Here is a 72,089-nt window from a genome sequence, read left to right as displayed (position 1 = left end):
ATAGAGGACTCATATAGCAGAGACAGGACTTGTACAGGAGAGAGATGACTAATATAGCAGAAAAAGTACTCATATTGCAGAGATAGTACTCATATGAGTACTAAATGAGTCATCTCTCTGCTGCAGATACTGCTATGAGACTCTCTGAGCAGAGAGAAGACTTGTTCAGCAGAGAGAGGACTCATATAGCAGAGAAAGGACTTGTCCAGCAGAGAGAGGACTCATATAGCAGAGACAGTACTCATAATGTAGAGAGACTACTCATATGAGTACTATACGAGTCATCTCTTTGCTGCAGATACTGCTATGAGACTCTCTGAGCAGAGAGAAGACTTGTTCAGCAGAGAGAGGACTCATATAGCAGACAAAGGACTTGTCCAGCAGAGAGAGGACTCATATAGCAGAAATAGTACTCATATTGCAGAGAGTTCACATATCAGTACTATGAGTCATCTCTCTGCTGTTCAAGTCCACTCTCTGCTGTTCAAGAGAGCAGAGAGACTCTCTGAGCAGAGAGAAGACTTGTTCAGCAGAGAGAGGACTCATATAGCAGAGAAAGGACTTGTCCAGCATAGAGAGGACTAATATAGCATAGAGAGTGCTCATTTTGCAGATACAGTACTCATATGAGTACTATATGAGTCCTCTCTGCTATATGAGTCATCTCTCTGCTGCAGAGACTGCTATGAGACTCTCAGCCAAGAGAAGACTTGTACCTCAGAGAGAAGACTGATATAGCAGAGATAGGACTTGTACAGCAGACAGATGACTAATATCGCAGAGTGAGTACTCACATTGCAGAGAGAGTACTCATATGAGTACTATATGAGTCATCTCTGCTGCAGATACTGCAATGAGACTCTCTGAGCAGAGAGAAGACTTGTTCAGCAGAGAGAGGACTCATATAGCAGAGAAAGGACTTGTCCAGCAGAGAGAGGACTTATATAGCAGAGATAGTACTCAAATTGCAGAGAGTACTCATATGAGTACTATGAGTCATCTCTCTGCTGTACAAGTCATCTCTCTGCTGTACAAGTCCACTCTCTGCTGTTCAAGAGAGCAGAGAGACTCTGAGCAGAGAGAGGACTTTTACAGCAGAGAGATGACTAATATAGCATAGAGAGTACTCATTTTTCAGAGAGAGTACTCATATGAGTACTATATCAGTCCTCTCTGCTATATGAGTCATCTATCTGCTGCAGAGACTGCAATGAGACTCTCTGAGCAGAGAGAAGACTTGTTCAGCAGAGAGAGGACTAATTTAGCAGAGATAGGACTTGTACAGCAGAGAGATGACTAATATAGCAGAGAGAGTACTCATATTGCAGAGAGAGTACTAATATAGGTGCTATATGAGTCATCTCTCTGCTGCATATACTGCTATGAGACTCTCTGAGCAGAAAGAAGACTTGTTCAGCAGAGAGAGGACTCATATAGCAGAGAAAGGACTTGTCCAGCAGATAGAGGACTCATATAGCAGACATAGTACTCATATTGCAGTTAGTACTCATATGAGTACTATGAGTCATCTCTCTGCTGTACAAGTCCTATCTCTGCTGTACAAGTCCACTCTCTGCTGTTCAAGAGAGCAGAGAGACTCTGAGCAGAGAGAGGACTTTTACAGCAGAGAGAGATGACTAATATAGCATATATAGTACTCATTTTGCAGATACAGTACTCATATGAGTACATTATGAGTCCTCTCTGCTATATGAGTCATCTCTCTGCTGCAGAGACTGCAATGAGACTCTCTGAGCAGAGGGAGGACTTGATCAGCAAAGAGAGGACTCATATAGCAGAGATTGGACTTGTCCAGCAGAGAGAGGCCTCATATAGCAGAGATAGTACTCATTTTGCAGAGAGAGTACTCATATTAGTACTATATGAGTCATTTCTCTGCTGCAGATACTGCTTTGAGACTCTCTGAGCAGAGAGAAGACTTGTTCAGCAGAGAGGACTCATATAGCAGAGAAAAGACTTGTCCAGCAGAGAGAGGACTTATATAGCAGAGATAGTACTTAAATTGCAGAGAGTACTCATATGAGTACTATGAGTCATCTCTCTGCTGTACTAGTCCTATGTCTGTTGTACAAGTCCACTCTCTGCTGTTCAAGAGAGCAGAGAGACTCTGAGCAGAGAGAGGACTTTTACAGCAGAGAGATGACTAATATAGCATAGAGAGTACTCATTTTTCAGAGAGAGTACTCATATGAGTACTATATCAGTCCTCTCTGCTATATGAGTCATCTCTCTGCTGCAGAGACTGCAATGAGACTCTCTGAGCAGAGGGAGGACTTGATCAGCAAAGAGAGGACTCATATAGCAGAGATTGGACTTGTCCAGCAGAGAGAGGCCTCATATAGCAGAGATAGTACTCATTTTGCAGAGAGAGTACTCATATTAGTACTATATGAGTCATTTCTCTGCTGCAGATACTGCTTTGAGACTCTCTGAGCAGAGAGAAGACTTGTTCAGCAGAGAGGACTCATATAGCAGAGAAAAGACTTGTCCAGCAGAGAGAGGACTTATATAGCAGAGATAGTACTTAAATTGCAGAGAGTACTCATATGAGTACTATGAGTCATCTCTCTGCTGTACTAGTCCTATGTCTGCTGTACAAGTCCACTCTGCTGTTCAAGAGAGCAGAGAGACTCTGAGCAGAGAGAGGACTTTTACAGCAGAGAGATGACTAATATAGCATAGAGAGTACTCATTTTTCAGAGAGAGTACTCATATGAGTACTATATCAGTCCTCTCTGCTATATGAGTCATCTCTCTGCTGTACAAGTCCTATCTCTGCTGTACAAGTCCTCGCTCTGCTGTTCAAGAGAGCAGAGAGACTCTGAGCAGAGAGAGGACTTGTACAGCAGATAGAGGACTCATATAGCAGAGACAGGACTTGTACAGGAGAGAGATGACTAATATAGCAGAGAAAGTACTCATATTGCAGAGATAGTACTCATATGAGTACTAAATGAGTCATCTCTCTGCTGCATATACTGCTATGAGACTCTCTGAGCAGAGAGAAGACTTGTTCAGCAGAGAGAGGACTCATATAGCAGAGAAAGGACTTGTCCAGCAGAGAGAGGACTCATATAGCAGAGACAGTACTCATAATGTAGAGAGACTACTCATATGAGTACTATACGAGTCATTTCTCTGCTGCAGATACTGCTATGAGACTCTCTGAGCAGAGAGAAGACTTGTTCAGCAGAGAGAGGACTCATATAGCAGAGAAAGGACTTGTCCAGCAGAGAGAGGACTCATATAGCATTGAGAGTGCTCATTTTGCAGATACAGTACTCATATGAGTACTATATGAGTCCTCTCTGCTATATGAGTCATCTCTCTGCTGCAGAGACTGCTATGAGACTCTCTCAGCCAAGAGAAGACTTGTACCTCAGAGAGAAGACTGATATAGCAGAGATAGGACTTGTACAGCACACAGATGACTAATATCGCAGAGTACTCACATTGCAGAGAAAGTACTCATATGAGTACTATATGAGTCATCTCTGCTGCAGATACTGCAATGAGACTCTCTGAGCAGAGAGAAGACTTGTTCAGCAGAGAGAGGACTCATATAGCAGAGAAAGGACTTGTCCAGCAGAGAGAGGACTTATATAGCAGAGATAGTACTCAAATTGCAGAGAGTACTCATATGAGTACTATGAGTCATCTCTCTGCTGTACAAGTCCTATCTCTGCTGTACAAGTCCACTCTCTGCTGTTCAAGAGAGCAGAGAGACTCTGAGCAGAGAGGACTTTTACAGCAGAGAGATGACTAATATAGCATAGAGAGTACTCATTTTTCTGAGAGATTACTCATATGAGTACTATATCAGTCCTCTCTGCTATATGAGTCATCTATCTGCTGCAGAGACTGCAATGAGACTCTCTGAGCAGAGAGAAGACTTGTTCAGCAGAGAGGACTAATTTAGCAGAGATAGGACTTGTACAGCAGAGAGATGACTAATATAGCAGAGAGAGTACTCATATTGCAGAGAGAGTACTAATATAGGTACTATATGAGTCATCTCTCTGCTGCATATACTGCTATGAGACTCTCTGAGCAGAAAGAAGACTTGTTCAGCAGAGAGAGGACTCATATAGCAGAGAAAGGACTTGTCCAGCAGATAGAGGACTCATATAGCAGACATAGTACTCATATTGCAGTTAGTACTCATATGAGTACTATGAGTCATCTCTCTGCTGTACAAGTCCTATCTCTGCTGTACAAGTCCACTCTCTGCTGTTCAAGAGAGCAGAGAGACTCTGAGCAGAGAGAGGACTTTTACAGCAGAGAGATGACTAATATAGCATATATAGTACTCATTTTGCAGATACAGTACTCATATGAGTACATTATGAGTCCTCTCTGCTATATGAGTCATCTCTCTGCTGCAGAGACTGCAATGAGACTCTCTGAGCAGAGGGAGGACTTGATCAGCAAAGAGAGGACTCATATAGCAGAGATTGGACTTGTCCAGCAGAGAGAGGCCTCATATAGCAGAGATAGTACTCATTTTGCAGAGAGAGTACTCATATTAGTACTATATGAGTCATTTCTCTGCTGCAGATACTGCTTTGAGACTCTCTGAGCAGAGAGAAGACTTGTTCAGCAGAGAGGACTCATATAGCAGAGAAAAGACTTGTCCAGCAGAGAGAGGACTTATATAGCAGAGATAGTACTTAAATTGCAGAGAGTACTCATATGAGTACTATGAGTCATCTCTCTGCTGTACTAGTCCTATGTCTGCTGTACAAGTCCACTCTCTGCTGTTCAAGAGAGCAGAGAGACTCTGAGCAGAGAGAGGACTTTTACAGCAGAGAGATGACTAATATAGCATATATAGTACTCATTTTGCAGATACAGTACTCATATGAGTACATTATGAGTCCTCTCTGCTATATGAGTCATCTCTCTGCTGCAGAGACTGCAATGAGACTCTCTGAGCAGAGGGAGGACTTGATCAGCAAAGAGAGGACTCATATAGCAGAGATTGGACTTGTCCAGCAGAGAGAGGCCTCATATAGCAGAGATAGTACTCATTTTGCAGAGAGAGTACTCATATTAGTACTATATGAGTCATTTCTCTGCTGCAGATACTGCTTTGAGACTCTCTGAGCAGAGAGAAGACTTGTTCAGCAGAGAGGACTCATATAGCAGAGAAAAGACTTGTCCAGCAGAGAGAGGACTTATATAGCAGAGATAGTACTTAAATTGCAGAGAGTACTAATATGAGTACTATGAGTCATCTCTCTGCTGTACTAGTCCTATGTCTGCTGTACAAGTCCACTCTCTGCTGTTCAAGAGAGCAGAGAGACTCTGAGCAGAGAGAGGACTTTTACAGCAGAGAGATGACTAATATAGCATAGAGAGTACTCATTTTTCAGAGAGAGTACTCATATGAGTACTATATCAGTCCTCTCTGCTATATGAGTCATCTCTCTGCTGTACAAGTCCTATCTCTGCTGTACAAGTCCTCGCTCTGCTGTTCAAGAGAGCAGAGAGACTCTGAGCAGAGAGAGGACTTGTACAGCAGATAGAGGACTCATATAGCAGAGACAGGACTTGTACAGGAGAGAGATGACTAATATAGCAGAGAAAGTACTCATATTGCAGAGATAGTACTCATATGAGTACTATATCAGTCCTCTCTGCTATATGAGTCATCTCTCTGCTGTACAAGTCCTTTCTCTGCTGTACAAGTCCTCGCTCTGCTGTTCAAGAGAGCAGAGAGACTCTGAGCAGAGAGAGGACTTGTACAGCAGATAGAGGACTCATATAGCAGAGACAGGACTTGTACAGGAGAGAGATGACTAATATAGCAGAGAAAGTACTCATATTGCAGAGATAGTACTCATATGAGTACTAAATGAGTCATCTCTCTGCTGCAGATACTGCTATGAGACTCTCTGAGCAGAGAGAAGACTTGTTCAGCAGAGAGAGGACTCATATAGCAGAGAAAGGACTTGTCCAGCAGAGAGAGGACTCATATAGCAGAGACAGTACTCATAATGTAGAGAGACTACTCATATGAGTACTATATGAGTCATCTCTCTGCTGCAGATACTGCTATGAGACTCTCTGAGCAGAGAGAAGACTTGTTCAGCAGAGAGAGGACTCACATAGCAGACAAAGGACTTGTCCAGCAGAGAGAGGACTCATATAGCAGAAATAGTACTCATATTGCAGAGAGTTCACATATCAGTACTATGAGTCATCTCTCTGCTGTTCAAGTCCACTCTCTGCTGTTCAAGAGAGCAGAGAGACTCTCTGAGCAGAGAGAAGACTTGTTCAGCAGAGAGAGGACTCATATAGCAGAGAAATGACTTGTCCAGCATAGAGAGGACTAATATAGCATAGAGAGTGCTCATTTTGCAGATACAGTACTTATATGAGTACTATATGAGTCCTCTCTGCTATATGAGTCATCTCTCTGCTGCAGAGACTGCTATGAGACTCTCAGCCAAGAGAAGACTTGTACCTCAGAGAGAAGACTGATATAGCAGAGATAGGACTTGTACAGCAGACAGATGACTAATATCGCAGAGTGAGTACTCACATTGCAGAGAGAGTACTCATATGAGTACTATATGAGTCATCTCTGCTGCAGATACTGCAATGAGACTCTCTGAGCAGAGAGAAGACTTGTTCAGCAGAGAGAGGACTCATATAGCAGAGAAAGGACTTGTCCAGCAGAGAGAGGACTTATATAGCAGAGATAGTACTCAAATTGCAGAGAGTACTCATATGAGTACTATGAGTCATCTCTCTGCTGTACAAGTCATCTCTCTGCTGTACAAGTCCACTCTCTGCTGTTCAAGAGAGCAGAGAGACTCTGAGCAGAGAGAGGACTTTTACAGCAGAGAGATGACTAATATAGCATAGAGAGTACTCATTTTTCAGAGAGAGTACTGATATGAGTACTATATTAGTCCTCTCTGCTATATGAGTCATCTATCTGCTGCAGAGACTGCAATGAGACTCTCTGAGCAGAGAGAAGACTTGTTCAGCAGAGAGAGGACTAATTTAGCAGAGATAGGACTTGTACAGCAGAGAGATGACTAATATAGCAGAGAGAGTACTCATATTGCAGAGAGAGTACTAATATAGGTACTATATGAGTCATCTCTCTGCTGCATATACTGCAATGAGAATCTCTGAGCAGAGGGAGGACTTGATCAGCAAAGAGAGGACTCATATAGCAGAGATTGGACTTGTCCAGCAGAGAGAGGCCTCATATAGCAGAGATAGTACTCATTTTGCAGAGAGAGTACTCATATTAGTACTATATGAGTCATTTCTCTGCTGCAGATACTGCTTTGACACTCTCTGAGCAGAGAGAAGACTTGTTCAGCAGAGAGGACTCATATAGCAGAGAAAAGACTTGTCCAGCAGAGAGAGGACTTATATAGCAGAGATAGTACTTAAATTGCAGAGAGTACTCATATGAGTACTATGAGTCATCTCTCTGCTGTACTAGTCCTATGTCTGCTGTACAAGTCCACTCTCTGCTGTTCAAGAGAGCAGAGAGACTCTGAGCAGAGAGAGGACTTTTACAGCAGAGAGATGACTAATATAGCATAGAGAGTACTCATTTTTCAGAGAGAGTACTCATATGAGTACTATATCAGTCCTCTCTGCTATATGAGTCATCTCTCTGCTGCAGAGACTGCAATGAGACTCTCTGAGCAGAGGGAGGACTTGATCAGCAAAGAGAGGACTCATATAGCAGAGATTGGACTTGTCCAGCAGAGAGAGGCCTCATATAGCAGAGATAGTACTCATTTTGCAGAGAGAGTACTCATATTAGTACTATATGAGTCATTTCTCTGCTGCAGATACTGCTTTGAGACTCTCTGAGCAGAGAGAAGACTTGTTCAGCAGAGAGGACTCATATAGCAGAGAAAAGACTTGTCCAGCAGAGAGAGGACTTATATAGCAGAGATAGTACTTAAATTGCAGAGAGTACTCATATGAGTACTATGAGTCATCTCTCTGCTGTACTAGTCCTATGTCTGCTGTACAAGTCCACTCTCTGCTGTTCAAGAGAGCAGAGAGACTCTGAGCAGAGAGAGGACTTTTACAGCAGAGAGATGACTAATATAGCATAGAGAGTACTCATTTTTCAGAGAGAGTACTCATATGAGTACTATATCAGTCCTCTCTGCTATATGAGTCATCTCTCTGCTGTACAAGTCCTATCTCTGCTGTACAAGTCCTCGCTCTGCTGTTCAAGAGAGCAGAGAGACTCTGAGCAGAGAGAGGACTTGTACAGCAGATAGAGGACTCATATAGCAGAGACAGGACTTGTACAGGAGAGAGATGACTAATATAGCAGAGAAAGTACTCATATTGCAGAGATAGTACTCATATGAGTACTAAATGAGTCATCTCTCTGCTGCAGATACTGCTATGAGACTCTCTGAGCAGAGAGAAGACTTGTTCAGCAGAGAGAGGACTCATATAGCAGAGAAAGGACTTGTCCAGCAGAGAGAGGACTCATATAGCAGAGACAGTACTCATAATGTAGAGAGACTACTCATATGAGTACTATACGAGTCATCTCTTTGCTGCAGATACTGCTATGAGACTCTCTGAGCAGAGAGAAGACTTGTTCAGCAGAGAGAGGACTCATATAGCAGACAAAGGACTTGTCCAGCAGAGAGAGGACTCATATAGCAGAAATAGTACTCATATTGCAGAGAGTTCACATATCAGTACTATGAGTCATCTCTCTGCTGTTCAAGTCCACTCTCTGCTGTTCAAGAGAGCAGAGAGACTCTCTGAGCAGAGAGAAGACTTGTTCAGCAGAGAGAGGACTCATATAGCAGACAAAGGACTTGTCCAGCAGAGAGAGGACTAATATAGCATAGAGAGTGCTCATTTTGCAGATACAGTACTCATATGAGTACTATATGAGTCCTCTCTGCTATATGAGTCATCTCTCTGCTGCAGAGACTGCTATGAGACTCTCTCAGCCAAGAGAAGACTTGTACCTCAGAGAGAAGACTGATATAGCAGAGATAGGACTTGTACAGCAGACAGATGACTAATATCGCAGAGTGAGTACTCACATTGCAGAGAGAGTACTCATATGAGTACTATATGTGTCATCTCTGCTGCAGATACTGCAATGAGACTCTCTGAGCATAGAGAAGACTTGTTCAGCAGAGAGAGGACTCATATAGCAGAGAAAGGACTTGTCCAGCAGAGAGAGGACTTATATAGCAGAGATAGTACTCAAATTGCAGAGAGTACTCATATGAGTACTATGAGTCATCTCTCTGCTGTACAAGTCCTATCTCTGCTGTACAAGTCCACTCTCTGCTGTTCAAGAGAGCAGAGAGACTCTGAGCAGAGAGAGGACTTTTACAGCAGAGAGATGACTAATATAGCATAGAGAGTACTCATTTTTCAGAGAGAGTACTCATATAAGTACTATATCAGTCCTCTCTGCTATATGAGTCATCTATCTGCTGCAGAGACTGCAATGAGACTCTCTGAGCAGAGAGAAGACTTGTTCAGCAGAGAGAGGACTAATTTAGCAGAGATAGGACTTGTACAGCAGAGAGATGACTAGTATAGCAGAGAGAACTCATATTGCAGAGAGAGTACTAATATAGGTACTATATGAGTCATCTCTCTGCTGCATATACTGCTATGAGACTCTCTGAGCAGAAAGAAGACTTGTTCAGCAGAGAGAGGACTCATATAGCAGAGAAAGGACTTGTCCAGCAGATAGAGGACTCATATAGCAGACATAGTACTCATATTGCAGTTAGTACTCATATGAGTACTATGAGTCATCTCTCTGCTGTACAAGTCCTATCTCTGCTGTACAAGTCCACTCTCTGCTGTTCAAGAGAGCAGAGAGACTCTGAGCAGAGAGAGGACTTTTACAGCAGAGAGATGACTAATATAGCATATATAGTACTCATTTTGCAGATACAGTACTCATATGAGTACATTATTAGTCCTCTCTGCTATATGAGTCATCTCTCTGCTGCAGAGACTGCAATGAGACTCTCTGAGCAGAGGGAGGACTTGATCAGCAAAGAGAGGACTCATATAGCAGAGATTGGACTTGTCCAGCAGAGAGAGGCCTCATATAGCAGAGATAGTACTCATTTTGCAGAGAGAGTACTCATATTAGTACTATATGAGTCATTTCTCTGCTGCAGATACTGCTTTGAGACTCTCTGAGCAGAGAGAAGACTTGTTCAGCAGAGAGGACTCATATAGCAGAGAAAAGACTTGTCCAGCAGAGAGAGGACTTATATAGCAGAGATAGTACTTAAATTGCAGAGAGTACTCATATGAGTACTATGAGTCATCTCTCTGCTGTACTAGTCCTATGTCTGCTGTACAAGTCCACTCTCTGCTGTTCAAGAGAGCAGAGAGACTCTGAGCAGAGAGAGGACTTTTACAGCAGAGATGACTAATATAGCATAGAGAGTACTCATTTTTCAGAGAGAGTACTCATATGAGTACTATATCAGTCCTCTCTGCTATATGAGTCATCTCTCTGCTGTACAAGTCCTATCTCTGCTGTACAAGTCCTCGCTCTGCTGTTCAAGAGAGCAGAGAGACTCTGAGCAGAGAGAGGACTTGTACAGCAGATAGAGGACTCATATAGCAGAGACAGGACTTGTACAGGAGAGAGATGACTAATATAGCAGAGAAAGTACTCATATTGCAGAGATAGTACTCATATGAGTACTAAATGAGTCATCTCTCTGCTGCAGATACTGCTATGAGACTCTCTGAGCAGAGAGAAGACTTGTTCAGCAGAGAGAGGACTCATATAGCAGAGAAAGGACTTGTCCAGCAGAGAGAGGACTCATATAGCAGAGACAGTACTCATAATGTAGAGAGACTACTCATATGAGTACTATACGAGTCATCTCTCTGCTGCAGATACTGCTATGAGACTCTCTGAGCAGAGAGAAGACTTGTTCAGCAGAGAGAGGACTCATATAGCAGAGAAATGACTTGTCCAGCATAGAGAGGACTAATATAGCATAGAGAGTGCTCATTTTGCAGATACAGTACTCATATGAGTACTATATGAGTCCTCTCTGCTATATGAGTCATCTCTCTGCTGCAGAGACTGCTATGAGACTCTCTCAGCCAAGAGAAGACTTGTACCTCAGAGAGAAGACTGATATAGCAGAGATAGGACTTGTACAGCAGACAGATGACTAATATCGCAGAGTGAGTACTCACATTGCAGAGAGAGTACTCATATGAGTACTATATGAGTCATCTCTGCTGCAGATACTGCAATGAGACTCTCTGAGCAGAGAGAAGACTTGTTCAGCAGAGAGAGGACTCATATAGCAGAGAAAGGACTTGTCCAGCAGAGAGAGGACTTATATAGCAGAGATAGTACTCAAATTGCAGAGAGTACTCATATGAGTACTATGAGTCATCTCTCTGCTGTACAAGTCATCTCTCTGCTGTACAAGTCCACTCGCTGCTGTTCAAGAGAGCAGAGAGACTCTGAGCAGAGAGAGGACTTTTACAGCAGAGAGATGACTAATATAGCATAGAGAGTACTCATTTTTCAGAGAGAGTACTCATATGAGTACTATATCAGTCCTCTCTGCTATATGAGTCATCTATCTGCTGCAGAGACTGCAATGAGACTCTCTGAGCAGAGAGAAGACTTGTTCAGCAGAGAGAGGACTAATTTAGCAGAGATAGGACTTGTACAGCAGAGAGATGACTAATATAGCAGAGAGAGTACTCATATTGCAGAGAGAGTACTAATATAGGTACTATATGAGTCATCTCTCTGCTGCATATACTGCTATGAGACTCTCTGAGCAGAAAGAAGACTTGTTCAGCAGAGAGAGGACTCATATAGCAGAGAAAGGACTTGTCCAGCAGATAGAGGACTCATATAGCAGACATAGTTCTCATATTGCAGTTAGTACTCATATGAGTACTATGAGTCATCTCTCTGCTGTACAAGTCCTATCTCTACTGTACAAGTCCACTCTCTGCTGTTCAAGAGAGCAGAGAGACTCTGAGCAGAGAGAGGACTTTTACAGCAGAGAGATGACTAATATAGCATATATAGTACTCATTTTGCAGATACAGTACTCATATGAGTACATTATGAGTCCTCTCTGCTATATGAGTCATCTCTCTGCTGCAGAGACTGCAATGAGACTCTCTGAGCAGAGGGAGGACTTGATCAGCAAAGAGAGGACTCATATAGCAGAGATTGGACTTGTCCAGCAGAGAGAGGCCTCATATAGCAGAGATAGTACTCATTTTGCAGAGAGAGTACTCATATTAGTACTATATGAGTCATTTCTCTGCTGCAGATACTGCTTTGAGACTCTCTGAGCAGAGAGAAGACTTGTTCAGCAGAGAGGACTCATATAGCAGAGAAAAGACTTGTCCAGCAGAGAGAGGACTTATATAGCAGAGATAGTACTTAAATTGCAGAGAGTACTCATATGAGTACTATGAGTCATCTCTCTGCTGTACTAGTCCTATGTCTGCTGTACAAGTCCACTCTCTGCTGTTCAAGAGAGCAGAGAGACTCTGAGCAGAGAGAGGACTTTTACAGCAGAGATGACTAATATAGCATAGAGAGTACTCATTTTTCAGAGAGAGTACTCATATGAGTACTATATCAGTCCTCTCTGCTATATGAGTCATCTCTCTGCTGTACAAGTCCTATCTCTGCTGTACAAGTCCTCGCTCTGCTGTTCAAGAGAGCAGAGAGACTCTGAGCAGAGAGAGGACTTGTACAGCAGATAGAGGACTCATATAGCAGAGACAGGACTTGTACAGGAGAGAGATGACTAATATAGCAGAGAAAGTACTCATATTGCAGAGATAGTACTCATATGAGTACTAAATGAGTCATCTCTCTGCTGCAGATACTGCTATGAGACTCTCTGAGCAGAGAGAAGACTTGTTCAGCAGAGAGAGGACTCATATAGCAGAGAAAGGACTTGTCCAGCAGAGAGAGGACTCATATAGCAGAGACAGTACTCATAATGTAGAGAGACTACTCATATGAGTACTATACGAGTCATCTCTCTGCTGCAGATACTGCTATGAGACTCTCTGAGCAGAGAGAAGACTTGTTCAGCAGAGAGAGGACTCATATAGCAGAGAAAGGACTTGTCCAGCAGAGAGAGGACTCATATAGCATTGAGAGTGCTCATTTTGCAGATACAGTACTCATATGAGTACTATATGAGTCCTCTCTGCTATATGAGTCATCTCTCTGCTGCAGAGACTGCTATGAGACTCTCTCAGCCAAGAGAAGACTTGTACCTCAGAGAGAAGACTGATATAGCAGAGATAGGACTTGTACAGCAGACAGATGACTAATATCGCAGAGTGAGTACTCACATTGCAGAGAAAGTACTCATATGAGTACTATATGAGTCATCTCTGCTGCAGATACTGCAATGAGACTCTCTGAGCAGAGAGAAGACTTGTTCAGCAGAGAGAGGACTCATATAGCAGAGAAAGGACTTGTCCAGCAGAGAGGACTTATATAGCAGAGATAGTACTCAAATTGCAGAGAGTACTCATATGAGTACTATGAGTCATCTCTCTGCTGTACAAGTCCTATCTCTGCTGTACAAGTCCACTCTCTGCTGTTCAAGAGAGCAGAGAGACTCTGAGCAGAGAGAGGACTTTTACAGCAGAGAGATGACTAATATAGCATAGAGAGTACTCATTTTTCAGAGAGAGTACTCATATGAGTACTATATCAGTCCTCTCTGCTATATGAGTCATCTATCTGCTGCAGAGACTGCAATGAGACTCTCTGAGCAGAGAGAAGACTTGTTCAGCAGAGAGAGGACTAATTTAGCAGAGATAGGACTTGTACAGCAGAGAGATGACTAATATAGCAGAGAGAGTACTCATATTGCAGAGAGAGTACTAATATAGGTACTATATGAGTCATCTCTCTGCTGCATATACTGCTATGAGACTCTCTGAGCAGAAAGACTTGTTCAGCAGAGAGAGGACTCATATAGCAGAGAAAGGACTTGTCCAGCAGATAGAGGACTCATATAGCAGACATAGTACTCATATTGCAGTTAGTACTCATATGAGTACTATGAGTCATCTCTCTGCTGTACAAGTCCTATCTCTGCTGTACAAGTCCACTCTCTGCTGTTCAAGAGAGCAGAGAGACTCTGAGCAGAGAGAGGACTTTTACAGCAGAGAGATGACTAATATAGCATATATAGTACTCATTTTGCAGATACAGTACTCATATGAGTACATTATGAGTCCTCTCTGCTATATGAGTCATCTCTCTGCTGCAGAGACTGCAATGAGACTCTCTGAGCAGAGGGAGGACTTGATCAGCAAAGAGAGGACTCATATAGCAGAGATTGGACTTGTCCAGCAGAGAGAGGCCTCATATAGCAGAGATAGTACTCATTTTGCAGAGAGAGTACTCATATTAGTACTATATGAGTCATTTCTCTGCTGCAGATACTGCTTTGAGACTCTCTGAGCAGAGAGAAGACTTGTTCAGCAGAGAGGACTCATATAGCAGAGAAAAGACTTGTCCAGCAGAGAGAGGACTTATATAGCAGAGATAGTACTTAAATTGCAGAGAGTACTCATATGAGTACTATGAGTCATCTCCATGCTGTACTAGTCCTACGTCTGCTGTACAAGTCCACTCTCTGCTGTTCAAGAGAGCAGAGAGACTCTGAGCAGAGAGAGGACTTTTACAGCAGAGAGATGACTAATATAGCATAGAGAGTACTCATTTTTCAGAGAGAGTACTCATATGAGTACTATATCAGTCCTCTCTGCTATATGAGTCATCTCTCTGCTGTACAAGTCCTCGCTCTGCTGTTCAAGAGAGCAGAGAGACTCTGAGCAGAGAGAGGACTTGTACAGCAGATAGAGGACTCATATAGCAGAGACAGGACTTGTACAGGAGAGAGATGACTAATATAGCAGAGAAAGTACTCATATTGCAGAGATAGTACTCATATGAGTACTAAATGAGTCATCTCTCTGCTGCAGATACTGCTATGAGACTCTCTGAGCAGAGAAGACTTGTTCAGCAGAGAGAGGACTCATATAGCAGAGAAAGGACTTGTCCAGCAGAGAGAGGACTCATATAGCAGAGACAGTACTCATAATGTAGAGAGACTACTCATATGAGTACTATACGAGTCATCTCTCTGCTGCAGACACTCCTATGAGACTCTCTGAGCAGAGAGAAGACTTGTTCAGCAGAGAGAGGACTCATATAGCAGACAAAGGACTTGTCCAGCAGAGAGAGGACTCATATAGCAGAAATAGTACTCATATTGCAGAGAGTTCACATATCAGTACTATGAGTCATCTCTCTGCTGTTCAAGTCCACTCTCTGCTGTTCAAGAGAGCAGAGAGACTCTCTGAGCAGAGAGAAGACTTGTTCAGCAGAGAGAGGACTCATATAGCAGAGAAAGGACTTGTCCAGCATAGAGAGGACTAATATAGCATAGAGAGTGCTCATTTTGCAGATACAGTACTCATATGAGTACTATATGAGTCCTCTCTGCTATATGAGTCATCTCTCTGCTGCAGAGACTGCTATGAGACTCTCAGCCAAGAGAAGACTTGTACCTCAGAGAGAAGACTGATATAGCAGAGATAGGACTTGTACAGCAGACAGGTGACTAATATCGCAGAGTGAGTACTCACATTGCAGAGAGAGTACTCATATGAGTACTATATGAGTCATCTCTGCTGCAGATACTGCAATGAGACTCTCTGAGCAGAGAGAAGACTTGTTCAGCAGAGAGAGGACTCATATAGCAGAGAAAGGACTTGTCCAGCAGAGAGAGGACTCATATAGCAGAGACAGTACTCATAATGTAGAGAGACTACTCATATGAGTACTATACGAGTCATCTCTCTGCTGCAGATACTGCTATGAGACTCTCTGAGCAGAGAGAAGACTTGTTCAGCAGAGAGAGGACTCATATAGCAGACAAAGGACTTGTCCAGCAGAGAGAGGACTCATATAGCAGAGATAATACTCATTTTGCAGAGAGAGTACTCATATGAGTACTATATAAGTCATCTCACTGCTGTACAAGTCCTATCTCTGCTGTACAAGTCCTCTCTCTGCTGTTCAAGAGAGCAGAGAGACTCTGAGCAGAGAGAGGACTCATATAGCAGAGACAGGACTTGTACAGGAGAGAGATGACTAATACAGTATATGCAGTTAATCACCCTAGAGATAATCACTAAGTGATGCTGACTTAAGAAAACAGTTAAAATAGGCAAGATGCATTTCCTCACAAACATTAGTGCTTTAAATACCTGGGGGTCCACATGAAGAGCAGCCTGGACTGGGCAGACACACAGAGAGCAGAGCCTACTGTCTGAGGAAGCTCTGATCTTTCAGTGTGTGCAGTCTAGAGTGGCCAGTGTACTTTTCTACATCTATGTTCTGGGGGATAGGAGCTGACAGGCGTGTGTTTCTCTGTGTAACACAGACCCCCCCAAAGAGGCTGCCTGTGAAAGGACCCCTGTTACTGCCCCCCCCACCTCAGGCTGACTGGGACACCAGGGCCCCGTCCCAAGTCCAGCACTGTCCTCAAGTAGCCTGCCTTCAGTTAGAGAGATATACACTCACCTAAAGGATTATTAAGAACACCTGTTCAATTTCTCATTAATGCAATTATCTAATCAACCAATCACATGGCAGTTGCTTCAATGCATTTAGGGGTGTGGTCCTGGTCAAGACAATCTCCTGAACTCCAAACTGAATGTCAGAATGGGAAATAAAGGTGATTTAAGCAATTTTGAACGTGGCATGGTTGTTGGTGCCAGACGGGCCGGTCTGAGTATTTCACAATCTGCTCAGTTACTGGGATTTTCACGCACAACCATTTCTAGGGTTTACAAAGAATGGTGTGCAAAGGGAAAAACATCCAGTATGCGGCAGTCCTGTGGGCGAAAATGCCTTGTTGATGCTAGAGGTCAGAGGAGAATGGGCCGACTGATTCAAGCTGATAGAAGAGCAACTTTGACTGAAATAACCACTCGTTACAACCGAGGTATGCAGCAAAGCATTTGTGAAGCCACAACACGCACAACCTTGAGGCGGATGGGCTACAACAGCAGAAGACCCCACCGGGTACCACTCATCTCCACTACAAATAGGAAAAAGAGGCTACAATTTGCACGAGCTCACCAAAATTGGACGGTTGAAGACTGGAAAAATGTTGCCTGGTCTGATGAGTCTCGATTTCTGTTGAGACATTCAAATGGTAGAGTCAGAATTTGGTGTAAACAGAATGAGAACATGGATCCATCATGCCTTGTTACCACTGTGCAGGCTGGTGGTGGTGGTGTAATGGTGTGGGGGATGTTTTCTTGGCACACTTTAGGCCCCTTAGTGCCAATTGGGCATCGTTTAAATGCCACGGCCTACCTGAGCATTGTTTCTGACCATTTCCATCCCTTTATGACCACCATGTACCCATCCTCTGATGGCTACTTCCAGCAGGATAATGCACCATGTCACAAAGCTTGAATCATTTCAAATTGGTTTCTTGAACATGACAATGAGTTCACTGTACTAAAATGGCCCCCACAGTCACCAGATCTCAACCCAATAGAACATCTTTGGGATGTGGTGGAACGGGAGCTTCATGCCCTGGATGTGCATCCCACAAATCTCCATCAACTGCAAGATGCTATCCTATCAATATGGGCCAACATTTCTAAAGAATGCTTTCAGCACCTTGTTGAATCAATGCCACGTAGAATTAAGGCAGTTCTGAAGGCGAAAGGGGGTCAAACACCGTATTAGTATGGTGTTCCTAATAATCCTTTAGGTGAGTGTACATTTCTATTTCCCTATTAAACCCCCTCACACCCAAGCCTGTGATCAGTCTCTTATCCTCTCCAATACACACGGGCAGTGCTCAAGATTACTGCATGGTCTGGATTAGGTTGTGTTTCAGACCAGAGTCCCCCAATACAGTCAGTAGACTTCCCTTTATATGAGTAAAATTAGACAGAACAGTTTATAGGTGAGGGGGATGGCATATTTTCAAAAGGGATGTTTTTTGTAATTTTTTTCCACATGGGGGTGGCATCCATGTGTATCCCATGACAACTGGGGCCCTGCCTATGATATTAAAGAACAGAGACGGCAATTTCATCACAGAGCCAGAGAACCATCATTGTTAACATTTTAGTTGAAGGGGCACTAATATAATATTACGCTATTACTTATCTATTAATTAACCACAAATTAAGTCTTACTTACACACTAAACTCATGTTCATTCATCATTAATGAATCATGCCAGATATTTTATCAAGTACCTATTATATTTGTTCATGATCTGTACTTCAGTAGTAAATGAGTTACTACTAAGTATTTGTGCTCCCTCAAGTAAAGCGTTACCCCTTCATTTTGAATGCATTTGTTTTGCTGGTTTGCCTGGTGTGTTTGTATCTATGACTGAATAAATCAATATAAAACATCACTGAACAGTTAAACTCACTGTATAAACATGTCACACTAAAAAGGCATTTAACGACCATCGGAAGATCTGCCTTCTTTGATGCCATCATTTTAAACATCAAAAGATTCATGTTTCCTCTGCAGTTATGATACAGTCAGGGGCGTTGCTAGAGATTTTGGGCCCCATGAAAGCATATCATATTAGGCCCCGAAGTCCAAACCAATCCAGTTATTTTCCTAATTTTTTAGGGCCCCTGTCACTCAGGGGCCCTTGGAATCGTCCTAGCTTTCCTCCCCCTTACGGCGCCCCTGGATACAGTACTGTACAATTATTTTGTATATTATTCAAATACACTATAATACAGTACAGTACTGTACTCCGTTCAATTGTATTTTTTCAGCACACGTTCACAACAACACATTATCTAAAAGCAATTATTGCAGGTTCGCTGCTGCATTACACGCCGCATTAGCCGATCTCTCTCTCTTTGAGGGATTGTGCATGTTGGATTCTTAAAACACCAGCTGAAACAAAAGTTTCATGTTTCCTCTGAGGTTATGATGACATTCAGAAGATACTTTGCATTTTCAGCTCTTGCCTCAGTGCTCTGGGAGGGTTTATATTCCAGGAGGTTTAACACTTCATGACTGACAGCTGCCCTTCATCACAACAGACTCCAAACAAACATGACTTTGATCAGCCTCAGCATCTTGCTCTTCATCCTCACTCATGGTAAAACAGAACAAGCTTGTCTTTTTTGTAACAAACTGCTTCATTAGTTGTGAATTTTGTATGTTCATCCAGTATTAAATATGTTTTATTTATTTTTTCAGAATCCAGAGGACGAGTGACTATGACTCAGACTCCAGAGCTGATATTGATTTCCCCAGGACACACAGTAATTATACACTGTAAAACCAGCAGCCCAGTTTATGTTTATAAAAATAATATCTATGTAGCCTGGCACCAGAAGAAACCTGGAGAAGCTCCTAAACTCTTAATATATTTTGCAAGTACCCGTAATTCTGGGACTCCGTCTCGATTCAGTGGCAGTGGATCTAGTACTGACTTCACTCTGACCATCAGTGGAGTCCAGGATGAAGATGCAGGAGATTATTACTGTCAGACTTACCATAATTATTTGTTTACACAGTGTTACAGAGCCGTACAAAAACCTCCCTCAGTCAGGCTGCACAGTGACTGCACTGCGGCAGCTGGGACTCACTGCAGGTGCTGACGGGCAAGATCATCATTCACCCAGGGATGGGTAAAGATACATCAAAATGTATTTTTAAATAAGATACCAAATAGCCTAATTGTAAGTGTATCAAAATAAAATATGAAATATAGCAGCCACGGCACATATCAAAATAAACTACTCTATTTTTATACCAGAAACTGCTTATAGTGATCCCAGCTATACTGATCAACCTCTTATATGGATCAAAAAGCTTGGGAGAGAATCATTCTCGTACAAATACTGTATAAATACCTCACTTATAGTAATCAAGTAGCCTCCTAACAGTGTTTATTTTTATTATTTATTTTTGCACATGACAATATATGGAAATTATTAAAACTACAGTAATTTTTTTTTTTGCTTGCATACTTTGCCTTGCAGTAGCCCGTCTGCGTCTGACTGGCTACCTGAGGCCAATGATGCCGGCACAGAAAACATGACAGGAACATGAAAGTCATTTTCTCTCAAGGACAAATATAGACTCATTAAAGTTTATGATGAACTGCCCAAAACGAGCCAATGAGAGGTAGCAGCGACACTATAATAAGCTGCACTATATTGTCGAAAGTATTGGGAGACCAGCCTTTACACATGAACTTTAATGGCATCCCATTCTTAATGCATAGGATTTAATATGGAGTTGGCCCACCCTTTGCAGCTATAACAGCTTCAGCTCTTCTGGGAAGGCTGTACACAAGGTTCAGTAGTGTGTTTATGGGAATTTTTGATCATTCTTCCAGAAGAGCCTTTGTGAGGTTATGTACTGATGTTGGATAAGAGTGCCTGCTTGGAGTCTCCACTCTAATTCATACCAAAGGTGATATTTTGGGATTGAGGTCAGTGCTCTGTGCAGGCCAGTTAAGTTTCTCCACACCAGACTCGCTCATCCATGTATTTATGGACTTTGCTTTGTGCACTGGTGCGCAGTCATGTTGGAACAGTAAGGGGCCACCCACAAACTGCTCCCACAAAGTTGTCCAAAATGACTTTGAATGCAGCAGCATTAAGAGTTCATTTCACTGGAACTAAGGGGCAGAACCCAACCCCTGAAAAACAACCCCACACCATAATCCCCCTTCACCAAACGTTACACTTGGCACAATGCAGCCAGGCAAGTACCGCTCTCCTGGCAAACGCCAAACCCAGACTATTCCAACAGATTGCCAGACAGAGAGGCGTGATTCGTCACTTCAGAGTCTCCACTGCTATAGAGTCCAGTGCTTTATGCCACTGCATCCGACACTTTGCATTGCACTTCGTGATGTAAGGCTTGGATGCAGCTGCTTGGCCATTGAAACCCATTCCATTAAGTTCTCCATGCGTTGTTCTTGAGCTAATCTGAAGGCCACAGGAGTCACGTGGGACCTGGGCTACAACTTTATTGAAGTGCACTGGATTCACGAGAAGGAAATAGCAGAGAACCACTCTATTTGAAAGAGATCAATTCACCTGAATTTCCTTTTTTTTCCCTTTTTGCTGTTTCAAAATGGAATATAGCTATTTGTCCCTTTTTGGTGATTGTTTGGAAACATACTATAACAGCCATTCAAACTTGAATTGTTTGTGCTCTTTTTACAGTTGACGGTCTTGGATGTGCCACTGCATTTAGCTATTTCCTAAATCTGAACTGGGAAAATTCACACTTGCATGCGCGGATTTATGTCATTATGAGCGCGTAACCCGGAATACTGCGCAATTACATTGAACACAACCTCCGAGATGGAAAACCTCAAGGCTGCTGGCTGAGCTACTGAAGCATGTGATTCCATTACAACACAATAGCGTTTCTATGCAAATACTCCATCTGGTTACAGTAGGTTCCTGTACATACAGTTTCTTATTATGAAGAGAGTGCTGTGATCTCACTTGACATTAGGGAACCCAGTAATTCTGAAGCTTTGCAGTTTCTATCATCTGGGCAGAAATTTACATACAGTATAATGTCTACATCACACTGGATCCATTTGAAGGACATTATGGAGAAATACGGGAAAATCTGGGACTCCACAAATCAACGGCATTTAACAGAATTTAACAGGGCAGAATTATTTATTTCTGCAAGCCATATTGGTTTCAACAGAGTGTTATAAATTATGGTGATTTCTACATTAGTGGAAAGAGAAACATACCTGCCACATGCATCTTATTAATTGTGGGTGTAAGTAGGGAATTAATCGTCCATAAATGTATTTACTGCAACAGGAAACGCAGCTGTAGCGCTGGGAGGTTTTTGTACGGCGTGTCAATCAGATTCAATCACTGTGGTGGACTTTCGGTGGCGGGACCAGACTGGATGTTGGCAGTAAGTATACAGCTTTTAATCTACAAAATGCAAGTAGAAATATTTAATACACACCGTTGAGTTTTTTATTATATGCTCAGATTTCTGACTTCAATAAGAATATGAATTGAATGATAAATATTCAAGACTATATTTGCTTGGCAATTTCAAACCCATAAACAAATGTTAGGTGTTTTTGAAAGGGTTTGTTAGTTTCCTGTACTGTGATGTTTTCATACACTGATTGACGCTCTGCGAATCTCTAAGGTGATCTTCCGACAGTGACACCGAACTGAATGTTGGAATTAAGTGTAGCTCTGTTATATTGTTGTTTGAATATTAGTATTAATATTAATATTAGGATCAGTCAGAGTTCTACCTTGGCAATAAGTTGACACATATAGTTTTAATGAAATAAGGCGATTATTACTGGTGGATCTTCTTCTGTTTATTGCTCATCGTTCCTTAGACACTACTTTGGGTAACACTTCACCTGAAGGAGCACAAATAGTTAGTTATTATTTACAAGCAAATGATCTGTTATGATTCCTCAATGAATTACATGAACTGTCATGATTGATGAATGATGAACAAACATAGGATCAGCAGTTAATTAATTCATTAAGTAGGAGTATACTACTACATTATTTGTGCCCTCAAGTAAAGTGTTACCCTACTTTGTAGATTAACGTTTGTGGTGCATTTCTCTCATGTTCAGTAAGATACTAGGTAGTATTGCAAAAAGTATCTAGACGAGTCAATTAATGGTCACAACTGTATGGAAGATAAGATGTTAATTAAAATAAATAATATGATTGTTATATATAATGTAGCATCAACATAGCGAGTTGAACATAATAATTGGTGAAAGATGTTAACATCGTTCACTTTTAGGGTTTTATACCTCACATGTCTTTTAAGTGTTCGTCTCAAAAACCCATAAAATAGAAATAAAAGGCAACATTATTTACTTTGGATATTATGAAAACGTCTGTCTTATCACATGCAGGATTTTTAATTTATACATTCAGTCCACTATGTCATACTGCAGTTAGTATATCTTGCTATACAGTACTTAAAGTTTGCCTTGGACTCTGACCTAAAGTCCCTTTGGTGTCCCCTAGGTAACACAGCCCCCACCCTGACGGTCCTGCCCCCCTCCAGTGTGGAGTTGTCCAGCAAGAACACGGCCACCCTGATGTGCCTGGCCAACAAGGGCTTCCCCTCCGACTGGAAGCTGAGCTGGAAGGTGGACGGTAGCAGCAAAGCCGTGGAGACGAGCCGCGGGCTCCTGGAGAAGGATGGCCTGTACAGCTGGAGCAGCAGCCTGAGCCTCACTGCGGACGAGTGGAAGAAGGTGGGTTCAGTGGTCTGTGAGGCCAATCAGGGCTCCCAGGCTGCTGTCACTCAAACGCTGAAGAGGGCCGACTGTTCAGAGTAGATGAGCTCAGCGTCAACTGTGATGAGTGGCTGATTACTGTGTTTTTACTGTGCTGTGCTACACGCTTCTGATTTACTGATTTCATAGAGAAAATAACGTGCTTTGCATGATCCATGAGTGAAAATCTTTACTAATGTTTTACAGGCTTTTGTGTCTCCTTGTATTATCTTGTGTGTTTTATTCCTGAATGCTGCAGATAAATAAATATTTCATTCTGTCTGACAAACTGTCATCAATGTTGGTTATTTTAACAAGCACACAGTAATATAAACATTGTTATGTTTCTTTCTGTCAAAAGTACAAAATCATCCCTTTGAGAGACTTTTAATTTCTTCATTAAACAGATTTGAAAACAATTCTAAACTCATTTCACATACGACAATTATTTAAAATGGAAAGTATACCTTTTCTTAAGAAGTATATTGTCACATTGAATCCAAAATAAAATAAACAATTAATTAAACAGCAAAGACAGTCAGTTATCGTGTGAGACAATCTGCTGCTCTGAGATACGGGCTGAGCCCCCACCTCACTCTAACCCCAGGGGGACTGGGGGACATTTGCCTGCTCTACTCTGGGGGCAGCAGAACCGTCCTGCTCAGTTTATGCAAATATGAATTTCGGTCCAACGGCTGAGAGTTTAGTTTCAGGTCTTAAAACAGGCTGGACTGGGGCAGCTGTGAGGGGGCGGGACTGACGCCATTTCTGATCAGGGGACAGGAAACGGAAATGTCAAGTACTCACTGGGTACATCAGTACCTCTTAAACTATAGTACATGGACAATTATTTGGTTTGTAAGGAAAAATCTGTCATTTTCGTCTGATTTTAGAATAATTTCATAATCACATATATCAACATAGTTTAACTACTAGAGAAACAACATCCCTATTTGTTTGAACAGAGTAAGGTTGGTCCAAGGGCCGCAGGGAGACCAGGATCTCCACCTTGGCTGAGTTTGCAGATTCTCTGCATGACATTTTGGGCTGTTTCCTGCCCCCATTGCCCCAAAACATGAATTGGAGATGCCACATTGTCTGTAGGTGTGAATGGCTTCGTGCCCCGTGGTGGGCTGGCACCCTGTCCTGGGTTATTCCCTGCCTTGTGCTCATTGTTTCAGGGATGAGCTCTGGACCATCATGATGCTGCATAGAACAAGTGGGTTTGGAAAACGAATGATTTGTACAAAATCCAGACGTGATACAAATAGATGGGTATCGCTGCTTGGTAACCCTGGCTAATATACCCTCTCAGCTGTCCACAGCCAATGGCTAATATACCACCCCAGCTGCCATAGCCAAGAGCTCATATACCCTCCCAGCTGCCCAAAGCAGACGGCTAATTTACCTTCCCCACTGCCCACAGCCAAAGGCTAATTTACCTTCTCCGCTGCCCACGGCCGACGGCTAATATACCCTCCCAGCTGCCCACAGCTGATGGCTAATTTACCCTCCCAGCTTCATTTTGTTTAATTTTTTTTTTGATGAAATTTCATAATATACTTATAATTCTAAAATACAAATAACAGTACATAAGAGCATAAATATAAATTGTTAATGCTTTACAGCACAAGTTACATGCATATTCTTAGCTATTTATCTTATTTATTTATTAATTTATTTTAGGATTAATGGCAGTTTTAGTGGGGAGTATCATGTATAGCTTTGATCACTGAAGCGCCTACAGCAGACGGTCTGGACATACACTGATGGTAAAGCTCTGCTATACTGCCCTACAGAGGCAACACACGGTAACTGCAGATTTTAGCTAAATTCAGCTATGACCAAAATCCAGTGTCTTAAGCTCTGTTTTATCTCGTGAGAAAATATCTTACTTCAGCTATGCTCAGTATTTAAGAAAATTGAGTGTGAAAGTTACAGCAAATAAAAAATCCACACTAAAACCAATGCGAAACACCCTTTTCCCTCAGTTTCAGTGTCAGTGTAGTTACTGTGTTTCACCTTTAAGGGGCAGTATAGCTCTTCTGTCTAAACACAGAAATCAGTTGTGCTGGGAAAACAGCTCAATAATTTCACATATAACTGTATCCATCAAGTCCTTTTATCTGGTTTAAACACACAACATGTACAGTTAGTGTCCACTTTATTAGGTACGCCTGCTCATTAACCCAAACACCCAACTCCTTCAAACAGCGAATTATGTAGCTGCAACTCAATATGAGGAGCATGCAAACAGGGTTACGAGGTTTAGTTACTATGCGGTTTCGCATTAGATCAGCTAAGATGTAGTCTGAGTGATTTTTCATTTAAAGCATCAGAATGACTAAGGTGTGGTTTTTAATGTGGTTTGATAGCTGGTACCAGACTTGGTGGTTCCTGCATCACAGAAACAGCCACCTTCCTATGATTCTCACTTACTACAGTGTCCACAGACGATGATGCGATAAACAAAAAGCTGGCAGGCAACAGCAGGTCTGCAGCTGAAAACACCTTGTTAATGAGAGCGGTCAGAGGAGAACGGCCAGATTCCTCAGAGCTAACAGGAGAACCACAGGTGCAAAAATAACAGCTCAGTACAACTGCAGTGTGCAGAAATGCATCTCCAAACATACAAACCCATCAGGTTCTAGAGACATAAGAGGGTCCTACTTGTAGGGGAACATAATAAATTGGCTGCTGATGTGTTAGGAACAGGGGACCCAGATGCAGAGCTAGCAGTGAGCCAGTGCACTAGGGTTACCATACATCTGGGTTTTGCCGAAGACGTCAAATTTCTGGGCCCCTGTCCGGGCGGTTTTTCTAATATCAACAGTTTTTCCGGGTTTAATGCTGTAAGTCGTGTGACCCAGTGTTGTAGGTTACAGCAGAGTACCAAGCGATGGAAAAGGCACCGATTTTCAATATACGGCAGCCACTACGTATTCACTCTGTATTCATGTGAACAGTGAATTGCGTTGTTCACTTGACGTTTAACAAACTTTAGCTTAGTGTTTTGTAACTTTTGTTGAAGAAGACTAGCAAACTCGTATATTGTGTCAGTTGTGTGTAGATTGTAAAGTGAGAGTTAATTGGTTGCCATACTTTTTTATTTTACATGGTGGTTAGGGAAAACTCATTAATATTCATAAGAAAAGCACAACCTGATTGGCCGGTGAACACAAAAACTCATTAATATTCTGATCCCCTGACACATCGTCTTTTTTGTCTCACCAAATATGGTAACCCTACAATACACTAGACAGGAATCTAATTCCATAGCTATTGTTGATGTTGGCAAAATTAGGTTCTTAGTAGAACAAATAATTATATAATCAAATGTGTTTGGTAACTTATCATTACCTCCTCATAAAAAAAGGGTGACAATTTGTTGCTGTATTCTAAGTTTAACTTGAACCTGGAGAAAGCAACATAATCCATGTTCACTGAGTAAATCAGCTCTGTCCTGGTGAGTAACGCACACATGCAGATTCAGTAAGCAAGGCCACTGAATATGAATAATAATATTGTATTTACTTGGGAAGCATTATGCATCCGTTCATGCCCCCCCCCAAACCGGCAATTTGTACGGTATGGAGCACCTACTAGCTGTGTCCCTGAAATTAGTTTGATCTCTCAATAAGAGACAAAGCCACGTTTTACAGCCATAGTGCACATGACCAGGAACAAAAAAACAGAAAAACTATCAATGTTACCAAAACAATTGTGTAAAACTGCAAAAAACACCAAAGTGGGCCAACTGTTATATATAACGATATATAAAATATAATTTCAGATGGTTTGATCACACTGCACTCCAACAGTAGGGATCCTATATTAATAGCGATCAGTAATTTACATTTAGCTCATTACAGCTATTGTTTCAATTGTTTCTAATTAAAAATGGCTGTATTTATCTAAAGGAGTGGCATGATGGTGCAGTGATTAGCACTGTTATCAGCAGTGTTGGGAGTAACGGCGTTTAAGTATAATGGCGTTACTAACGGCGTTATTTTTTCAGTAACGGAGTAATCTAATTAATTATTTTTCCCATACTTGCAACGCCGTTATCGTTACTGAGAATGTTAAGTAGCGCGTTACTAAAATTTGGTTGAATGACGCGTGAGATGTCAAGCTTTGGCTTTATCAGCTGCCTGACGAGAGATAATGATGACGCCATTGCAAATGCGATGATGATTGGCTGGGTGGGCGGATGCCATGCTCATGGTGTCTCACTGCACGCTCACTGACACTCTGACTTCCACTACCTCTGAACACACTGGACAGCGACAATGGCGACGAGCCAGGGAAATTCAAAGGTAGCGTTCCCGAACTGGAAGTACCGGCACTACTTCTCCCTCGTCGAAATTAAAGGCAATAATGTATATGTATCATGCACGCTATGCCCAGGAAAAAATATATTATCCACGTCTACCTCAAGCAACTCTAACCTTATGAAGCACCTTACATCTACACATGCTAACACGAAACTTGTTGCTGCTGCTAACCAGACCCCAAGCCCAAATGCAGCTAGCGTGAGCTCCTGCGAAGGAGACGGAGACACTGCGTTAAAACAAGCATCGCTCGATTTTTCGGGTCTTAAATGCAAAGTGTGTTAACATTATTTATTTTCAATATTTAATTTGGTTACTTTTCGGAATATTTAAGAGTAGGATAGTGTTCCGTTTATTGTGCAGTAGGCCTAATATACAGTTTAGGGGTGGAGCCGAACCCGAATACGGTATTCGGAAAGGCACAAATAATGTGTTTTTTACGAATACTTATTTCGAACAAATACTTTAAAAAATATTTGTATTCGGGAACAAGAAAAACTTTATATCAAAAAGCTGCGTTTCCTCTTGAGACCGCAGTGCATGCCCGGATGAGTGAGTGAGTGAGTGAGTTCAGGAGTCGGGGGGGGAGTAAAAGAGGTGACTGACACAGGCTGCTCCACACAGCAACAGAGAAGGCTCGGCTGAGCGAAAAAAAGACTTAACTGTATCACTATTTTTGTACCTTAACTGGGTTCCGGAGGCAGTTTATAACTTTCGGGAAGCGGAGTTTGATCGGGAGATTATTCCATTACGCTGCATTATTGACGTCTGCAATCAGGTGCTCTCATGTTCGCTCTGTTTACGTAGCTCTGTTAGCTCGGTAATTTAGACAATAGGCTGTTGACAGAGTAACGTTAACGTTTGGTTAAAAAGGTTAAAACAATGCTTGTGTAGTTGTGTCGAATTGTATGCACTTGTAGGAGTTATATGGTACGTTTAAGTTACTCTGTCTACTGCATATCCATAATTGTTATAATAGATATAATTAAAGAATACTTACACTGTAACGTAAATTAGAAGTGCAACGCAAAAAAACAGGATTTTTACGCCTATTTTGAATTTTACTCGAATACAAATACAAATACTTTTCCCGCCTCAACAAATACAAATACAGATACAAATACCGGCTGCTTTGCACACCCCTAATACAGTTACAGAGTAACTGCAGTACTTAAAGGCTAGATTTTCCTTTGTTTCTTTTTACCCAAGTTTACATTTGTGTGTCTTAATTTTGCACTTGAATTTTATTTTCAATTTTTATTTTTTATATGTTTTTTATTTCTAGGCATATCATATGGCAGGCTGCAAGCTAAGTTCAAATAAATACCAAATGTTCTAAAATACTGTTTTTATTCTTCAATCAGTTATTGTAAACATCTTTGACGTTAAAGATGTTATATAACATACTGTATGCCCTGTAGAACATAAAAAATAATGTCAGTTATGTTGCTGAGTAACTAATTACTTTTACAGTGTGGTAACGGAGTTACTAACTCAATTACTTTTTGGCAGAAGTAATTTGTAACTGTAACTAATTACTTTTTTAAAGTAAGATGACAACACTGGTTATCAGTGTCTGAGTCTCTGCCATGGCTACATGTGTTTAGGGTTTGCATGCTCTCCCTGTGTCATTGGAGGGTTTCTCTGGGTAGTCCAGCTTCCCCCTCACAGTCCTCAGGTGAATCGAAGTTACCAAACTGCCTGTGAGTGTGTCCTGTGATGAGTAGGTGTCCCATCCTGGGTTGTTCCCTCCCTTACGCCTGTAGCCTCTGGGAGAACTTCACCACCCTGAACAGGACAAGTGGTTACAGGAAAAAATAGATGGATGGATGTATTTTTGCAAGAAACTGGACAAGAAAAGTGACAGCAAGAATTAAAAATGATTAAATGAAATGAAAGAGTTATTAAAACATTGTTAATAAAAACTGTGACCTCACAGCAAGAATGAGCACCAAGGTTTGCCTTCCCATCACCACAGAAACATGCATCTCATGTATTTGCATGAAAGACACACTTTGCATTGGCAGCACGTCCCTCAGTGACCTGTGGCAGCTTATAAGCCTGTGAGATTAACACTCTGTTATTCACAGCCGTCCTGCAGAGCAACACAGTCCACAGGCACAATGACTTTAATCACCATCTTCATCTGGACGCTCACCCTCTGCATCCAAGGTCAGTCTGAATGCATCATCATCAACAATATCCAAGCTGAAAATCAGGTGCCTTCATATAACCTAGAACTATAGTAATGATACAGTATAATCATATTTGTTTAATATTTCAAATGATGTTATTTCCCTCTTTTAGAATCCAGAGGCCAGATTACTGTGACTCAGACACCTGCAGTAAAAGCTGTTACTGTAGAAGAGACTGTGACCATGAGCTGTAAAAGCAGCAGTCTTACATCAAGCTGTTATAATTGTGTGTCATGGTACCGACAGAAGACTGGAGAGCCTCCTAAACTCCTCATACACAATATAAAACCCAATGCACCTGGAACTCCAGAGCGATTCACTGGCAGTGGATCTAGCTATGGGTCTGACTTCACTCTGACCATAAGTGGATTCCTGGCTGAAGATGCAGGAGATTATTACTGTCTGACTGCTCACTACATCAGTAATAGTTGGATGTTCACACAGTGACACAGAGCTGTACAAAAACCTCCCTCAGTCTCAGACTGTACAGTGACTGCACTGCTGCAGCTGGGTCTCGCTGCAGGTGCTGAGGGGGAAGATAAACTAAAGCTCTATGAGGTTCACTTTCAGTAAGTATAACAGGGTTAATATAAACCCAAAAAACATTATGATTTTCACCACAATTAACTGTCGTTATTTGTATGTACACATTTTGTTTTGTTTACGTACATGTAGCAACATGGATAGATCACTCACTGCAGTTACATAGTTCGCTCTTCTAAGTTCACGCCCCCTCAACTGTCCAGTGGGGATCCCCATTTCCTGCGGTGGGGAAATCAAGCAGTTATTTTTAGAAAAAAAAGAAGCTGAAGATTTTTTTAAATTTAGTTTTTATAATCAAACCCGAATGAGAGGATCAAGACCCAAGCCTGCTCCACCAGTCTGTCCATTTAAGCTTAAATTTTAGAACAAAACACAAAATCTGTTACATAAGCACACATGTTCATGACTGTCAGTGTAGGACCTTATTTTGGTTATTTTTCAAAACTAATGACTAATGATTTCTAAATCAATAATAATTATAACTGCAGGTGGTCACATTTATATGATATTTGCAAGAAAATTGTGTGTCAGTAATATTGTTTTGCATACAAACATTGGATGGAGCGACTTCTCCAAGATGGCGTCATGTCCTAATCCCACTGGCCCATGGCTGTAGAAAGGCCTGTCATGTCTAGTATATAAACGTCATTGAGTGTGTCACTGAGCCGGCGGCCAGCAGCAGTGTGTGGCTGTTTCTGCGCAGCGGCAGCCAGTGACCGGGGCTGATGGGTAATAAACCCCCCCACCGGCGCCCCCCCCTTTCAGAGCCTCAGCCTGAGCTTAAAGGGAGGCCATGAGGAGAGGTGGGGGGAGGAGAGAAGGAAGGGGCTGATAGCCATGTGTCTCTGTGTAACACAGACCCCCCTGAAGAGGCTGCCTGTGAAACGACCCCCATCACTACTGCCCCCCCACCTCAGGCAGACTGGGACACCAGGACCCCGTCCCAAGACCAGCACTGTTCAGTTAGAGCACCACACTCTTCTTTATTGTTAATAAAGCCCATCATTCCCAAGCTTCAATACATGTCACTCTAAAAGAAGCCAATTAAAGATCACAAAAAGATTAGCCTTTCTCTAGTGCATGAAGAAGTTTTTTTTTTTTAAATTATTTTGAACAAGAAAAGTTTCATATTTCCTCTGTGGTCATGATGTCAGTCAGAAGATACTTTGCATTTTCAGCTCATGCCTCAGTGCTCTGGGAGGGTTTATATTCCAGGAGGTTTAACACTTCATGACTGACAGCTGCCCTTCATCACAACAGACTCCAAACAAACATGACTTTGATCAGCCTCAGCATCTTGCTCTTCATCCTCACTCATGGTAAAATAGAACAAGCTTGTCTTTTTTTGTAACAAACTGCTTCATGAGTTGGGAATTTTGCTAAACATTGGAAATTGGAAGTTGTGACTTAATATTGTATGTTCATTCAGTATTAAATATGTTAATATGTTTTTTTTTCTTCAGAATCCAGAGGACAAGTGACAGTGACTCAGTCTCCAGAGCTGATATTGATTGCCTCAGGACAGACAGTCACTATACACTGCAAAACCAGCAATCCAGTTTATGTTTATAAAAAATAATGTTTATGTAGCCTGGCACCAGAAGAAACCTGGAGAAGCCCCTAAACTCTTAATATATTTTGCAAATACCCGTAACTCTGGGACTCCGTCTCGATTCAGTGGCAGTGGATCTAGTACTGACTTCACTCTGACCATCAGTGGAGTCCAGGATGAAGATGCAGGAGATTATTACTGCCAGGGTTACCATGATTATTGCATGATTACACCAAATACCCTAGTTGTAAGTGTATCAAAACAAACCATGAAATATAGCAGCCACGGCACATATCAAAATAAACTACTTGTAGTGGAAACCGCTTATACTGATTACAGTTATAGCGATCTACCGCTTATATGGATCAACAAGCTTGGGAGAGAATTATTCCCATACAAATACTGTATAAATACCTCACTTATAGTAAACAAGTAGCCTCCTAACAGTGTTTATTTTTATTATTTATTTTTGCACATGACAATATATGGAAATTATTAAAACTACAGTAATTTTTTTTTTGCTTGCATACTTTGCCTTGCAGTAACCCGTCTGCGTCTGACTGGCTACCTGAGGCCAATGATGCCGGCACAGAAATCATGACAGGAACAAGAAAGTCATTTTCTCTCAAGGACAAATATAGACTCATCAAAGTTTATGATGAACTGCCCAAAACGAGCCAATGAGAGGTAGCAGCGACACTACAATAAGCTGCACTATATTGTTGAAAGTATTGGGAGACCAGCCTTTACACATGAACTTTAATGGCATCCCATTCTTAATGCATAGGATTTAATATGGAGTTGGCCCACCCTTTGCAGCTATAACAGCTTCAGCTCTTCTGGGAAGGCTGTACACAAGGTTCAGTAGTGTGTTTATGGGAATTTTTGACCATTCTTCCAGAAGAGCCTTTGTGAGGTTATGCACTTGTAGCCCAGGTCCTGAACTACCACCTTTTTTTTATATTATAGTTATCCCTTTTAAGTTAGTAATTTAATTGGAAAAATGTTGCGCGCAGCATTGCATCTTACAAGTGTTGTAAAGGGTTAAATGTCACTTGCTACGTTTTACAGGCTTCCTAACTAGCCAATCGGTGAGCCTTAATTGGTCACGCCCTAACTCTGACTCCCGCTACCTCTCGGCATGACAGTTTCCGTTTTTCCTCCAAAAAGAAGAAAGAAACCCTCGCGCTAACAGCCGATGCACTGGGCTGATAAATGGCTAAGTTGTCATCATTCTTAAGCAAGATTAAAATACCTTTATTGATTATCACCTACCTGTACTCCACTATCACGCTGTGAAGGTGAAAGGGGTTACAGAATTGGTGATAATCAACGTTGACAGTTGGGCCAATGATCAGAAGACACTATGTTTGTTAAGAGCCAGTGCTGTGGATATCAATGATGAAACACACAGACCATTCGAGTTTTGGTTTTTTCTTTATAACTATTATTACAGGTTGATGACATTCAAAACAATAGTTGTCAGGAAACAATTAGGAAAAGGAAACAATAGTTAAATGATAAAGCCGGCAAAATAAAACCTTTCTACTCCCCAAATTAGTCCGCCTCACGTTGGGGCCCTTCCTGACAAATGTCGGTCCTCCTCCTCACTTCACGATCCTTTGGGTTTGGTTCGGCTCGCCACCCAGTTCGCACTGGGAAATCCTGGGTCTTTGGATCTGGGGATCTGAACCTCACACGACCAGCAGGACGATGTATGAGCAGCTGCGCCCCCTTTGGGTTTTTTTAGGTGTCACCAGAACCTGACCGCTAAGTCAATGCACGAACAAGCCCCACAGCAGTTTGCCTCGGCACATCGACGGAAAATATCCAGTCCTCCACACCGCTTCACAAACTCAATGCAACAGTGCAGCGATTAATGGCCGTTGGATTTCACTAAGAATTAATATGCCTTTAGAAGGTATTTTAATCTTGCTTAAGAATGATGACAACTTAGCCATTTATCAGCCCAGTGCATCGGCTGTTAGCGCGAGGGTTTCTTTCTTCTTTTTGGAGGAAAAACGGAAACTGTCATGCCAAGAGGTAGCGGGAGTCAGAGTTAGGGCGTGACCAATTAAGGCTCACCGATTGGCTAGTTAGGAAGCCTGTAAAACGTAGCAAGTGACATTTAACCCTTTACAACACTTGTAAGATGCAATGCTGCGCGCAACATTTTTCCAATTAAATTACTAACTTAAAAGGGATAACTATAATATAAAAAAAGGTGGTAGTTCAGTACCTGGGCTACACACTGATGTTGGATGAGAAGGCCTGCTCGGAGTCTCCACTCTAATTCATACCAAAGGTGCTCTATCGCAGGGTTCTTCAACTCGATTCCAAATCCAGGCCGTGTTTTCAGTTCTCCCAGGTAGTTGTTTAATAATTACTGATTCCGATTGGTCAGAGGCTTCACACCTGACTGACAGGTAAAGGAAGGCTGGAAAACCAGCAGTGCTCGGACCTCGAGTTGAATAACCCTGCTCTATCGGGTTGAGGTCAGGGCTCTGTGCAGGCCAGTTGAGTTCCTCCACACCAGACTCGCTCATCCATGTTCTTATGGACTTTACTTTGTGCACTAGTGCACGGTCATGTTGGAACAGGAAGGGGCCATCCCCAAAATGTTCCCACAAATTTGGGAGCATCAAATTGTCCAAAATGGCTTTGAATGCTGCAGCATTAAGAGTTCATTTCACTGGAATTAAGGGGCCAAACCCAACCCCTGAAAATCAACCCCACACCATAATCCCCCCTCCACCAAACGTTACACTTGGCACAATGCAGTCAGGCAAGTGCCGTTCTCCTGGCAAACACCAAACCCAGACTCTTCCATCAGATTGCCAGACAGAGAAGCCTGATTTGTCACTTCAGAGAACATGTCTCCACTGCTCTAGAGTCCAGTGCCGGCGTGCTTTACACCACTGCATCCGACACTTTGCATTGCACTTGGTGATGTAAGGCTTGGATGCAGCTGCTTGGCCATGGAAACCCATTCCATTAAGTTCTCCATGCACTGTTCTTGAGCTAATCTGAAGGCCACAGGAGTCACTATTTTCATTGAGAATAAGGGGATCCTCAGTTCAAACTCTCTGTGGTACACCTCCTCAGGTGTTGTGAACCCTGATACCATCACCCCTAACTGTCTCCTCATGGGGCGGTGGGTTGTATCCCTACCTCAGATTATTTATGATGGCCCTGAGATTATGGGTCAAACTGACAACTATTGGAACCACATCCTCAAGCAGTACCTTCCAGGACTCCAGACCTGTATAAATGACATACGCAAACAGCGGACCTACAGATGGGGGATGTCATGATTGTTGACAACCAACTGCCTTGTGCTCTCTGGCCAACAGGAAAGGTTACACGAGGGGTTTATTGACTTCAATAAACAGAGACTGGAAATAAACAGGATTGTGAGGGATCAAAATGGGAGAACTGGAACCAGGGAGGGCACAGGCAACAAGAAGGTTAAACATCAATGACCGGACTGGCGATGACGAGACAAACAGGTCCTTAAGCATAAAGACTAACAAGGGGCTAATGAGAGGTAGCTGGCAGTGATTTCTACCTGAGAATTAGGCACAGGAGTCAAGACAGGAGGGATAAAGGAGTAACAGGCATGGTAAAGCTGGATAGGGCAATGACAGGGAGGAGACCCTGGGGAGCTGGGCAATGACCCTGGGACATGGACCTTCCTGGGCTGGTTCACCGGCGAGATGGATCCTGTCCAGACTGCAAGACCTAAGGACCTTCAAGCACCAGCAGGGCCGGAGGGTGCCGGGGGGCCAGCAAGGATTGTAGAGCAGGAGGGCGCCGAGGGAACTTCAGGGCAGGAGCAGGAGAGTGGCATGAGAACTGCAGGGTAGGAGTAAGGGGGCGCCGTGAGAACTGCAGGGTAGGAGTAAGAGGACGCCGTGAGAATTGCAGGGCAGGAGTAAGAGGGCGCCGTGAGAACTGCAGGGCAGGAGTAAGAGGGCACAGTGAGAACTGCAGGGCAGGAGTAACACGGAGCTGTGAGTACTGCAGGGCAGGAGTAAGAGGGCGCCGTGAGAATTGCAGGGTAGGAGTAAGAGGGCGCCGTGAGAACTGCAGGGCAGGAGTAATAGGGCACTGTGAGAACTGCAGGGCAGGAGTAACACAGAGCTGTGAGTACTGCAGGTGTAGTGGAAAATTACCACCAAGCATGATGTCTGATGGTTACTAAGGAAGTTAGGCTGCAAAATAAGGTTGCTATGCTCGAAGAAACAGATGCAAGAGACTGGGGAGGGGTTTTAGACCTTACCCATGTTAAGCTAGACAAGAGATGAATTTTTATTCTATATATGGTAAATATAAAATGCTTGTGCTAGACGAAAAGCTTGTCCTGAGCATAGAATGTGCAAAAGCAGACATGGGTCTTCCGGTTGTGGTTGCAGAGAAAGGTCATTTGTCTGTCAGTATAAAATGAAAGCAACTGCGTTTGCTATTTGGAGAACTTCTCAGAACTGTCTGTGGAGAGTCTCCCCGAGCTCGCATAGAAAGATATCTCAATAAATGAAACCAAGCTAAACCATTGGACTCATCTGTTACTTCCTACCTCCAAATTTCCATAACAGACTTGGGGGCTCGTCCGGGATTCGGTTGCACGGGGACCGCCAGGACCTTCAGAAGGACGCGAGTCCTAGAAGGACGACGAGGTACCCGTCTGGAGTCGAGGACAGAGAATTTTAGCCTGACCCATCGCAGTTCCTGAGGCCTGCGGTCCCCCGTCACTCCGACCGGACTAAAAGGTAGGACAAATTTTGTGGAATAAAAAATTTGTTGCGGTATCTTTCTGAAGGTAAAATATCCAGGTTCGACTGGGAGAGTCGTAAAATAACCAGGTTCGACTGGGAGAGTCGTAAAATAACCAAGTTCGACTGGGAGAGTCGTAAAATATCCAGTTTCGACTGGGAGAGTCGTAAAATAACCAGGTTCGACTGGGAGAGTCGTAAAATAACCAGGTTCGACTGGGAGAGTCGTAAAATATCCAGGTTCGACTGGGAGAGTCGTAAAATATCCAGTTTCGACTGGGAGAGTCGTAAAATATCCAGGTTCGACTGAGAGAGTCGTAAAATATCTGTATCACGTCCAGCGAGATGTGAAATGTGTTTTGTCTGCAGACTAGATAAAATAAGATTGTATGAATGTAACGTGCACGGTATGAATGTGTAAGGTTTGTGGTTTGGATGAGTGTGCCGAGTGTGAAATTAGAAACCTGACAAGTTAAGAATATCAAATAAATGAGCTCATAAGTATTATTAAAAAATAATAATAATAATAATAATAATAAAATAAATGAATAAAAATAAAATTATAATTAAGCAGAAATTAAGGTGTAAAAGGTTCCGCAAACATATAGTTTAACGGAGAGGCTGAGACAAAGACCTCCGTGTACTGTAGATTATCCCCACGACTGCTTTGTCCCTATTATCAGAACTGCACCCCGAATTGAGATTTATGTTACTGGGATGTGCATTTGGCATACATAAATTATACAAATATAACTGTTTTGTGATAAGTCTTTTGTAAAAGTCTGCATTGTTGCAATGAAGAACTTGCTTTGCAAAATAACACAGGCATAGAAGTTTTCTACTGTGTGACGATTTTAATGTATATGTATATATATATATATATATATATATATATATATATATATATATATATGTGTATGTATATATATATATATATATATATATATTCTTTCCCTGCAAAGAAAACAAGTTTACCTTTTCTCTTTTTCTTTATGCAAAGAAGACTGGCTTGTCTAACATATTCTGTGCATGTTTGTTAAGTAACCTATCTTAAAAAAAAAAAAAAAAAAAAAAAAAAAATCAGTACTGAAAGTCTGGTGCGACAAAATGGGAAATAGCAGTAGCAAGTCAAATTGGGCTCCTGATCCGGCTTATGATCCGGAAGGTGAAACAGCATTTGAAAGGGAAATGCGTAAACGTGATAAGGGAAATAAGGGTTTACTACGGGGTAAAACATGTAGGGAAGCAGTAGAGGAAAGAACTGGAAAGGACTTTTCAGAGATGTTTGGAAATGTGGGAAAATGTGGCAAGACAGATCGAAATAGAGGCTGAGAGACGCAAGAATGAGGGAATCATGAAAAAAAATAGGCGAGGAAACAGCAAAGGCAGTCCAAGCACAACAAAGTCTGAATATGTTGTTAAAAGAGAAAGAAGATAGAGGCAAAGGCAGTGCGTCTGTCGTGCGAAAAAATGAAAGCGGAAGACAGCTGCATCTACCCACCCCTCCCTTCAGCGCCGCCAGCTCCCCCTGCTCAGGAAATCCTGCCACCTCCAGCGAGACAGGATCCGCCCCCTGCATACTCGCCAGCGCAAGCCACAAGAGCTGCAGATTCGGCAGAAGATGAAGAAGATACTCCTCCTCGAAGGAGTGAGCGTATTCAACAACGCATGCAACAGCCTCTGACTGAAGAGCAAAGGGCACCTGTTGGAGTGCCAAGACAGTTCCCATTGGATGGAATTTACCAACCCAGTGGAAGGGAATGGGAACAAGTTCTCCGGAGGAAGTTGAAAGGTGACTGGGCCGCAGTGAACGCTGATTTTGGAGGAAATGCCATGAATACTCGGGCTAATCCATTCACTGCAGACATGGCAGCACTGGGAACCAGAATTAAGGAAAAATATAAGAAGACTCCAGACTGGAACAAAATCCAAAAGGAAAAACAAGGATCTGGAGAAACCGTCTCCCAGTGGGAAGCACGTTTGGATGGGCTAATGAAAGACCACTCTGGGATCGACAATGACGAAGCAAGGAGGAACGCCATGAAGACGCTCTTTGTGGCGGGCCTCAGACCCAAGGTCCAGCAGATGGTGAAAACCACATGCCTGGGATGGAGTCAGGCGGAGTGGCAAGAACTAAGACGTCACGCTATACATGCAGAAGAGGTAACCCAGGACCAGAAAGAGAGGCAGGCCTCGACTCTGCAATCGGCCCAGCTCCAGTTAGCCCAAGCCCAGCTCCAATACCACCGGGGTGGACCTAACAACAGAAGGGGCCGAACCCCGAGAGAAAGAGGCGGCTTTAGCAGTCGAGACCGGAGACAGTTCCACCGCACCCAACCCCGGGGTGATGACCAAGAGGGATGTTTCCTCTGTGGAAAACAAGATCATTGGAGAAAGGATTGTCCCCAGAATAATGGTCAACAGTGGCCGCCTCCACAGAGGGGAGGAAGAGGAGGAAGCCGTCAGGGGCCCCCACCCCAGTGGGGTACAGATGGCCCGCAATGAAGAGGCGAGGGGACTGAGGGACCAGGAAACGGCCAGTTCCTGTCCCTCACAGAGACATCAAGGGAGGACCCCACGATAACCCTCGAGATTGACAATCATGCTGTTGTCTTCTTAGTGGACACAGGAGCTACCAAGTCCACAGTGAAAGACACAGACCTCCCTGGAGTCCCTAAGTCTGGAAATCATGTGACAGTTGTGGGGTCCTCTGGCCTACCCCACACCTTGTTAGAGACTGTTCCGTTATCCATTGCCACAAGGTCCGGTCCTGTCCATCACGCCTTCCTGTTGAATAACCACTGTCCAGTTAACCTTTTGGGCAGAGACCTACTATGTAAACTGCAATGCAAAATGGATTTGGACGAGAGGGGAGTCCACCTGACCTCTCTCCCACTTGGATTGTATGTCTCCCAAGAAAGTAAGCCATGCTACGCCGCATGGGTCCTCACTGATAACACCATTGGTCGAGACAAGGTGCCACACTCACTTGAACAACCCCCCATCCTCCATTGCACGGCTCTCTATAGTTCACACTGCGACCATGAGATAAGGGAATGGATGATGTTCTTCCTGGAAGAACAGAAACCCCCTGAGACCGTGTTAATGAAGTTTCTGTATGTAAGCGCGTCCATGGCCGGCATGTCTGTCCAGCTCAACCAAGATCAAAGTACATGGATCTTCGATCATCATATGCCCCATGTGTCACTGGGAAAAACTGACGCCCACCAATGGAAAGACCTAGGCCCATGGATCAAAGACTGTGAAGAGAGACAAGACTGGATTCAAGTCGAGGATGGCCGAAGTATTACTACTGATGGAACCATTCAAAGACATACCATCTCCCTCACAGTAGATGTCAGGAGAGAAGCGTTCCTCTCTGAAGAACATCGCCAGACCACGAACCTACCAGCCCCACCAACTGAACCTGAGTGGCTGTCTGAGATACCAGAAACCCTATGGGCAAGTGGCAAGAATGACTTTGGGAGAATCTGCACCGCGGCACCACTGCAAGTCCAGCCAAAGTCCAACCACAGACCAGTAAAAGCTCAGTACCCACTCTCACCTGAGGCAGAGAAGGGTATCACCATGGTGCACCAAGAACTGGTACAAAAGGGGGCTCTGAAGGAAATTCCCTACTCCCCCGTTAATTCTCCGATCCTGCCTGTGAGGAAGGCAGATGGATCCTGGCGGTTTGTACAGGACCTGAGGGGGGTGAATGACGCCATACATCCCCGTGCACCTATTGTTCCTAATCCAGTAACTATCCTATCATCCATACCACCTCAGGCTCAGTGGTTTTCTGTTATTGATCTAGCAAATGCATTTTTCTCTGTCCCTGTTCGCCCAGACTCACAGTACTGGTTTGCGCACACCTTTAGAGGCAAGCGTTATATGTGGACAGTGATGCCCCAGGGGTATACTGAGTCACCTAGCGTTTATGCTCAAGAATTAGGAAAGAACTTAGAGGGGTTCAAGCCCCCGGGCGGGAGCACCCTAATTCAATATGTAGATGACCTGCTGTTGTGTTCCACCACTAGGCGGAGTTGTGAGCAAGATACCAAAGCGCTGTTGCTGTTTCTAGCCCAAAATGGCCATAAAGCCTCAAAGGCAAAACTGCAGTTAGTCAAACAAGAGGTTCAATATCTCGGACATGTCCTCAATCACCTAGGCAGACGCCTAGGTCTAAAACGGGTGGAAGGGATTCGCAAGGCCCCCATCCCAGATACTAAAAGGCAATTGATGAAATGGATGGGAATGGTCGGCTACTGCCGTCCCTGGATCCAGGATTTTGCTGAAAGATCCCAACCTTTACTAGACCTTATGCATGGGGGACAAGGACTTAGACCTAATGACAGACTGGACTGGACGACTAAGGCTGAGACGGCGTTCTCTGACCTTAAACAAGCGCTATGCGATGCGCCCGCTTTAGGAGTACCAAATTTTTCCAAGCCATTTCAATTGTATGTGGATGAACGGCATGGTTTCATGACCGCCGTGCTTGGCCAGATTCATGGTGACAGGTTACGCCCCATTGCGTATTATTCTAAACGTCTGGACACGGTGGCCAGCTCTCTGCCAGCCTGCCTCAGAGCTGTGGCAGCCACTGCGGAGGCAGTCCTCATGTCTGCAGATTTAGTCCAAATGCATCCCCTTGTGGTGCACACCTCGCATGCTGTGCATGCCCTGATAACGCAGGCTAAAACATCTCACCTTACCACTGCACGTACATTCCCCCAAATGACGAGGACAACGGCACTTTGTCACAGGCCATCGCCAAAATTCATGAGGTCGCCCATGCGCTGTAGTCAGGAGTCTCATGATAATGGCATATGGCCATGGCCCCTGAATGTGTTTCAGGCATGGTTTGGGAAGTGGACCTTGATTATCCTCTCTGCTCTCCCTATTGTTTTATTGCTTGTCTGTGTGTGCTTATTTGTTCCATGCTGTATACCATGTTGTTCTACTATGGCTCAATTTCATCCTCGGGCGTCACATCATCAGATGGTACAGCTTATGCAGGATGTTCCACCACAGAGGAAGAAGCAGCAGACAGCACGTTCTGCTGCCTCTCTTTCCCAGCTGGAATGGACTGCTCCTGGGAACCCTTACTCCTCGGACGAGGACGACGTCAGTGTGTGATACAAGAATGATTTTGTATCAAAGGGGGGAATGTAGTGGAAAATTACCACCAAGCATGATGTCTGATGGTTACTAAGGAAGTTAGGCTGCAAAATAAGGTTGCTATGCTCGAAGAAACAGATGCAAGAGACTGGGGAGGGGTTTTAGACCTTACCCATGTTAAGCTAGACAAGAGATGAATTTTTATTCTATATATGGTAAATATAAAATGCTTGTGCTAGACGAAAAGCTTGTCCTGAGCATAGAATGTGCAAAAGCAGACATGGGTCTTCCGGTTGTGGTTGCAGAGAAAGGTCATTTGTCTGTCAGTATAAAATGAAAGCAACTGCGTTTGCTATTTGGAGAACTTCTCAGAACTGTCTGTGGAGAGTCTCCCCGAGCTCGCATAGAAAGATATCTCAATAAATGAAACCAAGCTAAACCATTGGACTCATCTGTTACTTCCTACCTCCAAATTTCCATAACACAGGGAAGGAGTAAGAGGGCACCGTGAGAATTGCAGGGCAGGAGTAAGAGGGCGCCGTGAGAACTGCAGGGCAGGAGCATTTAACTTCTTATTTGTTAATGTCAGTAACTCTAGGCTAATATTGATATAAAATGAACAGAATAAGACAATTAAATTGTGAATTGCAATTATCTGTATGACAAATAATCGTCAACTAAAATTTCATGATTGTGACAGCACATGACAGGGAGGAGATGGGCAGGGATATGACAGTACCAGAGTTTGGGACCATAGTGACTAAAAGCTGCCTCCTCTCTCCTGAGACAGGTTTCAGGAATAATCAGTAAATTACTGTTGGATGATCTGAGTGATCTGTCTGGAAAATACTTTACTGAGGTAGGACGGAGCAAGACCCAGTAAACAATTAAAAATTAGCTAAAGAAATTTAAAATCAGTTCTAAAAGCCAGCATTCACAACTTGATGATGTAAGAGCCAGCATACCTGGTTTAAAGGCCTAGACACATCCTCATTGCAAACATTAACTAATTTTTCAAACAGAACATTATCGATGACTACGTTAACTTCAGCTGAGTCCAACTTGTATTTGCGTATCTGTTCATTTTGTTGTTCATGATTCATGGCACTTTCTTTTAGTAATGTGTCAATTTCAAAATTTCTGTTGCAGTTTTGATTTTCACAGCATTTTAATTATTCTTTTCTTGAATGTGGCTCTTTAGATCATCCAGTTTCCACTTCACCCACTTCTTTTCGGCTGAGATATTGCCAAGAACTTTCACCTTGTTGCAAATTTTGCAGACTAGGCCATCCTCGCGTGAAAAGGAATGTAGGCCCATTTCCCCTGATGTTAAATCTCCTTTGCCTGTTGAAACATACTATGACAACCATTCAAACTTGAATTGTTTGTGCTCGTTTTTTTGCAGTTGACTGTCTTTGGTGTGCCACTGCATTTAGCCATTTCCTGAATCTGAACTGGGAAAATTCACACTTGTGTGCACGGATTTATATCACTATGAGCGCATAACCTGGAATACTGCGCAATTACACACATGCAGAGCTCAAAGGGAACATTGCACACAACCTCCGAGATGGAAAACCTCAAGGCTGCTGGCTGAGCTACTGAAGCATGTGATACCATTACAACACAATAGCGTTTCTATGCAAATACTCCATCTGGTTACAGTAGGTTCCTGTAAATACAGTTTCTTATTATGAAGAGAGTGCTGTGATCTCACTTGACATTAGGGAACCCAGTAATTCTGAAGCTTTGCAGTTTCTATCATCTGGGCAGAAATTCACATATAATGTCTACATCACACTGGATCCGTTTGAAGGACATTATGAAGAAATACAAGAAAATCTGGGACTCCGCAAATCAACGGCATTTAACAGAATTTAACAGGGCAGAATTATTTATTTCTGCAAGCCATATTGGTTTCAACAGAGTGTTATAAATTATGGTGATTTCTACATTAGTGGAAAGAGAAACATACCTACCACATGCATCTTATTAATTGTGGGTGTAAATATAATTAATCATCCATTAATATATTTATTGCAACAAGAAACGCGGCTGTAGCGCTGGGAGGTTTTTGTACGGCGTGTCAATCAGTTTCAATCACTGTGGTGGACTTTCGGTGGTGGAACCAGACTGGAAATTGGCAGTACGTATCCAGTTTTTAATCTGTAATATGCAAGTAGAAATATTTAACACACACCCTTGAGTTTTGTTATTATATGCTCAGATTTCTGACTTCAATAAGAATATGAATTGAATGATACATATACAAGATAAAGGTATTTAAAACACCAATCTTAGATCTGCTTTGTACACTATTTTTACTTGACAATTTCAAACCCATAAACAAATGTTAGGTGTTTTTGAAAGGGTTTGTTAGTTTCCTGTACTGTGATGTTTTCATACTCTGACTGACGCTCTGCGAATCTCTAAGGTGATCTTCCGACAGTGACACCGAACTGAATGTTGGAATTAAGTGTAGCTCTGTTATATTGATGTTTGAATATTAGTATTAATATTAATATTAGGATCAGTCAGAGTTTTACCTTGGCAATAAGTTGATTCATATAGTTTACCGAAATTAGGCGATTATTACTGGTGGATCTTCTTCTGTTTATTGCTCATTGTTCCTTAGACACTACTTTGGGTAACACTTCACCTGAAGGAGCACAAATAGTTACTCAGTTACTATTTACAAGCAAATGATCTGATATGATTCCTCAATGAAATACATGAACTGTCATGATTGCAGATTAATGATGAACGAACATGGGATCAGTATGTAAATTAGTTACTAGTTAATTAATTCATTAAGTAGGAGTATACTACTACATTATTTGTGCCCTCAAGTAAAGTGTTACCCTACTTTGTAGATTAACGTTTGTGGTGCATTTCTCTCATGTTCAGTAAGATACTAGGTAGGATTGCAAAAAGTATCTAGACGAGTCAATTAATGGTCATAACTGTATGGAAGATAAGATGTTAATTAAAATAAATAATATGATTGTTATGTATAATGTAGCATCAAAATAGCAAGTTGAACATAATAATTGGTGAAAGATGTTAACATCGTTCACTTTTAGGGTTTTATACCTCACATGTCTTTTAAGTGTTCGTCTCAAAAACCCTTAAAAAAGACTAAGGCAACATTATTTACTTTGGATATTATGAAAACGTCTGTCTTATCACATGCAGAATTTTTAATTTATACATTCAGTCCACTATGTCATACTGCAGTTAGTATATCTTGCTATACAGTACTTATAAAGTTTGCCTTAGACTCTGATCTAAAGCCTCTTTGCTGTCGCCTAGGTAACACAGCCCCCACCCTGACGGTCCTGCCCCCCTCCAGTGTGGAGGTGTCCAGCAAGAACTCGGCCACCCTGATGTGCCTGGCCAACAAGGGCTTCCCCTCCGACTGGAAGCTGAGCTGGAAGGTGGATGGTAACAGCAAAGCCGCGGAGACGAGCCGCGGGCTCCTGGAGAAGGACGGTCTGTACAGCTGGAGCAGCAGCCTGAGCCTCACTGCGGACGAGTGGAAGAAGGCGGGCTCAGTGGTCTGTGTGGCCAATCAGGGCTCCCAGGCTCCTGTCACTCAAACGCTGAAGACGGCCGACTGTTCAGAGTAGATGAGCTCAGCATCACCTGTGATGAGCGGCTGATTACTGTGTTTTTACTGTGCTGTGCTACACTCTTCTGGAAATAATGTGCTTTGCTTGATCCATGAGTGAATATCTTTACTAATGTGTTATAGGCTTTTGTGTCTCCTTGTATTATCTTGTGTGTTTTATTCCTGAATGCTGCAAAGAGAAATAAATATTCCATTCTGTCTGACAAACTAACTGTCATCAATGTTGGTTATTTTAACAAGCACACAGTGATGTCATCATGACACTGTTGTGAGGACATGATCCTGAACCTTTCAATACTTTTAAAGATTTTGAAAGCCTGAATATAAACACTGTTCTGTTTTTTTGTCAAAAATACAAAATCATCCCATTGAGGGACTTTTACTTTGGGTTTAAAAAGGTTCATACAGAGCAGTTCCTCTATACTGAGCTTATAAACCACATTATGGGCTCATTCTTCGTAAAATGGAGCAAACGCTGTTCTAATAAAACTCATTTAATAAATTATTATATCAAATGGACATAATTTTGTCTCCAGAAATATATTTATGTCACAATGTAACTAAAATATATGAAACTTAACTAAACCCCGGCCCATTGAATACAGTCAGTGATCATGTGAGACAATCTGTTGCTCTGTGATACGGGCTGAGCCCCCACCTCACTCTAACCCCAGGGGGACTGGGGGACATTTGCCTGCTCTATTCTGGGGGCAGCAGAACCATCCTGCTCAGTTTATGCAAATATGAGTTTCGCTCCAACGGCTGAGAGTTTAGTTTCAGGATTTAAAACAGGCTGGACTGGGGCAGCTGTGAGGGGTTGGGACTGAACCCATTTCTGATCAGGGGACAGGAAGCGGAAATGTCAGCTACTCACTGGGAACATCATTACCTTTTAAATTATCCTACATGAACAAGTATTTAGTCTGAATGCCTAAAATCAACCAGTGATCGATTATTTTAAAAATATCTTCATCTATATTCACTTCAGTAAAAAAAAATGCATTGTCACTGGTGAGTGAATAAAACCCGGTGTTCTTTAAGAAGTTCCTTACTAGCAGCCATACCAATGGATAAGCAATCTGAAGCTAAGCAGGTTTGGGCCTGGCCAGTACTTGGATGGGAGACCAACTACGACAACTGGGTTGTTGCTGGAAGAGGTGTTGGTATGACCAAGAGGTTGGCCCATCCTGTGGTCTGTGTGGATGCTAATACCCCAGTGCAGTGTGGGGACACTGTGCTGTGGTCCTTCTGATGAGACGTAATGCTGAGGTCCTAAAACAGGGATGGTAAATCTTATCTGCAAAGGGGTGGTTTGTATGTGGGTTTTCGCTACAACTCCCTAATTAGAGGACTGATTGGCTGAAGAGTCCTCGCACCTGGGTTTGAACAGCTGACCTACAGGTTATCCCAAAAACCTGCATACACACCAGGCCTTTGCGGATAAGACTGGCCACTCCTGTCCTGACAGATCCCTAAGAATCCTTTGAAAGAGTAGGGGTGGTACCCTGGTGCCCTTCACTGAAGTAGCCCACTGTGGCCCTTTCAAATATATTCCCTATATCTAATTAGTGAATTTCATTGTTTGCTGACATACAGTAGCAGTTATGTCATTTTAAGTAAGGGAACGCATTAGGGAACGCATTAGGTCTGGGCTTGATCACTTGAGTGACTACAGCAGACGCTCTGTATGCACACCGATGGTAACGCTACAGTGCCTTTGTCTAAAGACAGGTCTCAGATGTGACTTTCTGGGAAAACACAGTTCACTAATTTCACCTATAACTGTGTGACAGATCATTTCGAGCTAATCGATTATATGTCCATTAAATTTTAGCTGGTTTAAAGACACACAAACAGTTAATGTCCTCTTTATTAGGCACACCTCATTGTTAAGGCAAACAGTCTGCCCTCCAAACAGCAAATCATGTTGCTGCAAATAATATATACAGGTTGCAGACAGGATCAAGATGTTCAGTTACTGTGTGGATAAATCTGCTGAGACATGATTTTACATTTTAAGCGTCAGAATGGCTTTGATGTGATTTTAAATGTCGTATCATAGCTTGTGCCAGCTGCTGTGGTTCCAGCATCACAGAAACAGGCACCTTCCTGAGATTTTCACTTACTACAGTGTCCACAGACAATGGTGTGATGAACAAAACATCCAGGCAGCGGCAGGTCCGCTGAGGAAAACACCTCGTTAATGAGAGCGGTCAGAGGAGAACGGCCAGATTCCTCAGAGCTAATAGGAGAACCACAGGGGATAAATAACAGATGGTGGATGGTGGACTCTAGGTTGCTAGCAGGCAGTGATAATGCAGCTCTCCCCAGGTATCAGCACTTGGACTTATGTGGCTTTGAGGGCATCTGCTGCTGACTGACAGGCTGTTTCCCTGCTGATGCTCCCGCTTCTCTTCCAGCTCATGATGCTCCTGCTCCAGTCCTGCACTGGACTCGTACAGCTGATTCAGGTCCCATTGACACCCCCCTGCTGGTCCGTCAGCTCATGATGCTCCCAGTCTAGCTGGGCCTCCAAGGTGCAGCACACCTACCTGCAGCTGAGCAGCGCCATCTCTGCAGCCTTGGCCTCCTGCTTCTGGAGAACGTACTCAGGCTCCCAGCTGGCAAACTCCTCTCTTTGCTGCTCCAAGATGCGGCACTCCTGCTCCACGGTCTGCTGCTGGCTCTGGTCCCACTCCTGGTCTAATGCAGCACTTCCGGGTCAGCTGTGCCTCCAGGGCACAGCCCGCCATCTCATGACCTCAGAAGCTTCAGTCTGCTGCTCCAGCTGGTTGTGCTGTGGTTCCCCGGAGTTGGTGAGCTGAAGTCCCTCCCTGGCAGGGAAGTGGTGGGAGGCCCCAGGAGCTCCCGCCCTCCTCGCTCACTGACATTGTCTCAAGCAGAGGTCCAGCTGACTGGCAGGGGAGACTTGAGGGTGAACTGCTCAGGTTGGGGGCAACCGTGACTCCTCCAGGTCGCCGACTTGCCCAATGGTGAAAGCGGTCTTGGTGCAGTTGCGTGTATGAGGAGAGTCACTGAAAAGGGGCTGAGCCGTGGACCCTCCTCCCTCAGCACCTACAGATGAGCTTGCGGTCTCGGGGCCTGTGGTCCCCACCTGGCTGCTTGAGGACAACACTGCCGAGTGCACCGGGGCGCCCCACTGATATGCCACACTCAGGATCCCTTCCACCCACTTGATTTCCACCAGCGCCTGCTTCATGCTGCATGGGGCCATCAAGTACACTTCTTGTTACAGGCAGTCCGGGAGGACAGCGGAAAGGAAGGCTTGCAAGGTCAGGTCTTCTTGGACGGGCGGCAGGTAGTTGGGGTAACCCTGTTGGACCAGGGTGTTAATGTCAGCAGCCGGCACTCCCTGTCACTATCCTCTCTGTGACGCCTCGCGCAGAACAGGTGCTGGGCTTTCGCCAACCAAACTGCTGCTGTAGTGCTGCCTTCAGGTCCAACAAGCTGAATTGGGCTTCCAGAGCGATGTCTAGGTGGCCCTGGAGAATGTTTCCCTCAAGGACAGGGCCTAGGTAGACTGCCACTGTCTACTTGTTCCAGGAGATGCTTCTTGCCGTGAGCTCAGGCTGGATCTTGAAGATCTTGTAGAGCTCCCACGGCTCCTTCTCCCACGGCCGCTCCCTGCTGTATTTCGGGAGCGCATTGCAAAGGGAAATGTTAGGGTAAGGCAAGGACCATACACAAAGACAGGTAAGGGCTCACGTGACAATCGGGTACACAGTACAGCTATTTACAATGACAGCAGACATGGGCTATTTACAACTTGTGTGGAGCATGCTGGGAGATGTAGCATGTTGAAATGCAATTTAGGAGACAAAAAGAATGTCAGACACTACCACTCCAGGGGAGCAAAAGATCACCTATTTTTAGTGCTAACCCTAACTTCTTTAAGGTCATACAAAGGTTATTTACTTAATAATTACAACAGGGCATAATTGTAAAGGTTAAAAGCCTAATCCAGCACCACATTTTAATCTCTAATTTAAGGAGGGAGAAACGGAAAGCAGAACTACCACGATGCACAGAAATCAGGTGTACTGGACGTCATGCCTGTTTCCAGCAAAACTAAATCTAGGAAACTGCAATCAAGGTGGTTTACTAGTGAAATTAAGAATAAAGTCAGCAGGAGACCACAAACGGAAAATAACTAATGGTGCTTGATTACTAATCTTATGACTAATACATTCATTGTCCTGCCCCGATTGTCCAGTCCGTCCATGTGTTACACCCCCTCGTTAACCTCGTGTGGATTCCCCGTGTTTACCAGATGTTTCCGGTTGTTGTCATTAATTCAATGTATTTAAATCCGCGTTTAAGTTTGTTTCCCCAGTCCGGTCATTGTAATGTCATTTCGTGTTTGTAGTGTATTTCTTGTTGCAACCTACCGATTAAACCCTGTATTGTCCGATTCTCCATCTCCTTGCTCCTACTTCCCAGGCCACAGAATGACCGGACTCGCCAATCGCATCCCCTCATGGAGGAGGAATACCTCCAGCTGATCGACGAGACGATCTACTGGATCACACAGCCAGAGGTGAAAAAATTCCCCTTGGCTAATTCCCTCACTATTCGGGCAAGGGAGCTCTTGGAACAGGTCTCCCCGCCCGATAACTCGCACCTCACAGTGGTGGTGCAAGCCAACCTGCGGCAGCTGAGGCTTGGAGCAGCTGCGACAATGATTTGGCGAGTATACCTGGAAAGCAGTGTGCATCTCCCTCCGTCCGGACAGCCTGAACTCCCCTCAGCCTGACGCAGGTCCTGCTTGCTTCCTGTGGCTCTTAAAGGGGTATACCCCACCGTGCTCGACCCCGCGGTGTTCGTCGCACCCGACTTGCCAGCCTCCCGGTCCAGCAAGCCGGCTCCCAAAGTGCCTAATTTCGCTGCGCCAGCTCCTGAGACGCCCCTCCTCATGCCTGTCCCAGAGGGTCACCTCCCGGTTTCCCTCGCCCCAGTCCCGTGACTTCGTGGGCACACCCCTGGCCCGTAAAGGTGCCAGGGCTGAAGAGGACGCAATTCCCCCAGATCCCAGAGTTCCCCAAGAAAGGGGTGTCGAATCACCTCCTCTGTAGGAACATGTGAGAACTGCAGGGACACGTGCTCTTCTCAGTGGCTGGGGGTGGTGTAGTTTATCTGACTGATTGTATAAAACAAGGCTGAGCATCTTAAATATGCATATAGACACGTCACTATATACAAAGGTTTGCAGATTATTAAAGGGTTTGCCTTTCACTAGGGCAGGGGTCACCAACTCCGGTCCTGGAGAGCTACTATCCAGTAAGTTTTCTATCCTACCTGGCTTCTGATGAGCCACACTAGTTCTCAGGTAAATACCAGGAGCAGGTGTGGCTCATCAGATGCCGGGTAGGATAGAAAACCTACTGGATAGTAGCCCTCCAGGACCGGAGTTGGTGACCCCTGGTATAATGACTCGTTTTTCATCATTTTCATCAAAAGTTCCATGTTTCCTCTGTGGTTAATATGTCAGTCAGAAGATACTTTGCATTTTCAGCTCATGCCTCAGTGCTCTGGGAGGGTTTATATTCCAGGGGGTTTAACACTTCATGACTGACAGCTGCCCTTCATCACAACAGACGCCAAACAAACATGACTTTGATCAGCCTCAGCATCTTGCTCTTCATCCTCACTCACGGTAAAACAGAACAAGCTTCTCTTTTTGCAACATATTGCTTAATGAATTGTGAATTTTGGTTAGAATTTGAAAGATATGTTATTTATTGTAACATGATTAATGTTGTATTGATTCTGATTTAAATTTTATAATTCTTTTCAGAATCCAGAGGACAAATGACTGTGACTCAGACTCCAGAACTAATATTAGTTTCCTCAGGACAGACAGTCACTATAAACTGTAAAACCAGCAGCCCGGTTGCTGCTTATAATAATAACCCCTTCATGGGCTGGTACCAGCAGAAACCTGGAGAAGCTCCTAAATGCCTAATTTATCTAGCAAGTACCCGCAACTCTGGGACTCCGTCACGATTCAGAGGCAGCGGATCCAGTACTGACTTCACTCTGACTATCAGTGGAGTCCAGGCTGAAGATGCAGGAGATTATTACTGTCAGAGTGTCCATAGTGGTCCTGTGTTCACACAGTGATACAGAGCCATACAAAAACCTCCCTCAGTCAGACTGCACAGTGACTGCACTGCTGCAGCTGGGACTCACTGCAGGTGTGAGGGGGAAGTTAAACCAAAGCTGTATGATGTTTACTTTTTAATGAGTATAAGAGGGTTAAAATACACATTAAAAAATTACAATTTTCACCAAAATTAACTCATTATTTTTATATTTCATCTTTCATTTTGATAATCTGTCACACTGATGAATCACATATTACAGCTGCTCTCGTTCATGCCCTGTTTCCTCAGGTGGGAAACTCGAGCAGAGTGCCAATTACCTTATTACAAGAAACTGAAAGAGATTTTATTTTTTTTGTACTTTTTTTTACAATTATATAGGCAGCACGTCCTTTAGTGACTAAAAGCAGGAAAACAGGCAGTAGATTACCTTATCAGTCCTTATTCTTTTACAGTATGCAAATCATGACTTCAATTAATTTAAATTTAACATATAACTAATATTAAATCCTCATTACATAGACACATCATTTTGCATTATCTGTCACTGAACCTGTACGTCCATCTTCCATAACTGCGTATCCAGTACAGGATCACAGGGAGCATAGAGCCTCTCAGGAAGCACAGGGCTCTGGGCAGATACACCATAGATGGGATGCTGGTCCATCATAGGACACACGCTATACAGTCAAATTAAAGACATCAGGTTTCCTAAATGCATTTATCTGGACAGGGGAGACTGGATCACCCAGAGTAAACCTACAGGAATACAGTGAGAACATGAAAACACACAGAGGCAGGACTGGGAACTGAACCCAGAACCAATGTTCCCTCTACATTTTCTGGAGTGTGAGCAATGTTACTACGGTTTTGAACTTCTGCCAGAGCAGCGTAAGATGTGGTAGAAATTTATGACAATCCAGACGGATGCCTTTGTATGTGACTTCGCAATATTAATGAGCTCAGGGAACAACCATCCAGCTGCCACCCCCGTGGTATGTTCCCAAGATTTTCTGGTCAACATAACCTTTATAGGGGTACATTCACAGTTCGCGCCCCCTCCTCTAAGCCAGATCAAACTGGTTAGGGTAGGGGGTGCATTTTGTAACACACATATGCCTTATGCAGATTGCATCTTTCAAACGTGTATACTTCACGTGATGAGCATGCTGCAGGCCTGGGGCACGAGAGGTGGCGTCTACGCTAGGCATTATTTTTAATGAATTATTTTGTATTTATACAACATATTTATTAATATATTGTAACATGAATTAAAATTAATTCAGTACAAATGAAACTTTTTTTTTTCTTTTTCAGATGACAAGAACATAAACCTGGGTTACATACAAGTCCCTACTAATGCATAAAACTGCAATAGACTTTACTGTGATGAACACCAAAGTAGGACAACAACGTTAAAATATAATTCCAGATGGTTTCATCCCATTAGACTACTAGAAGAGGGATCCTGCATTACAAGATTTACATAACTACATTTAGCCTACTAGAATTATTGTTTCACATATATTTATGATTAAATCATTATGTTTAATGCAAGATACAAGACAGGGAAAATGAGTATGCATAAAACCTCCGCTCCATCACAGCGATCAGGATCCCACAATCACTCAGTTCTTGGGTAGGAAGACTCAGGAGAGCTCACAGCGCCTCCCCTTCCGGCAACATCACCAGGTGACCTGCCGTTTCTTCAGGGGAGCAGCCGCTGAGCCGCACCGCCAACTGGACCAGGATGAGGCAGGGCTCCAGGGGCCCTATGCTGTCACAGCAGGGCAGCTTAATGGGGGTCTTTGCCACGATCGGCTGCACCCCCATGTTGCGCGGCTCTCCATCACTGCGCTGCCGCTCAGGCAGGCAGGGGGCGCTAGCGCCGTTGGGTTGATCCAGGAAGGCATACCGCTTGGTTCCCGGAGATCTCCTCGCCCTCACAGCGCTCCTTCGGTGCTGGATTGCCAGGAGCTCTTCCACCCCCCTGCTGAGCTCCTCTGTTTCCATCCCAACTCTGACCCAGTGTGGAGCGGGAGTCAGACATGGTCACAGAATAATCACACAGCCAGACTCGAGGTGTGGGAAAGCACAAAAATGGTGTTTACTAACATATGCCAGTCATACTCACAACACACACACACACACACACACACACACACACACACACACACAGACATTCCACCATTCTGACCATCCCAACTACTCATACAACACACAATGGGTGCACACACAATACTATTTACAACAATTAACATTAACACTACACATGACATTTACATATGGCACGATAGCAACATAATGCATGATAAATACACAGAGCGATTTACACTATTTACACTACTGGCACCAGTCCAGCATTCAGTTAAACTGTCCAGTGTCAGCAGTCACACCACCTGCAGTTCAGACTATGTGATCCACCTGAAGCTAAGCTGGTTTAGGCTTGGCCAGTACTTGGATGGGAAACTAACTACAAAAGCTGGGTTGCTGCTGGAAGAGGTGTTAGTTTGGCCAAGAGGTTAGCCCATCCTGCAGTCTGTGTGGATGCCGATGCCCCAGTGCAGTGGTGCCGTCTTTTGGATGAGATGTAAAACTGAGGTCATAAAAGGTCCCTGGGTATGTTTTGTAATAGTAGGGTTGGTATCCCGATGTCCTGGATAAAATTGCCCACGGTGGCCCTATCAGATCTGGCCTCCCAATCATCCCCTGTATCTGATTGGTGAATTCTCTCCCACCCCTTCACCACCTTAGCTACTGTGTAGTGAGTGTACTGGCGCAAAATGGCTGCCGTCGCATCATCCAGGTGGGGGCTACACAGTGGTGGGGGTTGACTCCCCATTGCCTCTGTAAAGCACTGTATATACATAAAACATTACAGCAGTCAATCCTGGAAGTAATAAAAGCATGTACTCCGTGTTGACTTGAGAGAGAAACGGACGAACTCCCGCAATGTTCATAAGATGATAGAATTCATTCTTAGTTATGCTTCTAATCTGAGGCATAAAACTGAGATCTCAGTCAAAGATGACTCCCAGGTTTTTTATTGTTTGCAAGGGTTAAATGTCAGTGCTTATAATTTCACACAGAGTTTCTCTCTCTGAGCTTCAATACCAATCACCATGGTCTCTGTTTTGTCCCTGACAAGTGAGCTGTAGAAAGTTCTTCTCCATCCATGACTTGATATCTAAAATGCAGTTAAAAACGGCATCTATTGGCCCAGGGGACACGACAATGTAAAGTTGTGTGTCATCAGCATAACCATGGAAGCTATGGATGCCGTGTCTCCGGATGACGTCTCCAAGTGGCAGCATGTAGATTTTATAAAGTGTAAGACCTAAAATCTGACCCCTCTGAAGAAACTAATTAACAATTCTTCACTAAAAAAGCCATAAAATGTCTTCAAAACACATGTGCGAATAGGATCTGAAGAGCAGGTTGCTGATTTCAGTTGTGAGATGACTTTGCCAAGCATCTAAGCAAATAATAAAACCTGTCAATAAAACTTATATTATGAGCTCTGCTGGTGGACTGAAGCCAGGTGTTGAGGTTGAGGATCCTGCTGAAATGCTCTGCACCGCAGTTTGGGATGGGACCACTGATAAAAACTCAAACTTTTTGAAAAGGCTAAAAAGGTCAGTATAATCGATTTTGGTCAGCTCAGACTGCTGCCGGGCTGTCGTTAGACCCTACATGGACTATGATCCGGATTATAGTGGACGCGAGTGAGCGCAGCAGCTCAGGGAGCTTATGTAGAATGACTGACCGTGGCTCCTGGAAAACGGTGTGTAGCTGTGTTAATAACACGAATGTTCCTAATTATAGAATCTCCCAATATTAATGTGGTTGGAGAGAAAAGGGGGTGAGGTGCTAACAGCTGTGGTTTTTCCAAGTGCTGTGAAGAGGCAGCGGCACGATCACCTACCAGCTCGGCGTGAGGAAAACCACTGGAGCACTAGAGCGCAGCCTCTCTCAGGATCCTACGCTGAGAAGAGGAGCCCGTAGGCTGGGATGAGGGCCTCTTACCCGACTTCACTGTAGAGTAGGGGTGTAACGGTTCACAAAAATCACGGTTCGGCTCGATACGACACAGTGGTGTCACGGTTCAGTATGTTTTCGATGCAGCAAAAATTTAAAAAAATGCCAGATACTTTCTTTGATTTTTTTCACTTTTTTATTTATTAAAACATCAAAAAAGTATGATCTTGTTTTTTTCTTTTACTTTAAACAATGATGAAGCTATTCTTCACCCATCTTCTGAGGTTTCTTTTTAGCAGCAAATAAAACAAAACCTCCTTTATAACCAAAACCAAAAAGCAATTTTGTAGTAGTTATAAACTAATAGAAAGAAAAGAACAATTTTGTTTTTATATAGAACTCAGTTTCAATCAATTTTTAAGTTTTTTTCCCAGAAAGATGAGTGTGTCCACATTTTATCCACCACTCTTTTGCCGTCACCCTCATAACTTACAGGGAAACCAAAGTGCTCCCAAACTCCAGACCTGTTGGTTATAGGAGGATCCTCTATTTCTGGTCTGATACTTGCATTAACGTTACTAGCCATTTTGCAACGAGCTAGTGCAGCAAATGCCTGACTGACTGGAGTAGTGTTTGGGGGTGGGAGGGGCAGTCAGCACGTTGCCTGTCACTTCGTTTTGGCTGCCTTGTTGAGCGTAGTAGCACTGAAAACATTATATTTTACACACTTTATTCTCTTTTATTTTTTTCAAATATAACCCTCTGGAGTCTAGGGGTAGGGAACACACTTTCACTGACTGGGGCATGATCACACATTTCATTCAATATCATAAACTTAATTCATGGCAAATAAATTATTTCTTATATATTTGTTTTGGCATTAAACTCATCTTAATCTTGGTGTACTTTGTAAATATGTCAGATTTATGTTAAGTTTGTAATTTGACATCAAAGTATAGACATTGCAAAATGCAGCTTGGAATAATTGCAGACACATAATAAAAGTACATAGTAAGCAATGCTGGCAGTTTGTTTTGATCCAAGATATCTGATCAACAAAGTCTTGGCTACATGAAGATGACTAAATGGTAGGGGTGTAACGATATTACAAACCGAACCGAAATATCGCGATACACCAACCACGATACGTATCGCGAAACTCTCGTGGCGTACCGCGGTACTCTCACGCCCCCTGCTGCCCATTGTTGAGGTTGACGTCACTTGTCTCTAACTAATTTAACCAATTTAAACATCTTTATTTTATCACATTTGATTAAATTGTATTAGCAATGATGAGCTTTTGTTCTAAATTTTGTTCTAAATATTATATTCTAAAGTTAGTATTAGAATTGTTTTTTTCTGACTAGTCTATAATGGAGGTATTTATTTAATTTTTGTTGTTTACTCCGGTATCCTGACTGTACTAAAAATGTGATGGCAAAGTTAATAAAGAAAAAGTTTAGTTGTTCTTGTTATTAAGTGAATCTATTGTTCCTTAGCATTGCTGTTAAGATGACATCAACCCTAACCCCACAGCAAACAGAAACCGAACCGAACCGAACCGAGGCTCCAAAACCGTGAACCGAATCGAATCGTGCCTTTGGTGTATCGTTACACCCCTACTAAATGGTTTATTGCAACATTCAGTTGGATTTATAAATAAGAAAAACCGAACTCATGTCATTATTTCTGGCTTCTTTCATTGAATATGTAGCAACTTTCATGTGTATGAATGAGCCATTGTCACCTGGCCATGTATCTGGATCGCGTTTCACCGTTGCGCTGTTAATAAAATTACCATGCGAATGCGATTTGAATACGCGCTAATGCAGCTATTTAGAATGTGAATAGCGATCTTCGGGTGAGAGCGGTACTACACGCCCCCGATGCAGGTAAAACAAAGTAAGGTGACATGGTTTACTTTCTTGCCGATTTAACCTAATTTTAAAAACTTTAATACTTCCGACAATGGACGTTTTGAAAAGAAGACCGATTACGGATTTAGTCAGCGGTTTTTTCATGTTTCTATAATAAGATTTCAGCAAGTTATGAACTGAAATAGACAAGAAAGATACTCGGCATCGTTGACGATGCCGTCGACTCCAGAGGGATAAAAGTATTTTTCTGAATCGTTCGGTTTGTAATGCATACCGAACGAAAGCCTCGTACCGAACGGTTCAATACGAATACGCGTATCGTTACTGTGGTAACTTATGAATAAATAAACCACAAATGAAACAAGGAAATCCGAGAAACTCTTTTATCTATAAATGATCCTAGCAAAATCAAACGGGCTGTGCAGAGCCAGGAAGCACATGCTCTATACTAGAAAACTCAGGCGTTCCTCTCTACCATAGAAGAAGCACACACCCATTCTCTTTAAGGCACAGGAGCACCCCCTAGCGGTAAATGCCAAACAACTTTACTTTTAACATTAACATTATAACACTCCTCTCCCATTAAGTTCCTAAACTTCCTCAACTGTCATATTTGACAAAACAAAATGACTCTGGTGTCAGTTACTTACACCTATGCTTACTCTAATGCCTCGATATTAATGCTCAGTCAGGCACGTACATACAAAACATAACACGTACTCTTATGAATTAATATCCAAGAACTCAAATATTCAATCGGTCAGGAGGCTTCCGAGCACGCTGTGATCTGCGCACTGTCTCCTCTGATGCAGTAATCACCACGGGGAATGGTGCTTTGGGTGAGTCTGTTGCTGCGGCCACAAGAGGGGTCGTTGTGTCCAGGAGCTCCTGTTCCTGCACGGCAGGTGACACAGACACCTTCTCTGATAAAGCTTCCTCTGGCGAACATGCACCTTCCGTAGCCCCCAGTGGAAACTCTTCTTCGCTGACACTCCCTGTGCCTTTATCATAACGCAGACGCACGTGATCCTGATGTCTGCGGAACACTCGTCCATCAGTCAGTTTAATGACAAAGGAGACAGGCCCATTCTGCATCAGGATAACCCCAGGCAGCCATGGTTGCTTTGGGTGACTGCTGAAATTTCTCACATAGACATTGTCTCCTGGTTTCAGTAGTCTCTCTCGTGCCTGTAGATCATGGCCCTCCTTCTGCTTTTCCTGTTTTCGCTCCACCTTTTCTTTCATATCCGGACGCAGCAAATCCAGCCTTGACTTCGGCCTGCGTCCCATCAACATCTCCGCTGGCGTACTTGCAGTAGTGGTCTGTGGCGTGAGACGGTATTTAAACAAGAACCTTGAAAGCCTAGCGCTCAGTGAGTCCCCTGTCATGCGCTTCAGACCCTCCTTCACTGTCTGGACAGCTCGTTCCGCCAATCCATTTGAAGCGGGATGGAAAGGAGCTGTACGAATGTGGCGGATGCCATTCTGATCCATGAACTCGCTAAACAGCTCACTGGTGAATGTCGGACCATTATCCGTAACCAAGGAGTCAGGTAAACCATGAACTGCAAACACCTGTCTGAGTTTGTCTATCGTTGAGGGAGCTGTTATATTGCTCATGATGTGACATTCTATCCACTTAGAGCGGGCATCAACCATGACAAGAAACATCTGTCCCATAAACGGCCCAGCAAAGTCCAAATGCAATCTAGACCAGGGGTGGTCTGGCCACTCCCACGGGTGCAATGGAGCTGGTGGTGACATTTTCTGATTGGACTGACACTGTGAACAGAACTTCACCTTGTTTTCCAGGTCCAAATCCATTTTCGGCCACCATACGTAGGACCTTGCTAGACTTTTCATCCTTGACACTCCAGGATGTGTCTCATGTATTTCCTCTAGAACTTGTGCACGGCCTTGTGGCGGTACTACGACTCGCGTACCCCAGAAAATGCAACCATCCTGTAGGCTCAGCTCTGTCTTACGTTTCATATAAGGTCTCAGTTCCTCGCTTTGAACGATTTTAGGCCATCCTTGTAACAAGAAAGTCTTTACCTTAGATAGCACCAGATCTCTCTCTGTCCACAATCTGACCTGAGATGCCTTGACCGGTGTCTCGGACAACTTCTCTAGCGAAAACACAGTCTCTGGTGGCACATGTGTAAAGGCAGGCGTCTCCGGCAACGGCAGGCGACTCAATGCATCAGCATTACCATTGTCTTTTCCTGCTCTGTACTCTATAGTATACTGATAAGCTGACAATGTCAATGCCCATCGCTGGATACGGGCCGAAGCTAACGGAGGAATGCAGCGTGTCTCACCGAACAGGCTCATCAGTGGCTTATGGTCTGTATGAATCTTGAAAACACGTCCATATAAGTACTGATGAAAACGCTTTACAGCAAACACAATGGCAAGACCCTCTTTGTCTAGCTGCGAATACCCCTTTTCTGCTGCCGTTAGTGTACGTGAAGCAAAACCAATAGGCTTCTCTGACCCATCCTTCATGACATGTGATAGGACTGCGCCTAGGCCATAGGGTGAGGCATCACAAGAGAGTGTAATCTCTTTGTTTGGATCATAATGTACCAGCAACTTTGCTGATTGAAGTAGCTCTTTTACTTCTTTGAAAGCTTTCTCCTGCTCTTCACACCACTGCCACTTGGTGTCATGTTGCAACAGTGTGTACAGTGGCTTCAGGACCGTTGAGAGATCTTGAAGAAATTTGCCGTAATAATTTACCATGCCCAGAAAAGATCTAAGCTCAGTGATGTTCTTAGGGCTTGGAGCCTCCTTAATGGCTCTCACTTTCTCCTCTACTGGGCAAAGCCCCTCAGCAGAGATCTTATGTCCCAGATAAGTCACGCTTGGTGCCATAAACACACACTTATCACGCTTCAGTCTCAACCCTGCCTTAGCGATTCTTTTCAGTACCTGCTCCAAGTTACTTAGATGCTCAACCTCGGTAGTCCCTGTAATCAAAATATCATCTAAATATGCTGCTACCTGTGGAATCCCTTGTAACAATGTGTCCATTGTCCTTTGGAAAATGGCCAGGCTGGAGGCCACGCCAAAGACCAGTCTGTTGTATTTGAACAACCCTTTATGTGTGTTTATTGTTACATATTCCTTCGACTTCTCATCCAGTAATAGTTGTTGGTAAGCATGGCTCATGTCCAGCTTCGTGAACATCTTACCCCCTGCCAAAGTCGCAAACAGATCATCCACCCGTGGCAACGGGTACTCCTCCAGCTTGGCAACCTGATTCACGGTAAGCTTATAGTCCCCACATATCCGTACTGTTTTGTCCGGTTTCATGACAGGAACAATGGGAGCTGCCCACCTCGAAAACAGGACAGGCTCAATTATCCCTAATGCCTGTAATCGCTCCAACTCCTCTTCCACTTTTCCTTTCATTGCATAGGGAACCGTTCTAGGCTTATAGAAACGGGGTGTAGCATTTGGGTCAACATGGAGTTTCACAGACACTCCTTTCAGAGTAGCCAGTTCATCTCTGAACACCTCTCTGAATCGCTGCAGAATGTCCTCGGTTGTGTGAACGTACTTAATTTCGTGCCACTTTAGCTTAATTTTCTGAAGCCAGTCACGGCCTAGCAGACTGGGCCCTGTACCCTTAACTACCACTAGTCTACCCTCGGCACTCTGACTTCCTGCTGCAATGACCACCTGCAACACTCCCAAATGGGGTATGGGCTGACCTGTGTATGTCCTTAACTTGAGCTTTGACGGACAAAGGGGAGGCTGCTTTGACCCCCATGTCTTCTTGTAGGTGTCCTCACTGATGACTGATGCTGTGGCCCCTGAGTCAATTTCAAATTTAATGTTCCTTCCGTTAACTGCAACTGTAGTGTAATAGGGCATGGGCGGATCCTCATCCATTTCCACCCCAAACATGTTGAACGCACACATCGCCTCTTCACTGGCTTCCGCTACATGGTGGGTGTCTGCGGGAGCCTGCTGAGCTTTTCCTCTCTCTATCTTAGCCTTATTTCTAGTAGTGTTACACTTTTTTACCAAGTGTCCTTTTTTATTGCAGCCATGGCAGATCGAGTCTTTGAATTTGCAGACATTTGCATAGTGTGCGCCTCCACACCTAAAACATTCCACTCGTCTTGAAGACTTTGCAATGTCCTTCGTTAACTGGTGTACCGGTACAGTGTGTGAGCTCGAGTGGCCTTTCTGAATGTCCTTGGCGTTGCTAGCCGCCGTCTCCATTCCTTGAGAAATCTCAAACGCTTTCTTAAAAGTCAGAGGAGGGGTTTCCCCCAGCAAGCGGCGCTGAATGGCGTCGTCATTTATGCCGTATACCAGCCTGTCTCGGAGCATGTCGTCTAGCACTGCCCCGAAATCACAATGCTCTGATAGCTGCCGAAGCTCTGCTACAAAGTTTGCCACAGACTGACCTGATTTCCTGAACCGGCTGTGAAACTTGAAACGCTGAACTATGACTGACGGTTTCGGATTGTGGTGATTGCTGACGAGCTGAACTAGTTCTTTATATGGAACTTCTCCCGGTTTCCGCGGCGTGGCCAAATTCCTTATCAGTTTATAAGTCTTTGCCCCGCACACACTCAGGAGAATCGAGCGCTTTTTAGCCTCATCCTCTTCCCTAATGCCATTAGCATCGAAAAAGTGTCCCAACCTTTCCTCATACTCCGTCCAATCTTCGTCTCCCTCCACGAATTCGCCGACAGTCCCGAACGTCGCCATTCGTGCAGCCTGTTCTGCTACTGTGAGTCTCCCTTCCTCAGCCACCGGCGCTCCGCTTCTGTCTTCCACGCGGCTTTCCTCCACACTGCTGCCACTCATGCGGCCGCCCCGTGAAGAAGAAAAAAAACAAGCGTAGCACCCCGACGCCTAGCTACCGCTAACAAGAAAACAAAACGGGAAACACGCGTCCAGTTTACCTCGTCGCCAAAAATATGTGGTAACTTATGAATAAATAAACCACAAATGAAACAAGGAAATCCGAGAAACTCTTTTATCTATAAATGATCCTAGCAAAATCAAACGGGCTGTGCAGAGCCAGGAAGCACATGCTCTATACTAGAAAACTCAGGCATTCCTCTCTACCATAGAAGAAGCACACACCCATTCTCTTTAAGGCACAGGAGCACCCCCTAGCGGTAAATGCCAAACAACTTTACTTTTAACATTAACATTATAACAGTTACACCTCTACTGTAGAGTGGTCAGTCACTCGTGCATTGACCGTCAGTGGAGGGAAAGCTGCAGTACCAGCAGGCTTCCTTCCAGTTCTTCCAGAATGTTCCCCACTTTGATCCCATGAGGTTGAGTCAGGGGATGAGGGTGGTGGTCAGAGGGTCTGCCGGTTCGCTTTCCTCCGCGGGCTAGGATCCATGCCTTTGGCAGACTTAATATGGAACGGCTCACCAGCAAAGCTGGTGTTAGCAGTGTGGTGGAATATAACCTGTTTGCCATTTGACCTGATGATGTTACAAGAGAACCAATTACAGACAGGAACCAATTGCAAGGACCAGTCATACAGTATTGGCAAGAACGAGCAGGTCTGAGCGTGCATGACGTATTTCTCCTGCAGGGCATAAGGTTAGTCATACCTGCTAACATGAGGAATGATGTACAGGAGAAAATACGTGAAGGCCACCAGGGGGTGGTAAAGTGCAGGGAATGTGCCAGTCAGACTGTGTGGTGGCCTGACCTAAGCAGTCAGATAGAGGAGCTTGTCCTCAAATGCAGAGAATGCATCAAAGAAAGATCAAATTGTAAAGAACCCCTGATGCCAAGCAAACTTCCAGGGAGCCCCTGGCAAAAACTGGGTGTTGAGTTTTGCGTATAAGCTTCACGTAAGCTGTGTTAAGCAAGAGACTATGTTTATAATAAGGGGTTCAGGGAAATTGTAGTGAATAGAAACTATAGCTAAAGTTCACCTGTACTAGTTGAAAGGGGGAAGTAGTGTAATGTATCCTGTTTGGATTTCTGATGATGTCACAAGAGATGTTGCTGCTGAGTGTTATTTTCGCTACCGGGTCACAAGTTGCATGGTTGTGTTTGAGTTTACTGAGGTGCTCAGTAAAAGTACTTAACGAAGCTTAAAGCAGTGTTTATTGTGTGGACCCATAACACAACAAACAGTAGCATTAGCCACCACTATCATGGACTCGATTAAGACCTCATCCTCTCTGATCTGATGCAAGAGACTTATCCTGCTTTCCAGTTCTGATATTTTCTGTAACATATCGGCACAGCTTCTGCAGACAACATGAGTCTGCAACATGAGGCATGAGTCTTCAGAGAGGTATGCTAGCTTCTTGGCTGAAAACAACAATGCTAGTCTAACATACCAGCCCAACTTAAATTGTATTAGCAGCAAGATAAAGTCGAAAAATACAAATTTACTAGCTCTTGGCTAAAAACAATCCACGTTAGTATACCAACTTACCGCAAAGCCAAAACACCTGGTTGCTGGATGTGACATGAATTACTCTGTGTCAAAGACGGGGCGCTACCCATCAGGCCCATAGAGTGAAGGTGCAGTGACCCATTATGCACTTAGGTCCTATGAATACAAAGTTTATACAAATGCGAGATGATAATTAGTATACAGTGTATCTTAATAGTTTGAGTGTGAGCCCTGTGTTCAACCAACATCCCATCCAAGAGGTCCTTGGCCTTGTGCCCTGTAATTCCATGACAATTAAATCACCAGTGAATGACCAAGCCTCGAATGCCAAAGACTATTACAACTGAAACCGAATTACATACTAAAATTTATTAGCAAAATGTTCATTCAAATATGAAGCTGGAACAAGTATTGATTCTGGGCTGTAGGTCAGCAGGTAAAGACCAGGACATTTTGGCCCACAGAGAAAGAGTAATGACACTTGGTTACATATCCATCAGATCCCCTGGAGGTCTTCGCCATCTAGTGGAGGAACCTTGATATCTCAGGGGTATTCAACTAAAATTTAAAGAGGTCCAGTTAGAGAAAACTTCTCGAAGCAAAGGTCCGGAAGATGATAATGTCTAACTATTTAGTGTGATCTATATTTAAGTAGCCTATTAGTTGTATCAACATTGCATGTAATCAGTACCTGACTGTCAAATCAAATTAATTCAGTACAATTCAAAAACGTTTTGACAATATTTATTGTCACGTGGCTGGAGTGAGATTTCCAATTCGAGATGTCTGCACACACATGTAACAGTTCTTACCTTGTAAATAGTCTGCTTTTGTATTTACTGTAACTGTGTAAATACACTTTTGACGTAGCTAATTTTAGGTTTTATAATGAAATAATATAGATTTGTCGTAAGATTTCCAGCATGAGTCTGAAAGCGTGAGTGTCATGCCAGATGCTTGAGATTTGGCAGCCATGAAAACGTACATTTTTTGTTTCACCTGAGTTTTTTTATATAACAGATAACATTACTTTATACATATGTTAAAAACAGAAACTTCAACGAACATTAAATCAACAATAAACTGCATCTATTTATCCAATATGTTAGATAATACATACTGTATTTGAAAACTGTTCAGCTTTACGATTTCATAACAGACAAGTCACTCTGTTTGGAACATTACAGCTTTTTGGATGTGGTTTTAGCTTCGATGCTGCTATTAACACTAACGGCACATTAGCGCAAAGGGCTGCATACACCGAACTATACGTCTTGCTTGGCGGTCAAAGGCATTTTACGTTCATTGGCGTGGGAAATGGCGGCTCTACTGCTAAACCACTACCGAAAAGACTACAAACGCTGCGCCGGTTAAAATAGAAGCGTCCCGTCAGGTTTTAATTAATAACTTAATGTTATGGCTATCGGTCTGGGTCCGTATGGGACAGCTTCTGGGTCCGGACCCGGCCCGCGGTCCGCCTGTTGGTGACCTCTGGTCTATGGACACCTACCTACATGTGCCCCCTTAAACTCATTTAAAACTCTTCTCCGCTTTTCTTCTCAGAGCTCGTTCTGTCCATGTGGATGTGACAGACCGTCTCAGCTCAGCTTTCACCACTGACTCAGCAGATAATAATATGTTTCCTTTGTTACATTTTACTCCTGACCTGCCTGAACTGACTAACCAGTAACAGAGATAACAGGAAGTCTGCTGTTTGCCATCATGGCCTTTTATCGGAAAGGTTGCTGGTTTCTGTAGCAGATAAAGCCCCACAGTTGTATCCCTTAGCAACCATCAATAATAACCCATCCCTTAGTCCTGGACTGCATCATACAATCGCAGTCGGCAGAACTGTGATGAAGGACAAACTCCAAAAGTACCAATGTTTCTCTAAGCACAAAGCAAAAAGCATGACTATTCAGAATATGACATATCTGACACGTTATGTACATTTAGTGCTGCACTGTGAATTCTTACAGTATATTTCCACTGAGACGCCATTTCAGGCCTCGCAAAGAACATCGTAAATCACACAAACCATTTCATTAAGGTTACCTCTGACTATACCATGATATGACTATGTGGCAAAAATACTGTTTCATTTAAACCCTCCTTTGTCATCTTTGTAAACACTGAAGAAATTAGTTATTCAAGAAGGAGTTGAATGAGAGACCATTACATTCCCGAGCCCTTACAGAAGTGAAGCTACAGTGTGTCATGGTCAGTGCCCATCTGCCCCTTCCCTTTATGTGTCTTCCCCATTTGGCCAGCAGGTGTCACTGGCCATCCCGTCTTTCCTCTCCCTGTATGATAACCCTTGTGTGTTTCCCCTGCTCCCAGGGCTGCTGCATAACTCAGTGGGTTAGCTGTGTGGCTCAGACACTGTTAACCCCCCAGTCACGGGTCTGAGGCTGGCTAATGAACGGCCCCATTTGTTTCTTTGTATTTATGAGTTTCTCTTCCCCAGTGTTTTGTTATCTTTTGTGTTTCCTTTTCTAGGTTTGCCCTCCTTGTGTTCTATTCTGATATTATTTTGTATTTTGTTTTCTTGCTTATTTTCCTAGTGTAATATTTCCCTGTGTTTCCCTAGTTTCAGGTCTTTTGTATCTTAGTTCTGTGTTCTTTTAATGTTACTGCTTCCATCTGTTTCTCATTGTTCCTGTGCCTCAGTTGATTGGTTAATTGATTGTCTTATACGTGTTCCTTGTTTGCCCCAGTCTTCTAGGTGTATATAAGTGCTTGCCCCACTCTGTTCTTGAGTCAGTCATTGTGAATGCTGCTCTGTTGTGTTGTCCAGTTGCTGTGCCCTGCTCCCTACTAGTATTATTCTATGATTTCTTTAAGTTCTTGTTTTCCATTTGCCTTTTGACCCCTCGCGGCCCCATTTATTTTGTGTCTTCCCCAGTCTGTACCGTTTGTAGTAATGGAGTGCCGGAACGTTTTTCAAACCTTCTTTTGAAACGTAGGGAGACCCCTAGTGGGTTTCTGCAATGCTTTGACCAATCTGAGAATGAAGTCTATATGTGTTTGAATTAACTGAATGAATATTGCGGCTGGTATGACAGCAGGTTCTGATTGTGTTATGCTAAGTATAATCTTAAAAACTATATGCTGTTTGTTTTGGTTTACTTATATGTATTTTCAGTCATGTACAAAAAAAAATATTGTGATGGATCTGGTACAAACTCATGAATTGTTGTTAAATTGTGGTCAGGTGCTGCAATATGTGTGACCATTTTCACTTGTTTGAGTTGAGAGGGGAGTTTTTAAACTGGGGAGATCGGGGACTGGGGAGAGAAACACTGAGGTGTTGATGCCTTGGATGTAGCTTGACAGTCTCATGGGGGTAATGAAGATATTTAGCACATCGAGGATGTGTTATTGCTGTGTGACAGATGTCAGGAGCAATGCAAACCTGGCCAGTACAATAACGATAAGTAATACGAATGTAATCGTTCATTATTCATTTGGCCACTTTCCATAATGAATCAAAAGGTGTTGCATGTAATACAGACGGTATAGCAATCAGTCTCTCCTATCGCAAAAGAACCCCGTCATACCCAAAGGTTTCATCTCGCTTTTATAAAAGTTTTGAAGAATCGTCAGGATTCAAAATCCCTGATGCCTCAGGACGAATTGGATTGGTTATCAGCAACTTGATATTGCATAAACAAAGCAAGCTCCGATTTCCAGCTTAGAGTTGCTGGGCTTCACTTGGATGAGGCGAGATCTGAAGCCTCACCTAAAGGATTATTAGGAACACCATACTAATATGGTGTTTGACCCCCTTTCGCCTTCAGAACTGCCTTAATTCTACGTGGCATTGATTCAACAAGGATAGAAAGCATTCTTTAGAAATGTTGGCCCATATTGATAGGATAGCATCTTGCAGTTGATGGAGATTTGTGGGATGCACATCCAGGGCACGAAGCTCCCGTTCCACCACATCCCAAAGATGCTCTATTGGGTTGAGATCTGGTGACTGTGGGGGCCATTGTAGTACAGTGAACTCATTGTCATGTTCAATTTGAAATGATTCGAGCTTTGTGACATGGTGCATTATCCTGCTGGAAGTAGCCATCAGAGGATGGGTACATGGTGGTCATAAAGGGATGGACATGGTCAGAAACAATGCTCAGGTAGGCCGTGGCATTTAAACGATGCCCAATTGGCACTAAGGGGCCTAAAGTGTGCCAAGAAAACATCCCCCACACCATTACACCACCACCACCAGCCTGCACAGTGGTAACAAGGCATGATGGATCCATGTTCTCATTCTGTTTACGCCAAATTCTGACTCTACCATTTGAATGTCTCAACAGAAATCGAGACTCATCAGACCAGGCAACATTTTTCCAGTCTTCAACTGTCCAATTTTGGTGAGCTCGTGCAAATTGTAGCCTCCTTTTCCTATTTGTAGTGGAGATGAGTGGTACCCGGCGGGGTCTTCTGCTGTTGTAGCCCATCCGCCTCAAGGTTGTGCGTGTTGTGGCTTCACAAATGCTTTGCTGCATACTGTACCTCGGTTGTAACGAGTGGTTATTTCAGTCAAAGTTGCTCTTCTATCAGCTTGAATCAGTCGGCCCATTCTCCTCTGACCTCTAGCATCAACAAGGCATTTTCGCCCAAAGGACTGCCGCATACTGGATGTTTTTCCCTTTGCACACCATTCTTTGTAAACCCTAGAAATGGTTGTGCGTGAAAATCCCAGTAACTGAGCAGATTGTGAAATACTCAGACCGGCCCGTCTGGCACCAACAACCATGCCACGCTCAAAATTGCTTAAATCACCTTTCTTTCCCATTCTGACATTCAGTTTGGAGTTCAGGAGATTGTCATGACCAGGACCACACCCCTAAATGCATTGAAGCAATTGCCATGTGATTGGTTTATTAGATAATTGCATTAATGAGAAATTGAACAGGTGTTCCTAATAATCCTTTAGGTGAGTGTATGTCCCATCGCTATCAGTTTGTATAATAAACCCCTTTGTCTTGGAGCTGTAAGTGGATCGTCACCTTTTCCCCGTCTGTGCCATGACCCACCTCCATAACACAGTGATGTTTGTTGAACAAGGTCACCTGTTCTCAGCATTTTGAAGATTCCCTGTTCCCAGCCCTGCTTTACAAAACTCATGCAAATTAAAGAGTATTTTATATCCTGTTTAAAACTCACAATTAACCTAAAATTGTAAAAGATAACATATATAAAATTAATGAGTTACCTGATTCATTTACCAGTCACTGGTCAACCTACTTCTTCTTTGCCTAAACTGAAGGCTTCATTATAAATATGCATAAAATAGACATTGTGTCATCAAGAAACATCTGTTTTGTCAACAAACTGGTAGATGCTGATGCTAATGGTCATGATTAAGGTGAAGTCTTCAGTTTAAAATAAAGACATTTGAGACTGTGGGTCACACAGCAACAATCCCAGTTATACGTGGTATCATCCATTCAGTATTAAACAGTCAGAGAAGGTTTTCTGAAAGTTTAAAACACAGTGACTGTCATTTCTTTACTGTTGTTGCCAATATCAATTTTCAAAAAGAAGCTAATTGGGCACTTAGCTGGACTCACAGAAAGTGAGTCCAGCTTACCAACAATTCTGCTATGTTTATATCTATTTCTGGCTGAATTAATGTAAAATAAGTCTGCATAAATATGCACGGAGAAGTCTTTCATCTTTTCAAACAACAAAATTGTGCAGGTTCATGTTTTCCTGTGGTGATTATGTCAGTCAGAAGATACTTTGCATTTTCAGCTCATGCCTCAGTGCTCTGGGAGGGTTTATATTCCAGGAGGTTTAACACTTCATGACTGACAGCTGCCCTTCATCACAACAGACTCCAAACAAACATGACTTTGATCAGCCTCAGCATTTTGGTCTTCATCCTCACTCATGGTAAAACAGAACATTTTTGGAAAAATTTGCTTAATGAATTGAGAATTTTGGTGATTTAATATTGTATTGATTCTCTTTTAAATTTTGCATTTATTTGTAGAATCCAGAGGACAAGTGACTGTGACTCAGACTCCAGAGCTGATATCAGCTTCCTCGGGACAGACAGTCACTATAAACTGTAAAACCAGCAGCTCTGTGTATACTGATAGTAATGGCCCCCGCATGGCCTGGTACCAGCAGAGACCTGGAGGAGCTTTTAAACTCTTGATCTATTATGCAAGTACCCGTAACTCTGGGACTTCGTCTCGATTCACTGGCAGCGGATCTAGCACTGACTTCACTCTGACCATCAGTGGAGTCCAGGCTGAAGATGCAGGAGATTATTACTGTCAGAGTGTTCACTACATCAGTAATAGCTGGGTGTTCACACAGTGATACAGAGCAATACAAAAACCTCCCTCAGTCAGACTGCACAGTGACTGCACTGTTGCAGCTGGGACTCACTGCAGGTGCTGAGGGGGAAGTTCAACTATTACGTTCACTTTACAGTAAAAGCAACAGAGTTGGAATACATCTAAAAAATAATTTGATTTTCACCAAAGTAAACTGTCATTATTTATATGCATACCTTTCATTTTGTTTAAATATATACAGCACCGATAGACCACACATTACAGCTGCTCTTCTACGTTCACGTCCCTTCAGCAGTCCAGTAGGGAACCCTGTTCTCTGAGTTGGGAAACTTGGGTGGATTGCCAGTTACATTGTTGCAAGAAAAATACGTGATGTTTTGTTTTTTTCTTATTTTGCATTGGCAGTATGTCTTTCAGTGACAAAAAGCCGTGAGTCTAGCTATGGCTCTTACTTCAGTCTGACCATCAGTGTAGGCTGGAGATGCAGGAGATTATTATTATTACCAGTCCTTATTCTTTTACAGTAAGCAAATGGAATGCTTCAATTATGTTTAATTTCACATAGAATTAATACTAAATCTAGTATTCTTTAGTTAGTCTTTGTACATCAGTTCTGTGAGTGTCACTGTCCATTTCTCTCATATTTGTCTCTGTATTACTTATTTCCATGTGTAGGTCTATGTTATAATTCAGTTTGGGGTGTTTTCTCCTTTTTATATGTGACCCCTCTTTGTTTTATGGTATCTATTCTCAGTGTGTTTGGGTAGTTAAAAAAAACCTTTGTTGTCTCGGAGGCGCTAAGTCGATCATCACCTTTCCCCCGCCCGCACCATGCCCCGTGTCCATAACAGACTTGCTCTGGGTTCAACTTGTGTTTGAGTGTATTTCATTGTTCATGACCCACAGCAATCTCTTTTAGTAATTTGTCAATTCCATATCTTTGTTGTTGTTTTATGATTTTCACAGCATTTAAATGATTCTTTTGTTGAATGCGGTGCTTTAAGTAATCCAGATTCCACGTCTCCCACTTCTTTCCCACTAAGAAATGCCCAAGAACTTTTGCCTTGTTACAGATATTGCAGACTAGGCCATCCTCACTTGAAAAGGAATATATTTCCCCTAATTTTACATTTCCTTCGTCTGTTGAAACACATTCTTACAGCCATTCCAACTTGAATTGTTTGCATGCTTTTCTTGCACTTACAGGTAGGGTGACCACCTAATCCATGTCAGGAGGGACACTGAGCTACTTCAGCTTTTACAAACTACTTTAAAGCTGAAAGGGTTCTGTGCTCTGCTAAAATGTTTGGTTAGTTCCTAGATTGAAAGACTCATCCAGCTGTTTCGCATTAACATTACTGACACATATGCATGATTATATGAGACTGACCAATCAGCACACGGCAAGAACCCAGTGCTTAAGTGAAATCCTGCTCCTTTTAATTGAAATGTATGAAATGGTGGTTTACAAATCCTGTTGTAGCTCATAGTGTCCCTCCTGACATGGATTAGGTGGTCACCCTACTTACAGGTATGTCTTTGCTGGATGTGCCACTATGTTTAGCCATTTCCTAAATCTGAACTGGGAAAATTCACACTCTCTGCACAAAAGTTATTCCAATTGCATGAACAAGATAACTTATTTGGTTAATTTATGGGCAGGCAGAAAGAATTAATGATTAATGATTAGACCTTCAATAAGTGTTAATAAAAACTATGACCTCACAGCATGAATGAGCACCAAGGTTTGCCTTCCCATCGCCACGGAAACAGATGCATCACATGTATTTGCATGAAAGACACCCTTTGCATTGGCAGCACGTCCCTCAGTGACCTGTGGCAGCTTATAAGC

The 72,089-nt window shown here is 43.2% G+C and overlaps 2 gene segments (V, D, J or C); both read left to right on the top strand.

Annotated features, from left to right (window-relative positions):
• The first annotated feature begins 19,161 nt into the window (after positions 1–19,161).
• Positions 19,162–23,678, top strand: LOC140588267 (Ig kappa chain V-V region MOPC 21-like). The segment is given in 4 exon segments: positions 19,162–19,222; positions 19,324–19,623; positions 21,967–22,032; positions 23,136–23,678. Coding segments are annotated over 4 exon segments (729 nt in total).
• A 6,143-nt stretch (positions 23,679–29,821) lies between these two features.
• Positions 29,822–46,061, top strand: LOC111851029 (Ig kappa chain V-III region MOPC 63-like). The segment is given in 5 exon segments: positions 29,822–29,892; positions 30,028–30,117; positions 32,010–32,254; positions 44,001–44,052; positions 45,219–46,061. Coding segments are annotated over 5 exon segments (753 nt in total).
• The last annotated feature ends 26,028 nt before the right edge of the window (positions 46,062–72,089 follow it).

This window comes from Paramormyrops kingsleyae, chromosome 3 (genome assembly GCF_048594095.1).
Source record: "Paramormyrops kingsleyae isolate MSU_618 chromosome 3, PKINGS_0.4, whole genome shotgun sequence".
NCBI lineage: Eukaryota > Metazoa > Chordata > Actinopteri > Osteoglossiformes > Mormyridae > Paramormyrops > Paramormyrops kingsleyae.
This window is presented reverse-complemented; position numbering and strand designations above follow the sequence as displayed.